This window comes from Telopea speciosissima, chromosome 4 (genome assembly GCF_018873765.1).
Source record: "Telopea speciosissima isolate NSW1024214 ecotype Mountain lineage chromosome 4, Tspe_v1, whole genome shotgun sequence".
Classification (NCBI taxonomy): Eukaryota; Viridiplantae; Streptophyta; class Magnoliopsida; order Proteales; family Proteaceae; genus Telopea; species Telopea speciosissima.
Genome location: NC_057919.1, coordinates 46,955,926 through 47,028,014, shown reverse-complemented (window position 1 = coordinate 47,028,014; position 72,089 = coordinate 46,955,926). Strand labels below are relative to the sequence as shown.

The following is a 72,089-nucleotide window of genomic DNA, read 5'->3' as shown; positions in this document are numbered from 1 at the left end:
ATAATTGCTACGTCTGTAGCACTCAACCATCACATCCATCAAGGGTGCAAAAGGATTCCTATCAATAAAGTTTGGTGGACCAAGATTAAATTTGCAATCTGAAATTTTGTGTCCAAAAGTATTACATTTGAAATAATGACCTTGAAAGAACTGTCTTTGTCTCATTGGCTCTCTTTGCCATTTGTATTGAGCTCTGTGATCAACAACATTTCTAGCTTTCTGTTGAGAAGGATAGTAATAACCAAAGTTCTCTACTCTCCTGCCTGGCCATGCCATTTGTTGCTGTCTAGCATGGTTAGTCTTATGGGGTGGAGTTTGGTTTTTCTCAACTCTCTTATCCTTCACAGTAATGGGATTCTGAACTATGCCTTTTTCTTTTCCCTTGGCACTCTTTGATGATTCTCCTACAAATCCAAGATCGAATTTATTGTGAGTTGATCTTTGAGAACTAAGGATCTCATCAAACTTCTTGCTACTAGGATGTACTTGTGAAGATGTTTCTATGTCATGTGTACTTGAGTCATTATCAAACTCAGCTACCTTTGCCTTGAGAGCATCAATCTCCTTCTGAAAATCAGAATATTCAGCTTGGATATTAGACTCTTCTTCCAATTTAGCTTTCAAAGATAGATTTTCTGATTCAAGCTTTGTGTATTCTGTAGATTTCGTTGATAACTTCTCTTCAAGATCTTCTCGAATTTTTCTTGATTCATCTGCTTGCTTTTTTAACTGAAGAACTGACTGTTCTTGTTTCTTAAGATTTTGTGAAACTTGTTTAACCTTCTTTCTTTCTTTCTTGAGCTCTTTGAGAGCAAATCTCAACTCAGCTTCAAAGTCCACTTCTCTTTTTTCTTCATCTTCTGAGGTTGTGCTTGTTCTAAGTGAATCATCCTCTTTTTCTTGAAACACCAAAATGGCATGATCATCTACATCATGTTCTGATTCAGCTTCAGATTCTTCCTCAGATGTGTCATTGCTCTTCTTAGAAATGAAGCTTCTTTTCTTGATTTAATTTTTCTTGGATGACTTGGAGAAAAACTTCTTCTTCTTTCCCTTGAGACTTGTTTTCTTTTCTTCTTCATCATCACTCTCCATTTGCCCATTGTGGAGACATTTAGCTGCAAAGTGTCCAACTTTACCACAGTTGAAACACTTAAATGAAAGTTTATTTTTGTACTTTCATGTCCCCTTTTTTAGCTTCCTGGTGAAATGGGCTATGATCTCATCATCATCATCACTGTCTTCTTCTTCACTTTCAGGTTGCTCTTTTATTTTTAATTTCTTCATTGCCTTAAATGTTGCTTCTTTGTCAACTAACTTTCCTTTGCATTTTCTCATCTCATAAGCTGTAAAGATCCCATGTAGCTCATCTAAGCTAAGTACTTCCAGATCCTTAGCTTCCTCAACAGCTGAAACCTTGGAGTTAAATCTGCCTGGTAGAGATCTAAGAATTTTCTTCACAACAACAGAGTCAGTTAGATTCTCTCCCAATCCTCTGATGGAGTTTACAACCCCGTTGACTCTAAGCATATAATCTTCAATGTTTTCTTCATTCAACATCTTCAATCCTTCAAACTGAGCTCTATAAACGTGGAGCTTAGCTTCTTTAATTTTTGCATCTCCTTCGTGGATGCTTTTTAGTTTGTCCCAGAGTTGTTTGGCAGACTTGCATTCCATCACTTTTACAAACTCACTGTCAATAAGAGCACCTTTGATTGCATGCATGGCTCTACTATTGTTTTCATATTTCTTCTTCTCTTGGTTGTCTGTAGGTGCAACACCAGTCATGGTGTATTCATTCAACACTGAAGCTCAGACATCATATCCAAGAGACCCCAGATAGGTCTCCATTCTGTTCTTCCAAAAAGCATAATTTGTTCTATCAAAGTGTGGTGCCTTTCCTAAAGACCCTTCTCCTGAAGTCATACTGACCCTGAATCACTCAGCTGTCACTGAGACCCAGGCTCTGATCCCAATTGTTGTTCGATGGCTATCACTGAGAGGGGGATGAATCAGTGATCCAATTTTTTAATTTCTTCCCCACTAGCACTGGTAATTACTGGGCGGATCAAAAAACAAACCACAAGGTCTTGTACATACCCCAGTCAGACTCAAAGGCTCTACCAAGTGTGTACACCCATCCTGCAGCCCACACACTTCAAATGCTAATACAGATATAATGCAAAACTTCACATGCATAACACAAGGTATACGTGGTTCGGCAAGTTGCCTACATCCACGGAGCAATGCCACTAAAGGCTTTGTATTTGCCCAGTACTCAACTTCACTGCACTTACACCTGGGAGCACCCACACCCAAATTTTCTCAGCATAGAACTAAGAGGGCAATTAATGCTAGTACAAAAAGTATCCACTGCCTGAGAGCACCCACTCCTAGTATTTAACACCCACTAAATACAAAGCAAAAATCAATAAGGTTTTGGGCGTATAGCAATGCCCTACAAATAAACACAAACTAGAATAGGTCTATCAATAATATTCACCTACTTCTAGCATTCTTCACTAACAGGGATGAAGCATAAATAAATTAGGAGAGATAAGAATGCTTACAACCCTCACACAAGAGGTTTGAGCTTTACAGAGATCAACTGGAGCCCACTGGAACTATCAACTCTGTCCTTTGTGTAGAGATTTGAGCTTTCATGTAAGCACTGCCATGAGGGGACCACAATATAACTCCTTTCTTCTTGTCTTCTTCCTCTTCTTGTATTTTCTCAAAAACACAAACACAACCCCACTTTTTCCATAAACAAGGCTTCAATAACACTGCTCAATCTTCAAAAATCCATTGAGAAATAGGCTTTGATGCAACCCAAAACACCTTCTATTTTTTTTCAAAATCACAAAATCAAAACTTTAGAGAGAGAGATCGACCCATCTAGGTTTCACGGCTTTTCCGTGTTCTTCATGATTTTTCTTTTTGCAAAAGTTCGCTCTCTGCCTTCTCATTGTAAAACCCATTTTAAAAAGAAGACTTAAAAGCCTTTAGTGGCTGACCAATCGATTAGGGACAGCAATGGCTTGGATGAAGCCAAATAAAAGGAGTTTCTGAATTTACAAATGAGGCCCTCTTCAAAAACCCATTCAGCTTTTCATAATTAAATTCCAAAGGACCCCCTTTCTCACTTATTTGACCCATTGAAGACAAAACTTATATTTATTTGTAAACAAACCCTTGAGACACAAATTGAACCTGTGATGCTGGCCGAGAGCAAGACTTAACATCCAAAATTTTCAGATTTACTTCTATTCTGCGCACCCATACGAGAAAATTCATAACTCCCTCGTCTGACGTCAGATTGATGAACTGTTTGGACTGATGGAAATAAGACTCGACGAATTAACTTTTTCTAGTTCAAAGCTCTTCCAAATTCTGATACAGGGTCCACTGAAAAATTCACTGAAAGTACCACAGTGGCAGTGACCTGTGAATTATGAACCCATAAGCCTCCAAACACTTTGTATCACTACTGCCCATGCTTGCAATGCTCTGAACTGTTACCAACAACATTTTCTGAGCCACTGGACACTGCCATAGCCTCAAGACTAGCCAACTCATCATTGCTCTGCACTTGGTTGCCAACAATGACAACCCATATGCAACAATTCTCTCCTCTACACTTTAATTAATTAATTACCAAATTTTTGGAAAAGAAATATAAATACGTTGCATTGTTGTAGAGAAGGGTGGGGTGGGGTGGGGTGGGGTGGGGGGGGGGGGGCAGGGATGGTGTGCGGTAGGTTGTAAGAAGAAGAAGAAGAAGAAGAAAAAGGGGGCTTGTCTTTCTAAAAATAAGAGCAAATGTCTATTTTACCCCTCATATATGGGTCTTATGAGCACATGCTCATTAAAGAGCGAAAAAATGAATGAAAAATAGATTTTGGTCATAATCCATAATGGGCTGTTGAGTCCATTATCATTTTGGGGGTGTTTTCAATTATTTTGATGTTTTGTAAATAGAAATACGGTCCATAAATTGTACCAAACACTTGTAAAAATATTTGAGTTAATTTCATAGACAACCCCCTATAAGTATATCAAATATCATAGACATCCCAAATATTATCAAAATTTCACAAACACTCCCTAAATTTTATGATTTTATTTCAACTTAGTCCACTCCTTTAGGTCTGTGCAGTTAAGTCTCTGTTAATTCTTTTATAATGTCGAAATTACCCTTTCCCCCTACCCAACTCTCTTCTTCCTCCGGCGAACCTGAAACCTATCTTCTTCTATAGAACCAGTGAAACCTCTCTTCTTCGGTGATCAAATTGAATCCAGCAAGAATTATCCGGTGACAAAGGTGGTTGCACCTCCTCAGAAAGTGGTGGGAAGATATGGTGGTCGTCCATTGGTGCTCAATCTTCTTCCCAAGGGTACCGTCACTCCTTCTAGACCAAGCAAAGGAACCAACAACTTGAATAACTAGCATTTCATTCCTCAAATCTTTGTTTTATCCCACTTTATTTCATTAGTTTTTTTCCACATGTAAATACCCACAAATCTATGAGGAAGAACCCCATGGGCCAGTTATAGGAATTCAGTTCTATTACATTGAATAGATAGGAATTCTGTTACAATAAATTTCTGAGGATTCATTCCTCTATATTCCATTCGTGTGATTTTGATGTTAAGGGAAGCATGAATAGAATCGCTGGTTACTGGATTCAGATATTGGAGTGTTTTTTTCCTCCCTTTCTGGTATTGATTTTTAATTTCTAATGCTATTGTAGATGTAACTTGCCCATTGTTTTCTGAAACTCAAAGAAAGAAAGGGAGAGAAGATTCTGGGTTTGCAGAAACTCTGACGGAGGCCTCAAAGGCTGAAGCACCCATAATGAGAATTGAAAATTATCCTAAAAAAAGAAAGGGAGAGAAGATTCTGGGTTTGCTGAAACTCTGAAGGAGGCCTCAAAGGCTGAAGTATCCATCAATGAAAATTGAAAATTACCCAAAAAAAAAAAAAGAATAGGGGGAGAAGATTCTGGGTTTTTGCTGAAACTCTCAAGGAGGCATCAAAATCTGAAGCACCCATCAACGACAATTGAAAATTACCCAAAGAAAGAAAGGGAGAAAAAATTCTAGTTTTTTGCTGAAACTTCAAGGAGGCTTCAAAGGCTGAAACATCTCCAATAATGGAAATTGAGAATTACCAGAAAAGAAAAGAAAAGGGAGAGTTTTGGGGGAGGAAATCAAACAGGGTTGCCAATTAATTTTTGGGAAATTCTAATTGGGAGATGAGAGCCAACGTCGATGCCACCACCAGCCTTGACCAAGCCTCCCTAACATTCTAATTCTTCTTCTTCTTTCAAATAAACAAACACACATGAGAAACTATCGCCAATGGTTGAGCCTACCTAACATTCTATTTAAAGAGATAATGGTTGGATCGATTCTGTATCAATTCGGTGAGACTTCAACAAAATTTCACTTGAGAAACTGTCACCAGTGCCTCGTGCATCACCATAAAATTTCACATTTACACACACAAACAGAGAGAGATCGAGTTTGTCGTTTCCCAAATGCTAGAACCAAGAAGAGTTTGGAGCTCTGCTACTCAAATCGTTCCCAGATGTGGATCTAGATTTTTTTTTCCCGCCTTTGATTTCTGCTACGCATAAAGTGAGAGGAAGAAGCTCGATTTGGATGAGTGAAGAAGAAATCTGATTTCTGCTACGCACAAAGCGAGAGGAAAAAGATAGGTTTTAGGTTCGCGAGAGGAAGAAGAGAGAGGTTTCAATTCGCAAAGGAAGAACCGAAGAAGAGAGCTTGGTTTTGAAAAGGGAAAGGGTTTTCTTAGTGTGCAAACCCTAAACATAATTTATGAAACGTCGAGTATCTATGCTACAATTTCTTAAAACATTAGGTACCCTAGATGTCATTTATCCAAATTTATTTAAATAACTAAGAGGGTAAAATGGACATTTCAATTTTGGATGTTAACTGTGCTTAACAGTAGGGGGAAGGTTAATATTTTGACAATGTTTGAGATGTTTGTGATATTTGATATACTTACAAAGGTGTCCGTGAAATTAACCCAAAATATTTATGTGTTAGAAAATGAAAATGAAAATGAAAAGTGATATCAAAGAAACCCTCAATTAAGTCTGGAAACAAATTTGCTCTAAAGCGATGGGCTCCATAAGGCAACGGCCTTTAGTGGACCCTGGGCCTATCATATCATGCCCATACGTCAAACTTGGATTTTTTTTTTGGGTAAACATCAAACCTGGATTATGAATCGTTTTTAGTGAGCAAATGTTGGCCAAACGAGTCCCATAAATGAGAGAGAGAGCGTGTGGAACAGTGGAAGGGAAGATAGAAGGATAAGATTACCCAGGCCATTCCTTCATTGCAGCCGTTCCAGGTACCGAACGGAACAAGATGGAAACCAAACTGCTTCCCTCTCTCTCTTCAAAATCACCACCGTCTCTAAAAAAGAAATTTGGACCAGCCAAAATTTTCCTACATGCTTCTCCCTGCCGTCCACTATTCCTAAGGGCAGCCACAGGACCCCGCAGCAGCAGAAGCGACAACATTGGTGACACATCACCACCACCACCGATTATGCCAGCAGTAATGCCACCAGACACTGTTGAGATAAGGTTCAGACGAGGTTCAAGAAAAAGATCCAAACAGTTACAGCAGAACCGTAAAAACAGTAGCAGTGGTTGTGGAGGCTTATACCTCCCAAGTTCGTTGTCCCTTATTGAATCACTTCCACGACGTCTCCATTTGCAACAGTGATAGTCTCTGCTACTTGAACAATATCAGTTAGCAGGTTCTTGTTATTGCAAACATGACAAGTCGCCCCAGAGTCTAACCACCAATCTGAAGATGTACTGGCCGACCCCTTACCCTTGCCAACCATAGCAACAAAGTTAGTAGGCTCAATCTTGTCCACCATCATGTGAACTTCCTTCTGTGGTGTATCTGTTACACCCGCATCCCAGATATACCCTTGTACCTGGGCCAGTTTAGACCACTACCTTAGGGGCAATGCCATGGTGGCATTGGCTAACACCTGTAACCTCAGACCTGGAATATTATTAAAAGAATCCCCTCGAAGCCCTGGAAGTGTGGGACAAAGCCCCGCAACTTTTCTTGTAGTTTGGGCCATGACAGCAGCACCGGAGTCACGAACAGACTCACCTAAACTAAATCCACTCGAGGATCTGCCCGTGCTATCATCAGCCTTTTTGGATTATTTTCCTGTGGGACCCACATGCTCGTGTCCTAGACACCCTAATTGAACCTTTGGACCATATATATGGACCCCCTGCCCTCACCATTGATTGGTTGAGTGGGCCCACCAGGCTTAACTTAGGTGATTAATGAGTTTTATATATCCTAACCTAAAATCAAACAGACCTTAGTGGACAATTAAGTCCTATGGACTTAGGGTGCACCCCAAACATGACCTAATGGTTATGGCTAAAGCCAAACAACCCCTAAGACCTAACTAAAACCCATTTAAAGACCTATGGGTCAACTACATTCTAAGGCCCCTAAACCAAACACACCCTAAGGTCCATCTAACCCCTTAAAGGATAGAAAAAACCCCTCTCTTTCACTTTTCTCTCCCCCTCCCCCATAAACCATGGAGGAGAAGAGACAAGGGAAGAAAGAGAAGAAGGAAAGAAGAAGGAGAAGTAGAAGTAGAAGTCGGAGAGGAATAGGAGGGGAAGGGAAGAAGATGGAAGCCATGCAAAGATGGTTGGTTGCTCCACATCTCCTTCCAAGCTGGCCGGACCCAAGGGAGAAGAGAAAGAGGAGGAGAAGAGATGGAGAGAGTAGCTGGAAGAAGGAAGCTCACCAAGGTAAACTCCCCAAACCTAACTCTCCCCCATTTCCATTTAATTTTGGTAATTCCTTGAACTAGGGCTAACCTAGGGTTCCATTTTGGGACTCAAGGTGAAGCTCAGCCCTAGTTGGGAGCTCTAATGATGTTGACCTAGGCCTCTAAGTGCTGCAATTGCAACCATGGCTAATGAATCCCTGGTTTGAATATTGAAACCCAACCCTTGGACCAATGTGAGACCCAAATCATGTAGGATCTTGGATCCTTGATGGTGAGCCAAGGATCTAGTGACCCTAGGAAGGCATAGACACCTCTCCCTTGTCCCTGAGAGCTTGGGCACTCCAAGCTCCAAGCTGGAGCAAAAGCCCTTTGAAATCTCAAAAGAGACTACCGGCGGATGAACGACCGGATCCATCTATCGTGGTACCGCTCGTCAGTCCACCCAGTATAAACCCTATGTGTTGGCCTGAGCGGACGAAGGCACGGATTCACTTTGTTTGCCTCCACTCGAAGCCTATTGCTCTCGGGTTTGTCTCAGGAATTGAACGGATGCAGGGACGGGCCCAAGAAGTACATCCGCCCGTTCATCCACTCCCTATTAGGTGTGTCTCAAGTGTCGAAAGGATGCACAAATGGATTCAAGTGAGATGTTTCTCTTATGAGTCCACTCGCTCGGTTTTCACCTTTTGGCCTGAATGGAGTCAGGGGCAGATTCACCTCTGCTGAGACAGCCATGAGTCCACTCGTGCTGTCTTGGTTGAAACCTGATTTTAACCTTATGGGCCTAGTATGGGACCCTTCTATGCATGCTTTAATAATTGTTTTTATGTTCCTAGGCTACCCAACTCGATGGATAGCGGGGAGCCCAGGTGAGCTTCATGTCAACCACACACGTCGATGCCTGTGTTAGGTGAGTGGGTTCTGGGTGATTTGTTGGGCTTGAATGTATATTTAATATGAAATCTTAAGCATGCTATTATATATCTATAAGCATTGTATGCATTGCATTATTATCCAAATGTGATTTGTTGTGAATGTGATATTATGCTCACCATTATATCGGGCTACAGTGCCGGGTATGCCGGTATCGGAACCCCAATTTATTTAAATTATAAAAACTGCTGTATGTCATCCTGAACTGTATGTGTCGTGCCATGCTGGTACCCGGGTACTAGATGGAATGGGACGTTGATGTACCCGGAATACCTCTCGGGACGATAGGACCTGCATATAGTATATCTGCGGCTAGGATGCTTGTTCCCTTATGCTACGAGCCTTGCCAACAGGGATTTATGTGTTGGATAGTCTAAGCACCTGTGGTCTGTGGAGGTGGGAGAGGCCGGGACAGGGGTAGTGATGGCTATCGGGGTTTTTCACTGGGTGGTCATGGTGGCTTCTACCCACGCAGGTCCCCTTGTGATAATTGAGATTTCACTGGGGTGATAGGATAAGTGACCCTTAGTGTCTCCCAAGTTATCATAGTAGCATACACTTGACCGATAGAATTGTGTGCTAGGTGAAAAATGAATCTAACATTTGTATGTATCATTCTAATTGATATTGATTGTATGGTGTATGTGCATTCCCCTTTGCTCCCTCACTAGCTAGTGTAGCTAACCCCGTTGTGCAATCCCTTTTTAGTTGTTATGCAGGAGGTACTACTTAGATGAGCAACGTTGGATGCGAATCAAGTGGAGCCAGTGGCTGTGACTTGGATGTAGATGTACACCCAAGGATGGTGCCCTTGGGGAAATTACTTGTTATTTTATTATTTTCTATCTCCATTCCTCAATCATGTATAAACTATGTGTTTATTTATAGGGAGAGTAATGAATAGTTATTTATGTTAGAATTATAATATGTGTTATCATTAGAGAACCAATGCTCTATAATTTCACATGATCTAATTTAATTTTGCTTCTGCTAACTCTATATCTGGAACGATTTATTTCCTTTTGTACATTCCTATCTGTTATCAATATGTGATGACAGGGTGGACTGTGGCTTGGGACACTGTATCTGCGATCCTGGTAGGTGTTGGGATGATGTGTGATTGTCTCAGTCATACCTTTATGCGAAAAAATATCTTACATCGGGATAGGGGCATGACAGAGTGGTATCAGAGCGGATGATGCTCTACACCGACCACGGTCCAGTGTAACCTCTTGATTTATTCTCCACAATTAGGTTCTAAACTAAAAATCTCAAGAACATAAATAATTGTGTGCAGACATAGGAGAAGACTGATTGGAGTGGAAACAAGAACCTAGAGAGATAATAGGCAACATGGAACTTAGGGTTTGAAGCATAGGTTGTTGAATAATAACTATATAATTGCTTGAATTGAGTCGTAAGTAGATATTGGTTGGATAAGTATATGCTATAATTCATCGACGATAATGAATTAAACATAACCAACCCACAACAGGCCACAATGATCTAAACAAGAGGAATTAAGCAATACATATAGATATGTATATATATATATATATATATATGTAACTAATTACAAGTTCCCAATTGTTCTAAATTTCTGCTTGGGCATGATTTTACCCATTCCGATCTAAAACCACAATATTTCACCTGTGCCAATTCAAAACATCTGATTTGTTCCACCCAAATAAAGAGTACATTCATCCATCACAATGAAAGTTCGCAAAAGTTCACCAAACCATCTGAACAGAAGGGAAGAAAGAAAAAGGAAAGGAGAAAAGGGGCAATTAAAGGAAGAGAGCAAAATAAAGTAGTTCCATAGAGATCCATCAAGGACCGGATAAACAAGAGCTGAGATAAAATAACTTCAGAGAACTGAGTTTAGGCGTGTGCACCACCACCACCACCGCGACCCAGGAAGGCATTGAGATCTTTCGCCCCTCGCTCAATGCTCTCTAGACGTTGAGCCTGATCAGAGAATTGCTTCTTGACATCATTGAAGCCATCCACCATCCTCAGGTTCAATCACTGAATAGCCATCATGATGTCGCTACCTCCCCCAGGTGCACTAGAAGTACCTACTGCAGAAGGCCCCGGGCCCATAAACTCCAGGTCATCATCACTGTCGTCCTCATCCTCCTCCCTGGTCCCTCTGCCATCCCCGTAATGCACCTGCTCCCCTGCACTGTCATAATCATAATATAAATTCATCTTCTGCAGTGCATTGAACCCAATAGATCCCTCAGTGCATGTTCCCTTGGGTTCACGGTCAAGATCAACCCCAAAGAATAAGAAAATCCTGGTGAGCAGTCGGCCATAGGGTAGAGTGTTGTTTCGGGCAGGATTCATCACCGCGTGGGCCATGTGCTGCATAACCACGTGAGGCAGACAGATGGGCTAGCCAATGTATAAAGAATGGGCCAGAACCGTAGACATCAGAGGAGGAAGAGTGTTGTGCCCCTTGGAAGGAGCTAGATTCGTCTTGGCTAAAAAATCAGAACACGCCGTGAAGGAGGAAACTTGGTAAGGTCAACATTCTCCTCATAATTGTCATTGGTGAGGATCTTGAATAACTTCCTGATCTCATCCGAATACAAGCATTTGTCTGGATGACTGCTTGGAGGATAGTATACCCTTTCACCTTCTGAGGATACACTGAGAAGAATCCCGAACTTTGTTGCAATGAAACCAATGGTAACTCCCTTCATGAAGGAAGTCAACTTATACTCATCATCTTCCTCCTTGGTCAGGACCAAATTTGCATAAAACTCTCTGACCAGTGTGGGATAGTAGAAGTCTGGTTGAACGAGCATGTTGGTCCATTGCAGTCTCTCAAACCTAGCCCCCACCTTGTAGGCTAAAATCTCTTCCACTGTGACATCTCTCTCTATAAGAATCCTCCTATTGAAGAGATGCTCCCTGTAGATCCCTTAGGTCTTTTTGGAAGTGAAACGGTTCACGTTGTAAGCCGTAGGAGCAGAAGCTACAATAGATAGATCTCTCCTTCTTTTTGGACCCATGATTGGATTTCCTACACACAAGGCACAAACCAAAGAAGGACAGCAAATGTAAGCCAAATGGGAATGATGACATACAATTGGCAAATAAGTTATAGGAATGGAATGTTTAAATGATATGGAGATGATGAGAAGAGAAGGATATACATGATGAGGAAAAAATCAAGATATGCACATGTAAATGATGAGAATATGGAATATGGATACCATTGGAGATATGTTGAAAAAAAAAAAAAAAGAACAAGGTTAATTCATGTGTGAAGTCGACATGAGATCCCTAGTGTGCTTAGAGGTGAACAATGAGGTCAACACAAGCAATGTGGGTGCTCTTGAATATTATATGTTTCAACCAATGTCAAGCAAGCAAGATGTTGAACGAGATACCCCAACAAGAGACAAGAATTATTTACTAGAGAAAAAGGGGATAAGCACCAAGAATTTTGCAGATAATCCCAAAAAATAAATAATGCATTGAGGATACACCAAGTGAATGAATTATTTGAAAAAAAAAATAAAGGATGGATTTCAAGGATTTTGTCAACATTCATACGAGCAAGAGAATATACTTGAAGATAAGACAATAAGATAATTCCTATGAGATTCTAGGGCATATAAAGGATTAAATATAAACTTGAAGGTTTCTCCAAAGCATTGAAGGATTGAGGTTTTACCCTAATTTAAACCTAGAATTATCCAAGTAGATCCAACTACACTTGCCAAACCATAGCAATCAACCTCTAAAATGCTTGCAAAGGCTTTAAGAATACAATGAACAAACAAGGAATCCAACCATATAGTGCCATTGATCAATTAGGGCTTGATTTACACCCAAAATCCTAACCTAAAATCGATTTTGGGTATGATCTTGGCATACATGGCCATGAAAGTACAAAGAAAATCAAATCCAATCACAACCTAGGTTTATCCATGCCCAATCCTAGAGGAAAAGAAAAAAAGATAAAGAGACACAAGCCAAAAGTTCTACAATGGGAAAAAGGAATGTGTAGAGACAAGGAAATCCTATAATGGAAGAAGAAGGAATTGGAAAAGAGAAAAGAGAAGAGGAACCTTACCTTGAGAGTGAGAGAAGGAACTTTGAGGCTTGAGATCTCAAGAAATCCACCCAAGAGAGTGCTAGGAAGCCAAACGAAAACCTTGTAGAGCCCTCTCCTCTTGCAGTTGTGTTTCCCCTCCTTGGAGCCAAAAGTGAGTTTTAAAACTCGAGGCTCTGTTTTGTTAAAATTCCACGAACGGATGAACGAACGGAACCATTTATTGTGACTCCGCCCGTCAATCCATCCCACTTAGAACTTGAAATTTTGGGGTATTAGCCTGAGCGGATCAATGAGCGGATCCACATTTACGAGTCCGCTGTAGATCCGTTCGATTCTTTTCCTCTCTGCCTTTTGACCTTCTGAGGACAGACGAACAAACGGATTCACATTTTGCATCCACCCGTTAGTCCGCTCTCCTTGTTTTTGTGGAGGAGCCACGAACGGACCCAGAGTATTAACACCGCTCGTGAGTCTGCCCGAGTTATTTTAGGATTTTGAGCCCAAATTTTGGAGACCTTTTGACCCCACCCATGTATGATGAATTTATGCCTATACCCTAGGTTGGACACCCTGGTTGTGTGATCCATTTACGAGGACCACCAAAGTCTAGTTAAGGCCCTAAAATTAAAGGGATTAGGACTTATACCCGACTGGGCCAGCCAATATGAGATGGCAGGCATCAGTGTGTGTTGTGACTCCCCTCCTATGCAAAAGAAGGAGAGTTACCATTATGGATGAAAATCCTTAGACCCTGTTAGTGAGTGAACCTAAACTTAGGTGGTGTAGAAACCCTTATAGGGGTACATAGGATTCAACTCTTAGCCAGGCCGCAGGTAGGAAACTACTAGGCTGGTTTGGGCAGGTTTAGTTGAACAAGCCATAAAGATCACGTGTACTAGGGAATCAGTCATGACACCTCAAGCTAGTGATGACTCTATTTATACTTGACCTGGTTCATCTAAACCTTGTATAGACTCATAGAGAAAGTCCTACACCGTGACTTGGTTTCCAAAGAGACCTAGTATACCATACCTAGAGCTAGCCTATTCCTATGGATCGACTCAGGTTATAGATATGTCCATAGGGATGTGAATGTAATTATTAAACTTATACCTATGATTAATGTGAAAATAAATAAATAAATGTGTCTTTTCACCCTTGTGTGTGGTAGATTAGTTTTCCTGAGCCACAAGTGTGACTTTAGATTGACCTTATCCTGATAGCTAGTTGAGCCCCGACCCTGGTCGACCAGACCATAGGTTAGTAGGGGGTAAATTTACTAATGACCAGGTAGGTTAGTAATGGAACCTGTTTAAAGGAAGTGAGTCAAACTCAGAGCATGAATGGATTGTGTGGTTCTCGAGAGAGGACTAGTATGGACTTTTCCCCTGTGGGACGACTTGGTGATAGGGTTAAAGATTGTGAAAGCAAAAAACTGAAGGATGTAACAAGACCTTTTCCAATGACAGATATGAAGGGAGTAATGGGTCGCCAATGCGTTTCCTCTGTGCTAGGAGTGACACATATGGAGGTCCCATCAATATTCCTGATCATTCTAAAGTTGGATTAGGTAATGAGATAACCTGAAGTGAAGGCATTTAGAATGAAAACCCTGTGCGGGGAACTAGACAGGTTAAGCCCTGCAACCCAAGAGCAATTAGAATAGTGAAGGCCTGAGTGGTATCACTTGATCTGGAGAATCTAGAGAATTTTCTATTTTTCATGACTCAGTTTAGTGTAGAAGACAGTGTGGTTATCTCTGGAATGTGGTAACTACCGAGTCTTAACCCAGTAGAACTTAGGGTTACTATGAACCACACCCTTGTGGTAATGGGACCCTATAAGGAATTTGTAGGACCTGACTTGCTGTGTCATGTAGACACTGCCTCACTTTGACCCGACCCTTAGCCTAGTCTAAGAATGGGTAATCCAAAGCGTTGATACTCAATGAACCCTTATACCTTGAGACCCGGGTTACCTCAAATTTCGAGGATGAAATTTTTAATAAGATTGGGGGGATTTTACACCCGCACCCCAGATATACCCCCGTACCTAGGGTAGTTTAGACCTCTACCTTAGGGGCAATGCCATGGTGGCACTGGCCAACACCTGTAACCTCAGACCTGGAATATTATTTAAAGAATCCCCTCGAAGCCTTGGAAGTGTGGGCCAAAGCCCCACAACTTTCCTTGAAGTTTGGGCCGTGACAGTAGCACCGGAGTCACCAACGGACTCACCTGAACTGAATCCACTCGAGGATCTGCCCGTGCTGTCATCAGCCTTTTTGGATTATTTTTTTGTGGGACCCACATGCCCATGTCCTAGATACCCTAATTGAACCTTTGGACCATATAGACCCCTGTCCTCACCATTGATTGGTTGAGTGGGCCATGAAAGTGGGCCCACAAGGCTTAACTTAAGTGATTAATGGGTTTTATATACCCTAACCTAAAACCAAACAGACCTTAGTGGACAATTAAGTCCTATGGACTTAGGGTGCTCCCCAAACATGACCTAATGGACCTCATGGTTATGGCTAAAGCCAAATAAGCCCTAAGACCTAACTAAAACCCATTTAAAGACCTATGGGTCAGCTACATTCTAAGGCCCCTAAACCAAACACATCCTAAGGTCCATCTAACCCCTTAAGTAGGAAAACCCCTCTCTTTCACTTATCTCTCCCCCTCCCCCATAAACCGTGGAGGAGAAGAGACAAGGGAAGAAGGAGAAGAAGGAAAGAAGAAGGAGAAGTAGAAGTAGAAGTAGGAGAGGAATAGGAGGGGAAGGGAAGAAGATGGAAGCCATGCAAAGATGGCTGGCTGCTCCACATCTCCTCCCAAGCTGGTTGGACCCAAGGGAGAAGAGAAAGAGGAGGAGAAGAGATGGAGAGTGACTGAAAGAAGGAAGCTCACCAAGGTAAGCTCCCCAAACCTAGCTCTCCCCCATTTCCATTTAATTTTGGTAATTCCTTAAGCTAGGGCTAACCTAGGGTTCCATTTTGGGACTCAAGGTGAAGCTCAACCCTAGCTGGGAGCTCTAATGATGTTGACCTAGGCCTCTAAGTGCTGCAATTGCAATCATGGCTAATGAATCCCTGGTTTGAACCTTGAAACCCAACCCTTGGACCAATGTGAGACCCAAACCATGTAGGATCTTGGATCTTTGATGGTGAGCCTTGGATCTAGTGACCCTAGGAAGGCTTAGACACCTCTCCCTTGTCCCTGAGAGCTTGGGGCACTCCAAGCTTCAAGCTGGAGCAAAAATACTTTGAAATCTCGGAAGAGACTGTCGACGGACGAACGATCGGATCCATCTATCATGGTATCACCCTTCAGTCCGCCCAGTATGAACCCTATGTGTTGGCCTGGGTGGACGAAGGCACGGATTCACTCTGTTTGCCTCGGCCTGAAGCCTGTTGCTCTCGGGTCTATCTCAGGAATTGAACGGATGCAGGGACAGACCCAAGAAGCACATCCGTCCGTTCATCCGCTCCCTATTAGTGTGTCTTAGGTGTCGAACGGATGCACGAACGGATTCAAGTGAGATGTTTCGCTCATGGGTCTGCTCGCTCTGTTTTCACCTTTTGGCCTGAATGGAGTCAGAGGCGGATTCACCTCTAGTGAGACCGCCCATGAGTCCGCTCGTGCTATCTTGGTTGAAACCTGATTTTAACCTTATGGGCCTAGCATGGGACCCTTCTATGCATGCTTTAATGATTATTTTTGTATTCCTAGGCTACCCAACTCGATGGATAGCGGGGAGCCCAGGTGAGATTCGTGTCAACCACACACGGCGATGCCCGTGTTAGGTGAGTGGGTTCTGGGTGATTTGTTGGGCTTGAATATATATTTAATATAAAATCTTAAGCATGCTATTATATATATATAAGCATTGTGTGCATTGCATTATTATTCAAATGTGATTTATTGTGAATGTGATATTATGCTCACCATTGTATCGGGCTACGGTGCTAGGTGTGCCAGTACCGGAACCCCAATTTATTTAAATTATAAAAATTACTGTATGTCATCCCGAACTGTATGTGTCGTGCCGTGCTGGTACCCGGGTACTAGATGGAATGGGACGTTGATGCACCCGAAATACCTCTCGGGACGATAGGACCTGCATATAGTATATCTACGGCTAGGATGCTTGTTCCCTTATGCTACGATCCTTGCCAACAGGGGTTTATGTGTTGGATAGTCTGAGCACCTGTGGTCTGTGGAGGTGGGAGAGGCCAGGACAGGGGTATTGATAGCTATCGAGGTTTGCCACTAGGTGGTCATGATGGCTTCTACCGGCACAGGTCCCCTTGTGATAATTGAGGTTTCACTGGGGCGATAGGATAAGTGACCCTCAGTGTCTCCCGAATTATGACAGTAGCATACACTTGACCGATAGAATTGTGTGCTAGGTGGAAACTGAATCTAACATTTGCATGCATCATTCTGATTGATAATGATTGTATGGTGTATGTGCATTCCCCTTTGCTCCCTCTCTAGCTAGTGTAACTAACCCCGTTGCGCAACTCCTTTTTATTTGTTATGCAGGAGGTACTACTTAGATGAGCACCGTTGGATGCGAATCAAGTGGAGCCAGTGGCTGTGACTTGGATGTAGATGTACACCCAAGGATGGTGCCCTTGGGTCAATTACTTGTTATTTTATTATGTTCTGTCTCCATTCCTCAATCATGTATAAACTATGTGTTTATTTATAGGGAGAGTAATGACTGGTTACTTATGTTAGAATTGTAATGTGTGTTATCATTAGAGAACCGATGCTCTATAATTTCACATGATTTAATTTAATTTTGATTCCACTAACTCTGTATCTGGAACGGTCTATTTACTTTTGTACGTTCCTATCTGTTATCAATATGTGATGACAGGGTGGGTATCGTGGCTCGGACACCAGATTCTGCGATCCTGGTAGGTGTTGGGATGATATGTGATGTCCTCATACCCCTATGTGGCAAAATATCTTACATCGGGATAGGGTCGTGATAGTGTCGTGTTCCCTTTCTTAGGACCCCTACACTCGGATGCATAGTGACCCCACTTTCCACAGATTGCGCTTACCATTCTTTTTAAGATTAGTCTTTTTGGCCTCTAACTGTGGGGTTTTTCTTTGGTGGCTTGGACTCCTAGGTTTTTCTTGGGTTGTAAAACTAAATTGGCGGATGTCGCTTGTTGTTCACCATTCAAGTTATTCGCTCTGTTTATCTTCAATTATGAATCATTTGATATCATCCACTCTATTTGCATTTTCTTCCAATACATCTGTTTAAAGGAATGCGTAGAGGTAACTTAAAAATAATTGCACTCACTAAGAAGCATCAATAAATATGTTCTTGGTCTTTGTTCTCAAGTTCTCAAAGTCTATTACTTGAGGAAGTATTTCTTTGTCTTCTTGAAACTTAAAATCCATGAACTTATCAACTGGGTCTTGATAGTTCCTCAATTGGGCTTCTAGGTTTCCCAATCTCTTTGTAGTATCATATCTACTATAGGTCTCGCTATCTGAGACTCAAAAGGTAGTCTTTGCAAAGTCCTCATTACTTATCCATTGGGCTTAGGTTCGTGCAATCAAAAAATTCATTTATCACAGTGTAGAAAATATTGAGGTACTTTAGTCCAAACTGAGTCCTCCTTTTTCAAGAACTGAACTCAAAGCTACTAAAGCTTTCCAATTTGACCATCTCAATTGAAACATCATGTTTCTCCATTATTATGTGATTTGTTTATATGTCCAAGGAAAAATTCAAATAAAAATAAATGCTTCAAAGAACAATCACACATGAGATGGAGAACCCTGGATTTAGGCGACAAAGAAAGGATCATGGCGTTGCAGTGGTGTCGACACTCGCAATTTGCACACTAGCGCTTGTTGGCTCAGGTTATTGGCTGCTGGCGTTAGCGGCTAGCTCTGCTCACTGTTCGGTTATGAGAAACCACCAAAACTCAAAAACCAAAAATTCTGATAAAAGGTGTATTCACACTTTTGTCTTTATTGAGTCAATCAATAAACAAAAACAATCAATTAATGCTTTTTGTCTTTATTGAATCAATCAATGACAAGATGCCCATTTTTGGTTTTTTTTATTTATTTTTATTTAAACCAAAGCAATCAAGAGCTTTACAAAAGCCTCTTGAAAATGAAATTCTGCAGACCCCTTGTTTCTTTTTTTTTTCAAATCAAACTATCAAATCAAAAGGGCTTTTGGCAAAACAAAAGCTACAGCCATCCACTCTCTTTTCCTTTTGGTTTAAAATAATCAAGGAAAACCTTGATTAAAATTCAGCAGATTGCCACGTTCGTCTTCTTTAAGCCGAAGCAGTGATTCAAAAAACCAGAGGCGCACGATCAAAAGAAGCAAAACAAAAGAATTCTGCAGATTACCATGTCCGTCTTCTTTAAGCCGAAGCGGTGATTCGAAAACCAGAGCACACAATCGAAAGAAACAAAGGAATTTTGCAGATTTGTTTGACTGTGATTCCGTGAATCCGATCACCAAAAATTGATCAAGAGAAAATATTTAATGCTTTAAGAATGTTAGGGTTTAGGGTTTAAGCACAAGGTTGCTTAAAGCATTACACGCTGAGTATTGAGTTTGGAATACCCAGGATGCTATCTCCAGCTAGTATTTATAGGGAAACTAGGGTTTAGGTCAGATGGATTAATTACTAGATTGCCCCTCATAGCCTTAGCTTTAATACAAGTAGGATTATATTAGAACATATGAAGGGATATTACATCAATAGCCTTACAGACCCTACGGGGTGAGATGTGAGCAGACATGCGAGGGACTCTGGTGTCAAAGGGGCGTTTGTCTTTGTCATTACAGATTCTTCAGAATTCCCAATAAAGAAGCTGAGAACCCCATCTTTTCTTTTCTTTCTAAACAGTTTCTAAATTCTGATATTTCACCTTCTTTCTTTTCTTTCTCAAAGTCATCTATCTACGAGGAAAGGAACCTTTTTTTTTTTGGTAAAGCGCAGAAAGGAACACCTTTCTGCCTTTTCTTCAATTCTTCTTCTCTCTCACTTCTCCATTTGTTCCCATTGGCAGATAATTTTTACACCCCCACCGATCTCTCAATGTGACATGTGTCCAACAGCAAATATAGACGAAGAAGTTACATTTCTGTTATGCTATTTTTTTCCACATTTTTCTTTTTTTAAATTTCTTCCTGCTAAACCGAAGAAACATGTCCAATAAGCTTTGCTTGAAACATGACTACACTAACTCAAACTCTCTCTCTCTTCCCTTCCCCAGTGTCTCTACAAATCCTAAATCACCTCTTCCGTCTCTACAAATCGGAGTTCAGAACCTAAGTAGAACTTGTCGTTGCAAATAGCAATGAAGCAAGTCGCTGCTGATCTGGACTCCTTCCGTAGATCTTATTTCTCCATTTCGGGATCAGATCCAGTGTGCCGACGCAGCTTGCCTTGTTTGGGTGGAAATGAAGGGTTGATTGTATAATAATAATTAAACTCTAGGTCGGTTATTTGGTACTTCGCCATCGCATGGTTTTACTGTCAGGTCAGCGAAAGAACGGTAGAAAATGGAGAAGGGAACAGAAGAAGCCATGATGATGGATTCTAAACCTTTCTCATTCTCCCCCTTAATTACCTAAAATTTAAAACGTCCTTGATTTAATTACAAAGTCATGTACGATCCAATGACGACAAGTGTGATGCAAGCAAGCATGGAGAATGGTAGTGAGTAGTAATCCCTAGCTTCTGTATTTTGTTCCTTCTTACATTCTCGCAGTTGCAAAGCTCAACCTTTGTTGGCGTCTCTCGTTGTGTGCCACTAAAATAACCGTAATCAGTGTTTTTTTTTTCCCAGCTCCTTCCTTTAATTATTTATTGTCGGCGAGATGCCTAGTCTTGTATCAGTGAAAACATCTCCAAACGCTCCATCGTTTCAAATTCTCGTTCCTGCCGGGGATTGGCAGGTTCAAAATCATGATGAAGAGTCCGAAACCAGAAGCCCAATCGTTTTTCAATGGTCGATGTTCTCTCTCTTCGACTTGCTTCTTTGCTATTTGTTTTCGAAATCAAAATTGGATAGAGGGAGATTAGCAGCAGCAACTTACTTCTTCTATTTGCAACTGCAAGTTCTACTTAGGTTCTAAACTCCGATTTGCAGAGACGGAGGAGGTGATTTACGATTTGTAGAGACACTGAACAAGGAGAGAGAGTGTGTGTGTGAGGAGGTGATTTGTGATTTGTAGAGACACTAAATAAGGAGAGAGAGAGAGAGAGAGAGAGAGAGAGTGTTTGGTGAAGTAGAGTGATAGCATATTAAACACGATTTTTTTACTTAACGGGAAGAAATAAAAAAAAAAGCATTACAGAAACGTTAACTCCTCCGTCTAACTCTGTTTACTATTGGACACATGTCACATAGAAAGTAAGGATGTCAAAATGGAACCGAAACCGAATATCGGAACCGGAACTAACCGTTTACAATCGAATCGAACCACACCACAGAAAAATGATCCGGTTTTGATTTATAGGTTCTTTTTCTGGTTCGGTTTGACTTTCATTGCAAAACAGTGGTTCTAAACCGAATAAGAAACTGGAAAAATCGAATAGAAACCGATACCTCTTACTTTAATACCAACCTATGCATCAATTGGATTAATTAATAACATATAATTAATTTAATAAATATAATTATCATATCAATTTGAAGCATAAAATAAGTAAAATGCCATGGGTTAACTATATATTATATTAGTTCAAGTATGAATTGAAAATTATGGATGATGTTAAAATGGATCAACAAAATCCTACTTTTAATAGAAGAAATATTTTGCTCATCATGTGAGAGTGAAGAAGAAAATCTTTTGCCTAATTTTGAAGAAATATTATGAGGAGCTAATAAAGTGTCGAGATTTTCGTGGCTCATCTCCTGTTTTCCATGGGTAACTATGCGAACTCCCACTTCAAACTTCTGACTTCACATCACTCTCAGATTAGTAAAGGGGCTGCTAAATTCTTTTGGGGTGATGGGACAGATAAGCAAAAGATCCATTGGATTTCTTGGCGGCGATTGTGCAGATCTAAGGAGATGGGTGGATTGGGTTTTCGCGATCCAGGTCTTCATAATAAAGCCCTGCTCTCTAGGATGGCCTGGAGGTTATGGAGTGAGCCAGACTCGCTTTGGGGGAGGTTCTTGAAGGCAATTTATTACCCTCATGGTGATTTTTTGACGGCAAAGTTGGGGTCCAGCCCGTCGTGGGCGTGGAGAAGTCTGCTCAAAGGCCGCAAAGTTCTCTTGGATGGGCTGCTTTGGAGAGTTGGGGATGGAGAGTCCATCTGAATTTGGGCTGATAGTTGGGTTCCAACCCTTCCAAATTTTTGCCTACGATTTCCTCCCTCTGTTAATGATCCTCCTCAGATTGTTGCAGATCTAATTGACCAGGGCAATAAAAAGTGGAATGAGGAGATGCTTGTAAAGTATTTCCATCCAAGTGATAGGGAGGCCATCAAAAGAATTCAGCTAAGTCTGTTCCCTAGAGGTGATTGTCTGGTGTGGGGGGCAGCGAAGAACGGTCGCTTCTCAGTCAAGAGTGCATACCATCTTCTTTCCAATCAGTGGGCAGCGAGTGAGGCTGCTAAGCCTTCCACGACTAAGTCCCATTCTTGGGAACAGATTCCTTCTTCTGTTTGGAAAGCGATCTGGTCGAGCAACACACTTCCTAAGATTAGAACCCTGATCTGGAGAGCTTGCGCAGGGGACTTGGCATCGGCTGCAGCTTTATATCAACGCCAAATTCCTATTGACATCCAATGCCACAGGTGTGGGTTTCAGGAGGAATCCATTGATCATACTTTTCTTCATTGTTCGTTTGCGCGGGCGGTCTGGTTTGGTTGTAGCTTGCAATCCTTGCTTCCAAATGGTCACAACCTTAAGCTTTATCAAGTCATTCAAAACTGGAGTAGCCTCTCAGTGCATGGGAAGACGGTTTACAAGGAGGTTACGACCTTGTTTTGTTTGTACTTTGGTACCTCTGGCCTTCTAGGAATGATTTGCTCTTTAATGGAAGGTCTTGGTCGGGTAAGGAGGTGGTCCAAGCAGCCCACAAAGCTTGCTCTAAGTTCTTAATTGCCTGTCCAAATCTGAGTCACAACAAAGCCGTGTTAGGGTGGATCAGATCCCTGCCTGGTCTCCTCCGCCTCAGGGGGCTTACAAGCTTAACTGCGATGCGTCTTTCGATCAGGACTTGAAGAGAAGTGGAGTGGGTTTTGTCATTCGTGATCATCTCAGCAGGAGTTGCGTTGCGGTTTCTAGCCCGGTGGTCTTTGAGGATATCCTTGTTGGGGAGGCTTTGGAGATCTGGGAGGGGCTGTTGGAGGATGTTTCTGAGGGGACTCTTTCCATTGTCGTTGAGAGTGATAATCAGACTATTATCTCCTACCTTCTTGATCCTTCAAAATCGCCTGATCTTAGAATACTGCCTATTTTGGAGGATATTAGGCATATTTCTTCTTATTTGGATGATTGTATCTTTTCTTTTGTTCCTAGGTCTGTTAATTCAATAGCAGATAGCCTTGCCAGGAGGGCCCTATCCGTTTCGGGAAGGATGGTTTGGCCCAATTCCGATCCCTGTTTTTCTGAGTGTGTCGCCTCAGGTAGTAGGAGTGTTTCCCGGCTTGCTGAATAAATTCATCTCCAACCAAAAAAAAAAAAAAAAAAAATGGAAAAACAAAGAATAGGAAAGGAAAAGGACGGGTGAAGATGGTAAGTTTTTTATTTTTATCATATAGGCATGGGAAATATGATGAGTGAGGGGGACCGGGAGAGAATGGGGAAACATGGGAATATAAAGGCATTGAAAACCAAGGTTGTCTTCATTACTGTTTCCCAAAACGACACTACACAAACCACATGTAAACTGGTTGTGAATCGGATAACGAAAATCGAATAGAAACCGATAAAATCGGACCGTATGCAAAACGATTCTGATTTTGACTGATTTCTATCCGGTTCGGTTTTGATTTCACCTTATCAAAATGTAAACCGCACCGCAACCGAACCGAATAACCCAAACCGCACCTTTTAACACCCTTGATAGAAAGGTCGGTGGAATGTAAAATTGTCTGTCCATGTAGGTAGCTGATCCGGACTCGTCAATTAGACCAGAGAGTGGGCCTTCCCAGCTCAGCTCCTCCTTACAGACAATCACTTTGTCGGAGGAAGGAAAGATGATCTATCTAATTCCCAAAATACAATATAAAAAACAAAAAGGAAATTCCAATATATGTCAAAAAGTTTTCTAAAACCGAAAAGGAAATTTTTTTTCTTTTTTGATGAAACAAAAAAATGAAAATATATTACTGGAAGGATAATAGTGTCTGAACAATATTGTGATGGAGAACATCTTGTTCTTTGTGGACTGCTACATATTTGGTTCAAATAAACTTCGCTGGAAATGGCTTTACTGGTAGTGTGCCTTATTCTATTTCTCAAATGGCTGATCTTTAAAGAACTAAATCTTGGTCACAATAAGCTTAATGGCCAATTGAGTGATATGTTTGGGAAACTCTCTAAACTAACTCTGCTGGATCTCTCCTTCAACAGCCTGTCTGGAAAGCTCCCTCAGAGTTTTGGATCCCTCTCTCGCCTCAGTACATTGTATTTGCAGAACAATAAATTTACTGGTCCAATAACGTACTGTGCTTGCAAGACTTCCCCTTGATGACCTGAATGTTGTTCATCCGAAAGTGGCAACAATAAATCGGGTTTGAGTGGAGTTGCTATAGGGGGAATATTGATGAGCTACAATATCTACAATCTGGAGCATAGTTGTTAAGGTGTCGCCTAGGCATCCTGGCCACTTTTTTTTTTTTGGTGCCTTGGTCACCTAGGCGCCTTGTTGGTGTCGCCTTTGACCCCCCTCGACCGCCTTGGTTCACCTAGGTGCCATGACAACTATGATCTGGAGAGTTGGTTTCTTCTGAAATTTGAATTTCTGTTAATGGTTGTCTGAATGGTCTAATATCTATGAATAATATGGTTTGTGGAGGTGGGGAAGTTGGGTCAGGCATATTTTGTTTGAATTTATTTTATAACTGACAATTGTTTATATATATATATATATATATATATATATATATATGTTTCTGTCCTTTATTACCAAAACTAACTTTAGCAGATGTGTTTTAGGTGCTCCAGCATGTTGATCCCCCCCCCCCTCCCCTCCTCAACCACTTTTTGGTGATTACTAAGCTATGTGAACTCTATGTGTTTCAAGTAATCAAGCGATAGATTTGCTACAGAACCCAGGTCCTTGGATTCAACATCTTCAATTGACACGAAGTCTTTGCAAACATCTCCTTTAATTCATCTTAAACCACCACCTTCTGAATTCTGATCGATTGAAATCATTTAATGAAACCGAATTCGCAAACAGACTTGGAAGAAGAAGCACATCTATTCGTACTACAGTTTTTACCTTGGTAGATTTGCAGGCTACAACTGGTAACTTCGCTACAGGTCGCCTTCTGGGCGAAGGAACCGTAGGACGTGTTTATAGGACAAAATATGCAGATGGGAAGGTACTGGTTCTCTCTCTTGCTTTCTACTAATTAGTAATTACCAGTGGTTATTGTGGGTTGCGGAGCATCACCAAATCTTCAAGAGTGCACTATGATTTCTTCATTTGTTCCCCCATTATCTTCTAACTGCCAGATTGGAACAAGCAATGTTCCTGTAGAATTTGTAACACAACATATGGATCTAATTATTGACATGAAAAATCTACTAGAGAGTATCCATTGGAAGGTGTCTTCTTACGGTCTCATCTGGACGAATATGATATGTAGGACAGAAGCTTGAGAACTAGATGTCCTTTTCCTTCATTGCCTGGGTTCCAAAGAAGCTAAGATTGAGTTCTAGGGTTTATTTTTCTAGAGGATATGAATATAAGGTGCAGGAATTAAAGCTGTACTAAGGATTTGCTGAAGGAGCACTTCCTTGGATTGGCCCAAACCCGTTGGCCGGGGAGTCCAAATGGAGATGAACTGGGTCCAAATTTAGTTTGGTCTAGTAGGATATTATTAGTAGTTTATTTATTTATTTGGATTTATCTTGTAATCTTCTGTTTTAGTTTGAATTGTCTAAGTAGTGGTAAATTTCCATTCCATTTTGTAGTCTTAAGAGTTTGATTCCACTATAGCTTTAGATTTATCAAGGGTATATATGTCTTTCTACCTCAAGAATTGCATGTGCCTAAAATCATGAGATATGGAATCCCACTATGAATGGCAAGCCAAATCGGATTCTACATGTGATATGGAATTCTCTCTTGCAAGGCAACTCAGTCAATCATTCTCTGTATTTCTATATTTTATGTGATAGCTTTCCATGTATATCTATATTGAATATTCTGTGATGTACCTATATTTATACTCTCATCTTGAGAGATATTGAATCAATGCAATGAATCACATCTTACAAACTCCAACATGGTAATCAAAGCCACTACTCCAACGAGTGCCTAAATTTTTTTTTCCTATTCTTCTTCACCATGACCGAAGGTGCTCTCTCTTCCTCGGTCACTAGTGCTCTCACTTCTTCCACTGAGTTGCCAAGTCTACCTTCATTTACCAATGCCCACCATTACATTTCCATCAAGTTGACAACGAAGAATTTTTTGTACTGGCAAACCCAAGTAGAACCGTTCCTCGATGGCCTTGGTCTATTTGGTCATGTTGATGGAACCACCATTTGCCCCACTAATCCTATGGCTGCTGCTCAATGGCGTCGACAGGACTCGATAATTCGAAGTCTCCTGCTTGCATCTCTCTTTGAAGAGGTCTTCTCCCTGGTTCTAGGCAAACGGACTAGTCGTGAGATTTGGACCACACTATGCACGGCCTTCTCTGCTCCGTCCGAGAGTCGCATAATGTCTCTGTCAATGGCCCTTCAAGACTTAGAACAAAAGCCTGACGAATCTATTTCTCAGTTTTTACAACGTGCAAAGGCTATTGCGGCTGAACTTGCCGCTTCTGGGCAGCCTCTTCGCCCCACTCAGTTTAACCTGCACATCTTTCGAGGGCTCAAAACAGAATTTCGCCCCATGGTGTCCTCTCTACTCACTCGCATGGATCCCATTGAACATGACGATCTTCATGCAATGCTCCTCAACCATGAGTTTCTCAATGGATCGTTTTTGAACAAGCTCTCCCTTATGGAGTCGCCAGCTGCTGCTGCTCCAACATCTCCATCTGCAAACACTGCCCAGTGCAATCCAACAACTGGTGATTCTATTGCTACCCCCACAACCCGCGGTGGTCGTGGTGGCCGTGGCCGTGGTGGCAGAGGTCATGGTGGTCAGTCCTATGGCCGCTTCTAGTGCACAATCTGCCGTCGTACCAATCATAGCACAGATCGGTGCTTTTATCGACAACCACAAGGGTATCCAAATGCCCCTCAACAAAGCTACCCACCCACCGGCCCGTACCCTACAGCCCATTATACATATCCCACAACCCTCCCTCCTTACGGCCAGCCCAATCCACCACTGCTCCCTACACCACCTCAATCGCATTCCCTACCCTGGTATCCCGATTCGGGTGCCACACACCACATAACCCCTAACCTTCACTCTCTTTCCCAGTATGACGAGTACAATGGGCCAGATCAGCTCCATGTTGGCAATGGTAAGGGCTTGCCTATTAAGCATCTTGGTCATTCATCCATCTCTACTAATTCGAATCGTTCTTTGCATCTAAATAATATTTTACATGTTCCTGCGATTTCTAAATGTTTACTCTCCGTTCATCAATTTGCACGGAACAATAACGTTTATTTTGAATTACACCCATCTCATTTTCTTGTGAAGGATCAGGTCACCAAGTCAATTCTGCTGTCCGGTCTGAATAAGGGTGGTCTTTATGAGTTGGGGTTGCCTTCTTCTCCGTCTGCGCACATAGCCACCTCTAGTTTTCTTGATCTATGGCAACGTTGCCTCAGTCATCCACATGAGCGTCTACTTCGTTCTATGATTAGTTTAAATAAATTATCATGTTCTTCTTCCCATTTTAATTCTATTTGTAGTGCCTGTTAGATGGGTAAAGCCAGTTGCCTGTCCTTACCTGTCACTGGCAGTCGTAGTCTTTTCCCTCTGGACCTTATATTTAGTGATGTTTGGGGCCCTCTCCCACTACCTCTTGTAATGGTCGCTGCTATTACATAATTTTTGTGGATGATAATACGAAGTACATTTGGTTTTATCCTCTCTTGCGCAAGTCTGATGTCTTCTCCATTTTTATTCAATTAAGGCCCTTGTTGAATGCCTATTTGAGCGCAAAATAAAATCGGTCCAGACAAACTGGGGTGGAGAGTTTCACACTCTACCCTCCTTTTTTCTTCAGTTGGGGATCTCTCATCGCTTGTCTGCACCTCACACCCATGAACAATAGGGCAGTGTTGAGCGCCGCCACCGTCACATAGTTGATTCCGGACTCACACTTCTTGCTCAAAGTAGTGTTCCGAATTTTTATTGGCATTATGCCTTTGAAACAGATGTCTTTCTCATTAATAGGATGCCATCTTCGGTCACCAATGGTGTGTCACCTTTTCAACTTGTTTTTTACAAGGTTCCAGACTATAATTTTTTACGTGTGTTTGGGTGTCTGTGTTTTCCCTATCTTCGACCTTACAACCACCATAAAATGGATTTTCGGTCTTCTCCATGTGTCTTTCTTGGGTACAATCCCTCTCATCATGCTTATCGATGCCTTAATCCATCTACGGGTCGGTTCATCATAGCTCGTCATGTACGCTTTGATGAACATGTTTTCCCTTTCACTGTGTCAATTCTTGGTTCACCACCATCCACGGTTCCTACTCCATCTCCTCTGTGGGGTGCTGCACCTGTTCGGCTTCCTTCTCTTGACCTTAATGGCATGCCTTCACCACGCCAACTGTCCCAACACCCTTCACCTTCACCTCTACCCACACCGCAGCCCCACCACACGCCACCTTCTCCTCTACCACAACCGAATCTCTCCCCATCCCCCTCGCCACCTTCCCCACCTGCCAAGTACCATCCTCTCCAGGACATCTATGCCACACCCAGCCGATTAACACTCGATCTAGTGCTTTGACGGTTACTAATGCATTTGATGTTTCTATTGAGCCTACTTGTTTTACATAGGCTTCGAAGATTGCAGAGTGGCGTGCTGCGATGTCTGAAGAATTTAATGCTCTAATCAGAAATGGAACCTGGAGATTGGTCCCTCCTGCACTTCACCAAAATCTCATAGGGTGCAAGTGGGTGTACCGTATCAAACGGAAGGCAAATGGGAGCCTTGAGCGCTATAAGGCTCGATTGGTTGCTAAGGGGTTTCATCAGCAACAGGGTCTGGATTATGGCGAGACATTCAGCCCCGTGGTAAAACCACCGCCATCCGGAGTGTCATTTCCATTGCAGTTTCTCAAGGGTGGTCAATTCGACAGTTAGATGTTCACAATGCCTTCCTCCACGGCCGGCTTGAAGAGGAGGTTTACATGTCACAACCTCCAGGCTTTGTGGACTCCAATCGGCCTCACCATGTTTGCAAACTTGGCGATCTTTATATGGCCTCAAGCAGGCCCCCAGGGCGTGGTTTCAACGCCTATCTGAGTTTGTCTTACAGCTTGGTTTTGTGGGATCCAAAACGGACACCTCTCTCTTTATACGTCGCATTGGTCGCCAAATATGTTATATACTCATATATGTCAATGACATATTGGTCACCAACAATGACTCCGATGCGGTAACTAAACTGCTATAACAGCTTTCTCAGGAATTTTCCATCAAAGATCTCGGGCCTTTACATTTTTTCTTGGGCATTGAGGTGCTGCCCCATTCGAAAGGGTTATTACTATGCCAGTCAAGATACATTTCAGATCTGTTACATAGGGCTGGAATGAGTGATTGTAAGCTTGTGTCGACTCCCATGGCCACCACTATGCAGCATTCAGATTCAGGGGGTGATGCCATGCCGAACCCCACTGATTACAGATCAATTGTTGGGGCCCTACAGTATGTTACCCTGACTAGGCCTGATGTTTCATTTGCAGTCAATTGGGCATGTCAGTTTATGCATTCCCCTACAGTTGAACACTGGCAGCTTGTGAAACGGATTCTGCGCTATTTGAAGAGCACACGCTCCCATGGGTTACTGTTTGATCGATCCCCATCCCGATCTCTTCAGGCCTTCTCAGACGCAGATTGGGCTGGGGACAGTACAGATCGGAAGTCCACAGGGGGATTTGCTATTTTTCTTGGGCCTAATCTCATTTCTTGGATGTCCCACAAGCAGCGCACCGTTGCTCGTTCATCCACTGAGGCTGAGTATAAGTCTCTTGCCGACACATCTGTTGAGTTGATATGGTTGGAATCCTTATTTTGCGAGCTGGGCTTCCCATTATCCGGCCCACCTATATTATGGTGCGACAATATCGGTGCCACATACCTATCGGCCAACCCGATCTTCCATGCCCGCACGAAGCATGTGGAGATTGATTTTCACTTCGTGCGGGACCGTGTTGCCAAACGACAACTTTAGGTGCAGTTTATTTCTACTAAGGACCAACTCGCCGACACATTCACTAAACCGCTTGGCACTACAAGGTTTCAATTTATTCGGGACAAGCTGAAGATCGGCGTTCCGGATTCTCCACCTTGAGGGGGTGTATCAAGGGTATATATGTCTTTGTCCCTCAAGAATTGCATGTGCCTAAAATCATGAGATATGGAATCCCACTACAAATGGCAAGCCAAATCGGATTCTACATGTGATATGGAATTCTCTCTTGCAAGGTAAGTCAGTCAATCACTCTCTATATTTCTATATTTTATGTGATAGCTTTCCATGTATATCTATATTGAATATTCTGTGATGTACCTATATTTATACTCTCACCTTGAGAGATATTGAATCAATGCAATGAATCACATCTTACAAACTCCAACAAGATTGGTATTAGGAGTCTTATATATTTTTCCTTATGTATGCAAGCAGTGTAACCAACGAACACAGATTTGATGAAAAGGAAATTGATATATAGTGTGTTCTACAGAGAGAGAGAGAGAGAGAGAGAGAGTGGGGTCACAGACGACTGCAGGAGATTCACAGTTTTGGACCTTGCAAAGATTAAAAAAGGACCCTATTAAGCTGACGAGAATCACTTAGTAAGCCGTCAAGATGGAATCCGGCCACCCCATGTGAAGCTGCAGAAGAATCTTCGTAGCCTCCTCCTCTTTTATATTCTTTCTTTGTTAGTGTTTGGACCCCCCGACCATCTCTCTCTCTCTCTCTCTTCGGTTATAGGCTATAAATATGAATTGCATGCTCCATGATGTATTTCATCCGATTTCCATTCAAAACAAAGTGAGATACAGCGAGAAAACAGCGATCTTCTTCTTGCTTGTTAGCTCACCCATGCACCCTCCTACACTCTGATCCTTCTCTCTTTCACAATCTTTCATCGTCTTAAGAATCTGTCTTGTAGCTTAACCTTCTATCTATCTATCTATCTATATATATATATACACGTACTATGGGTTGTGATCTCGGCAAGTTTCTACGTGGGTTAAAACCGGCGATGGTTATGATGCTGGGCCAGACCATCTTTGCGGGGCTCAATGTATTCTTTAAGCTCGCAACCAAGGATGGGATGGACCTCCGTATCTTGGTCGCTTACCGATATATCTTCGCTACCATTTTCTTGGTTCCCCTTGCTTTCTTCGTCGAAAGGTTCTTTATTATTTTGTTTATTTGAAGTTTTTCCATCATTTTAAAATCCCAAAACATTATCACATCTCCACTCTCCACTGTGGTAGAAAAAATAGAAATAAATAAAATGGAGAGGTGGATCGTAGCCTGCCCCCCATCCCTCACTCACTAGCACGGCGCTAATGATAGCACGCAAGAGCCACCCAGCCTTGCAGCCTTGTTTTGTTCTCCTGCATGCATGGCCACCCTTTCATGAGGGAGGGAGAGGAAGAATGAAAAAAAAAACTGAGACTTGTAATTTCTTGATACCATTTCTGCACCAGAACAAACAAAGATAGAATTTTAAGTCACGTACCATTGCTTCCTCTGAGATTTTTCACTTGCCTAGAGTGGGGAATGATTTCTAACTAACATGTTTTTCGCTGCAGAAATAAAAGACCAAAGTTGACGTGGATGGTCACCTTTCAAGCATTTCTTTGCGGGTTATTTGGGTTAGTCTCCAATTTTGTAGCGGTCATTCGTTACTAATAATTACTATCTCTCTCTTTTTTATTTGAAAAGACACCTTTACCCCGCCCCCGTATTTTGAAGAGGAAAGAGATGGACACATGGAAATGCTGATGTTGGTCCTGAACAAAAAAACCTATTTCCCTCAAAACTTAGAATCTCTTGGGAGTTATTACTAATAATTACTATATATTTATTGCACTCACGTATACACCAGAGATGCCCATTAATGCATTTAATATGATATGCATGGTGCCGTACACTCGAAAACAGGAAAGGAAAAAGCTTTAATCTAAAGATTCCTAAGCTCCGTTTTGGATTGATTGTTTATCCCACGTGTCAGACCTTAGTATTGTCATCTTGCGAAAGCTCAAGTTCATGCCTATACTTGTATTAGGAGCAAAAAAAATTTTCAGATCTGACCCCCTGCCTCTACTGTCGAGCTACCCGGCAGGACTTACTGTCAAGACACAGCAAAGTAGTAAATTATCATCTTATCCCTATCCGAGCGCCTTGCCCAAGTGGGGGTAAGACAGTCATTTACCGTCTTGCTGTGTCTTGACAGTAGGGTCCTGCCGAACAGCTCGGCAGTAGAGGATCCAAATTGTTGATCCCCTCCCTCCATGGGGTGTGGTCCCATGCCCCAATGAAGGGTTCAAATCTGTCTCTACTCGTCTCCATGTGAGTAGCTGATCTGGACTCTCCTCCTTTTTCGAGCTGACCCAAATGATACACCAATTTATGAGATCTGGACTCTCTTCCTTTCTCGAGCTGACCCAAATGATACACTAATTTATGAGATTTCTCATCAATTACTTTGCATTCTTATCAACAAAAAAAAAATTCTATTATTTTGCTAAAAAAACGTTCTTAATTTCATAATACATGTTCTTGTACAATAATTTATTTTTGGCTTGCAATATCTATGGATAGGGGGACGATGTCTCAGAACTTTTACTTGTCAAGCTTAACGGTAACGTCAGTGACATTTACAGCGGCCATGTCAAACCTTACTCCAGCCTTAACCTACATCATGGCTGTGACTATCGGGTAGGTAAACTCGACCCTCGTGAGTGTGTTTATTAATTAGAGGAGTTTTTCCTTTTTTATGTTTCTTAATTCCCTAAAATAAAATATTGATGGATCGATCATTATTGTTGATGGGGTTGATTAATCAAAGGCTAGAGAAGCTGGGTATTCGGACGTTAGCTGGGAAAGCAAAAATGGTGGGGACTATCATATGTATAGGAGGAGCAATGGTGTTGACCTTCTACAAAGGAATCGAAATCAACATTTGGTCAATCAAGATTGACCTTATTCGTGGGTTTGGGAGCGGAAACGGGTTCATTACTGGCTCTTGGTAGTTGTTTGGTTTATGTACTCTGGTTGATTATTCAGGTCTGATTTTAATTGCAACGATATTAATTAATAGAATTGGAATGCCAAAAATATCCTCCACTAACATTGAAATTTCATCCTCCCTTTTTGGGTTTGTTTTGTCTTAATTTTCAGGCTAAGATGAACGAGAGGTACCCATGCTACTTCTCAAGCACAGCTCTAATGTGTATAATGGGTTCAATACAAAGTGTCATTTGAGCTCTATGCGTACAGAAGAAGTGGGAGGAGTGGAAGCTTGGATGGAACATCAGGCTTTAGACCGTGACTTATGCAGTATTATATTAAGTTTTTGATAAATTAAACGTGAGGGAGTTTTTTTTTTTTTTTTTTTTTTAAATGATTGAAGATTTGAAGCTTAACCAAGGTGAATGGATATGTTGTGGTGGTGTAGGGAATATTCGCAACGGGGGTGATGTTTACGATAGTAGCGTGGGGTGTAAGGGTAAGGGGCCCGATATTCGTAACGGTTTTCAACCCTCTTGCGCTTGTGTTGGTGGCAATCATGAACTCCTTGCTCCTTAACGAGAAGCTACATTTAGGAAGGTAAAAAATTGCATTATTCGTGTATTCCTGTATGCAACCTTGGGAATTATGATTGGGAGAATTACAATTAGTAATTTACAAGGAAGGATTAACTAACTATGGTGATGTGAATTTTATTTACAATTGTTTATGTTTTTCTTGCAGCGTTGTGGGGGAAATAGTGATAGTGGTGGGGTTGTATGTAGTGCTATGGGGGAAGGGGAAGGAGATGAAGAAGATGTCTCAGCTGATGCCGTCCAAGAGCAGCAGAGAAGCGGAACAAATGGAGGTGCAGGTGGTGGTGGTTGACATTTCTACAACCAACCCCTCTTCTTCACCCGCTACCAATGATGCAACCCACAACAATCCTATAGTTGACTTGTCAAATGGTGCTCCTCATAATTTGGGTACAGTTTCCCAGGTTGTATCAGCAGCAGAACCAGCAACTGCAAAAGAATAAAAGGAGGAAGCAATGATGATGGTGTACCACCAGCAATCATAGAACATTTATAATTGTTATTTGGGAAGCAGTTTTTTGTACGAAGTGTGGCCAACATCAACACTCTCATGTGTTTGTCTCTCCTCTTTAAAACAAGGGGGCAGAGGTGTCATTTCACTTTGAGAGGAGAGAGATAAACTCATGGGAATGCTTTCGTAGGCCACACTCCCGGACCGAGAACTTTTTCCCTTGTTATTTTTAGCACCTGTAGAGATCCTTGAATTCGGGCGTTTTTATAAGTAGATGTACTACTACTATTAAGGAACTCTTTTTTCTTGTCTTGGTTGAACCTTTATTTTATTAATTTTTTGATTAAAACCTAAAAGGAAAGAAAAATAAAAGAATCTGAGACTGAGATAATATTACAATAAAATACCACAAAATTGCTCAACCAAGCCCACCAAGGACTAAAAGACATCTAAGGGTCAAAGGGCTCAAATATACCAGCTAGTCAAAGAAAAAAAAAAAAACAACATTCAATTTTTCAAATAAACATATTTGACATTGTTTCCGAGATGGACTTGCTGAGCTGTTAAAGATAAGGGTATCAATTTTGGACTAGAATTGAAACCGGACAGTTAGGAATTGGAATCGATCCATCCAATAGTTTATTGGTCTAGTTTAGGATATACCGATAAGTTATTAGTCCGGATCTGGATCTATCAATTACGAACCGATGCTACAGGAACAAATTCACATCCTAACCCTAGATATTATATAATTATTAAGACTCAAGGTCAGGAGAGTTAGGTCAAATCTAGGGGTGCAAGTTTGGCCCTGTTGGTCCGAACGCGTCCTAGCCCGCCCTGAGCCCTAACAGGGCCTGGGCTAAAGATTTCTAGCCCTGAGGACGGGTTAGGGTCAGAATTGCCTGGCCCTGAGTCAGGGTCGGGTCGGGTCCGGGTTGAGGCCTCGGGCTCAGCCCGACCCTGATTTTGGCCCTTATTTTTTGCCCTAATTTTTTACCCTGAGTTTGGCCCTGATTTTTGCTCTAATTTTGACCCTGAACTTGGCCTTGATCTTGACCCTGATTTTGACCCTGATCCTGGCCCTGATCTTGACCCTGATCTTTGCCCTAATGATCACCCTGATCTAGACCCTGATTTTAAACCTGATTATGTATAACGATAATATGATATTATATTATATAAGAAATTATTAATGTAACAAATAACAACTAACATGATTCATAAATTAGACTTTTAAGTACATTATATATACTATATAATCTATAATTAGGTTTGGGAAGGATTAATGTGTAAATTCATAGAACAAATAAAAGGCCGAGAGTGTGAGTGAGTGAGAGGTATTAGAGGTCTGAGGGGGACACAAGAAAAAATTTGACCTCTTAAGTACAAATGCAAAGCAACATCACAATGCAAAGCAAAAACTAAATTAATTAATTCATTATTTGATTGTTATAGTTATAGTTATAAAAGTATTAGTAGTTGGAGTTTGGCTTATTTTCATTAAATTTGTTTTTCTATACTAGTTAACAGATAATGCATTTTGTTATTTGATAATGAAAATTTTATAACTTTATATCATAAAATGAGAGTGTGCTACCAGCTTGTGTGAAAGCATGCGTGGTCATGGCTTATAGATATAGTCTGTTTGCACTCTATACCATGAAAGCATATAGTCTATCAGGTCAGGGTCAGGGCCAGGGCCAGGGTCAGGGCCAAGGCCAGGGTCAAGGTCAATAGGCCAAGGTCAATAGGCCAAGCCCAGCCCAATCAGGGCCAATCAGGGCGGGCTTGGGTTGGGCTTGGCCCGTCATGGTTAGGGTCAGGGTCAGGGCGGGTCTGGGCCGAGCTAAGGGGACTCAGGGTTGGGCTAGGGTTTTGAAAAGCCCGACCCAACCCGACCTTGTTGCAGCCCTAATCAAATCCTTTATTTTTTAGTCTTTCAATTTTGATTGGTACTATTTGTCTCATATACTATTTTACAAAAGATTTGACAGTAAATTCAAAGGTCCATTTGATAATGTTAACTTAAAAACATACCTTAAAATAATCCTAACTCATTGATTGATTTCAATTGGGTTGTATTGGTTTTGTATTGGTAATAGATCAAATCGAAATCACACATTAAGCCAAAGTAGACTTCGAACTAATAATAGATAAAATCTAAACCAAACGTTAAGCCAAAGTAGGTTTTTGATTTAATTCAAATTTATAATATTTTTTTTTCTTTTTGGGGGGGGGGGGAGGGATAGACTTAACGGGTTCTTATCGGGCTGCTATCAGTTCGGTTTGCGTTGTTTTTTTTCTCTCTATTTTTTGTTAATTTGAATTGGTTCAGACTGAAGTGTTTAGTTTTGATTGGTTTAATTGGTTCGAACTAGAAATTGCCATCCATCTACCAAGATACTTTACGACCGCCCAACCCGATATAAGCAAAAAAAAAAAAAAAAAAAGAGAGAGAGAGAGAGAAAAAAAAAAAGGGAAAGAGAAACCTATAGAAGCATGGAAATTGTGGGCAAACTCCACCACCGTCCAACTTGAGCATGGGTATGAGATCCCCAACCCTAAGCCCAACACAAGCAAACTTATTTCTCATCGTATGATCTATCTAAACGATCAAATCTATTGTTGATCTAGTCCTAAAATCAGTTTTACAGTAGAAAATACAAGGGGACAAAATTATGTTGGTGCTTGATTTTATAGAAATATAATTTAATCGGGTTTACTCATGTTTTTTTTTATTTTTTTTATTCAAATATAATACTAAATATAATTTGCTATTATGCATAAATTTAAAAAAAAAAAAGAGTAATAATGTCATTTCAAATATATAATTGAAAAATATGAACAACAATGATAATTTTTTTTATTATTATTAAAAACCCTTTTATACCCTTATGGCCATATCTTAAAAAACTTCTTGGAATATAATAAAGGGCAATTAAAAAAATAGCAAAATGGAGGCTGACTGAGCCTTCTAGAAGGTCAACAAGGCCAACATATCCCAGCTGGTTCCGCCAGCTGGTTCCCTCAACTACACACCCTCTAGTGGAGGCTAACTCAGCCTTCTAGAAGCCCAAACCGATGGCAAGCAAGCAAGAATATGGGTCAACGTATATTCGTGGTTTTGGAAAGTTTATTTGCTATCTTTTGCATTTGGAAAGTCTATTAGTATTTTATGATTTTTTAAATTCCTAGGCAAGGTGGCTGTACTTATTCTATCTAGGGAAGCCTTTGATTTGTGGATCTCAATTAAGATTGGAAGGCCCCAATGCTCACGTTCCTTGGCATTCCACCATCTTCACTTTAATTCTTAAATATTATCTAAGCTAAGAGGGGAAGATCTTTGCAGCTATTACTTTTTATTTTTGCATTTTATTTTGTAACAAGAAACCTAGCCGATTAAGATTGGCTTGAATTGTTTTTTTTTTCATTTCTGTGTCTTTGATCTTTCTTTCTCAATCATAGGATCGATAGCAATAGGGCTTGAGATTAGGGATTTGCTTTTCTTTAAGTACGTAATTGGAGCTATGCCCATGAAATAGTGAAAGTTGAATTAAAATTTTAGACCTTAGTCTTTGGAGCTCAAGAGAGTTTCCCCCTACAACTATGAGTACTTGTTCGAATGATCAACTTTGTGATGATTCCTATCGTTCTCGATTCTCCCAGTCCATAGCCACCACGAGACTGCGCTATCCTCCACCCACGGTGGATGAGATCTGCAAGGCGGGAGAGAGAGAGAGAGAGAAAGAAGGTATCATGAGGGTATTTTGGGAACATACCTATGTCCTGTAGAATTTGTGAACCACCTCTATGTATGAGTGGAGGAAAACTTTCTCCAAGTAGAATTAAACCTATAGAAGTAGATAGTCCCTTACTAAACCAATATGTACTAAGAATGTATTTTAAAGCCTAAACAAAATCAACAAAAATAGACCCCATAAATTTGTGTATCATCTCTCGACGGGGCTGCTCTGGAAGAGGATCCAGATCCCCAACGGCGTGCTGCCCGTAGCGGCTTGTGCAGCACAGATTGAGCGGTGCGCACAAAGATCGCCTTGCCCGAGTAGGGGCAATGGTGTACGGAGCCACGCCGCCATGGAGGACTACAACGTCAGCAGACTAACGTCATCCACGGCACCATGGATAAATCCTCCACAACGCCATGGTTGTCCTCCACGACAACCACGACGCCGTGGAGGACCTATCCAGGTCAGAAGGGTGGGACACCCCCTATAAATAGGAGGGTCCCTCTATAAATAGGAGGGTCCCCCTCCCCTCATTTCATGGGTTATGAAGGTAATGAGACCCTCCTAATCCGAGAATAACCCCCCTTTTGTTCCTAATTCCCTCTATTTCGAGTGTTCGTTAGAGTAAGATTCCAAAGTGCGGGTAGATCCGTTGATTACCCATGCAAGAAAGGAACGATCGTATCCCCTCCTAGTTTGTTATCTCGTTTGTGCACGGATAACAAAAATCCCCCTTACAGCCATTATTCTGTTCGTTTGCAGATAACGAAAAGCTATCTGAAAGAGCCGTTACCTTGTTCGAAGAAGCCGTTGTTGGTCCATTCGTCCGTCTCCCCTGAGCCAAGGGATTGTCAAGATTTGAGGTATACCCCCATACAGGTATAATTACTGCATTTCCATTATTACAATGTAGTCATTAGCATTTTTACCGTTTTAATGTATATATTGTAAATATAGGTGTAATGTACATTATATAATTTCATTGTCATAAAAAGAGAGAATATTCATTATTTCAGCATCTATAATAGAAAGACTGGTTTTTGCCGGGCAAGATGGGTGCCTAACACCTTCCTATGCTTGTAACTTGACCCCTTACTTGAATCTCTGACCAGACCATATGGAATCATGTAGCTCGTTTTGGTACAAAACGGATAGGGCTACACCCATCGGATCCTAGGACCTAACCCTAGGTGGCGACTCCTCATTTTATTTTAATATTTTTATGAAGTATGACCCTTACCCCATGATAATGTATCAAAATGATACCCCATTATTTAAGACCAATAGTCTATCGCTAATGAGGCTGAGGAAACCTCGTTGCAGAGGACCATGGTACTTACAACAGGTTCATGACTATTCGATCGTAGTACTACATGACAGGCTCAAGATTAAAGAGGAAAAATTCACTAATCTCAAAAGGATAGCAAACTTTCTTCAATGGTTTAATTTCAACATGGATCACCTATTTATCGATTTCCATTCTATTTTGTTGAGGTCTCTGACGTTGTGTCATCCATGGTTAAGTTTGACATGGTCTCCAATGAACTCCCATTTTCATTATCTGAAACTTGTTGTCTCTCTTCAATAGATTGCTTCAAGTACCAATACATAATGTTTGCTGTCGTAGTTAGGTTCATCTTCTGGTTCACCTATACAAAAAAGTCAAGACTCTAAGTTTCAAAGATAAATGTCTAACCAAAATGATTATAATGAAACAAATCCAGATTACTTTAGATGTTCAAAAATATCAATCGAGCTAGTGTGAGCTGGCTGATTACCATCAATCGTGTGTGCATGAGTTATGCAATATCTTTTTTCATTCTTTATCTCTATTGAAAGAGTCTGTATGTATCCAATATTATGTTACCTTCAATGCGTTGGCGTATCCTTTCTTGTAGGATTCTATCATATATATATATATATATATTTATTTTTATATGTATGTATGTATGTATACCTCCAAGTGTTATCAACAATTAATCAAATCAATTATGCAGCTCTAACATGGTATCAAGAGCCTCTTTCTCCATAGAGTTTTTTTTTTTTTTGGCTCCTACGAGCTTCTCTAATGGAGGACGATCCTTCCACTATGGGGGCACCCCACCTCCGCTACTCAATCTCCTCCTATAAACAAGCATTCCCCCTTGGCTGTTGCAGATCACTTCAACTCCCTCAAGTTATCACCAAAAAACTAAGGTCTAAACCTTCATTATTTGTGTGGCCCAAACATGTTTCGTTACCTTGATAGTTCATACCCTTGCCCATCGGATTCCACTGTCGTAGCTCACTAGTTGCATGCAGCAAGACTGGAGATCATGAGTCTGCTTATCACTTCTCTGTCAGAAGATTCTTATCCCCTAATCATCGGCAAGGAATCCAACGAGGAGATTTGGGACACCCTTCATAAAGCTTTCAATTCTTCGTCCTCTATCCCGTCTCACATGATCCTTTAGAATCTCACTCACAAAGCTAATGAGTCCATTACACATACTACAACAAAAAGGGTATATAATTGCGGTTTTTTTTTTCTGCAGTAAAAGGTCCAAAATTCCGCAGTAATTGCCTATTGTTGTGGATTACCTACGGTTTTCTATCCACAGCTACAAGTGTCGTTGCTGTGCCTATAATTGCGGATTTCCTACCGCAGGAAAAGGTTACTTTGTAGATGCGGATTTTTTCACAACAATTCTATAACGGCGAATTTTAGCTGCAGATTTTGCGCACCAAAATTTGTAGCTGTGGATTTGTAGATATGGTTTTTTTTTTTTGTTGCAATAAATCTATAGCTACGGATTTTAGTTGTGAAATTTTGTACACAAAAATTTGTAGTTGCGATTTTGTAATTGTGAATTTTTTGTGTAGAAAAATCTATAGCTACGGATTTAACTACTGATATTTTATTAGGAATACTTGTAACTGCAAGTTGTAGTAGCGAATTTATGTGCAGTCAAGATTATAATTGCAAATATTAGCTACAGATTTTTTGTTATGAAACTTGTAACTGCAGCTTATAGTTGCAGATTTTTGTGCATCAAAGTCTATAATTGCGGATTTTAGTTGCAATTTTTGTGCGGTTAAGTCTATAACTGCAGATTTTAATTGCAAAATTTTTAATTGTGAAACCTGTAGCTGCGGATTTTAGCTGAAAAAACCTACAGCTACAACTGTTATGCATCTCCATCATAAAATCAATTATGCAGCTCTAACATGGTATCAGAAGGTTTTTTCCACCCCGAGAATTTCCTTGTAGCTCCTATGAGCTTCTGTAATTGAGGACGATCCTTCCATTATGGGGGCACCCCACCCTCCGATACTCCATCTCTTCATATAAGCACGCCTTCCCCCTTGACTGTTGCACATCACTTCATCTCCCTCAAATTATCACCCAAAAATTGCATCTACTAGAAGGCCCAAACCTTCCTTACGTGTAGCCAGAACATGTTTCGTTACCTTGATGGTTCATATCCCTGCCCATCGGATCCCTCTACCGTAGCTCATTGGCTGCATGCAACAAGACTCCACGATCATGAGTCTACTTTTCGCTTCTCTATCGAAATATTCTCTTCCCCTTATCATCGAAAAGGAATCTAGCAAGGAGATTTGGGACACTCTTAATAAAACTTTCAATTCGGCATCCTCTACCCATTCCACATGACCCTTCAGAATCTCACTCATAAAGCTAATTAGTCCATTACACAGTTTCTTTAGCGTGCTAAGACGATATCTGAAAAACTCCACACTGCTGGTAAGCCCCTCTCTACTAAGGACTATAATGTACACATGTTCAAGTCTCTTTGTCCTGATTTTCAGACATTGGTTTCGTCATTGCTAACCTGCTCTGATCCTTTGCCATACTCCGAGCTCCATGGGCTTCTCCTAAGCCAATAGTTGTTAATCAACTCTGCCATGTCCAAGTTGAGCATCTTTGACTCCTCTACTGCCCCCACTACTCACATCGTGCAATAACAATCTACTATAAATCCATCACCATCATCTACTATTATATCACAATCCCCCTCTGGCCGAGGCGGTCATGGTCGTGGAGATTGTTGGGGTTACAGAGGCCTTGGCGATTGTGGGGGTTGTGGACGTCTTTCTTGTACTATCTGTAACCACACCAACCACATGGTTGCCACATGTTTTATAGGACAAACCCACCCCCTTCCATCTTTCCACCACTCCCTCTCCCTATCCCTAGACCTCTCAATTCCCCACTGCTCATCTCACTCACCCTCCTCCATCTCATCTCACTCTCCCTATAATTGGTTTCATTAATTGATTACACTTGAAGATATACATATATAGATTTGATAGAATCCTACAAGAATGGAAACTCCAACTCTGTAAAGGAAACACATGAAACACAATATTGGATACATATGGACTCTTGTACAAGAGATAATGAAGGAAAGAAGATATTGGGTAACTCATGCACACACAATTGATGGTAACCAGCCAACTCACACTAGCTCAGTTGATAAACCCCAAGATGAAAGTGGAAGATTTCAAACCTTCAGCTTGTCTTGTAGAAGTTGAAACCGAGTGGAGGAGAGACCTTTGGTGAAGATATCAGCGAGCTGAGTTCCTATTTGGCCACTTTGTCATGAACAAAGTGAAAATCAATTTCTATGTGCTTCGTTCTGGCGTGAAAAAATAGGATTGACAGACAAGTACCCTATAGTTACACCATAAGATAGGAGCCTCTTTTGTGGGAAGACCGAGTTCAATGGAGAGAATGTAGCCAGGTGAGTTCGAAATGCATTGGCCAAGGCTTTGTAATCAAATTTGGTGGAAGAATGTGTACATCACTATATAGGGTACAAAAGGGGCATTCTTGGAAAAACATGTGTCTACCATTGACATATGTATAACACACACCTACATGCAACAGAACCACACTCAAAATTTTGTGTATAAGTAGATCGCAAGGTTTTTTATTACATTGAAAAAAAAATTACTAAGGGAGTACAGTGTGGTTACAATCGGGTGCATAGGCATACACAAAGTCATATCTACATATACGACAAATAACCAAATGCACAAACTTCTTGGAGATGAACAATTGAGAGATCTTCTCCCCCTATTTTCTCTCTCAGTGTGATCATGATTCTATCATGATCCTATCATATGAGCTGGCTGTGACTCATTAAGATTGTAATTCCTAGATTGTCTCTTAAATCTAGCTGAAGATTAGCCAGTCTACATACGATATCAGTTACTAAGTTTGATTTAGTTTCCAATAGTAATTAATCCTCATCGATTCTCTTCCTTATTAGATGATGACTCTATATGCTAAGATTATATGCTAAGATATAGTTCCTATTTATATGGGTTCCTATGTCAAGTTATAAGTAAGTGTTGTAACCAATCTTCCTGAATGATAATGAAATCCAATCTCTAACATGGTATAAAAAGTCATACGCTCCACCAAGCTCCCCTCTTTTTAATTTTTTTTCTCTTCCATCTCCAACGAGTAGAAGCCATCTTCATCATGGTCGATTCAACCATCACCATCGTTACCACTCCGCCACCTCCCACTCCCACCTCTGATGATCACCATTTTCTCTCCATTAAGTTATCTTCGAAGAACTACATCTATTGGACGACGCAGATTGTCCCTTATCTCATTGGGCAACGCCTGTATGAATATGTCATGAGTGACAAACCATGCCCTGAAGATCTGGCCCAAGCTGCAAATTGGCATGTTCAGGATGCTGCCATTATGAGTCTCTTAATTACCATGGCACAAGGCAGGCAAGGCAAGGCAAGGTAACGGGGAGCGCGTTGTTTAAGCACCAATGTCTTCTTTTCTGATAAGGATATAAAGAAAAAGGGTTTGGAATTAAAAACAAAAAGGAAAAAGGAAAAATAAGTAAGTGATCTTTTCACGGTGGTGGGGATTGAGGTGGAGCCCATTGGAAATTGTTCCAAAACCATTTTTGCACCTACAAATACCCACCTCCCTTCTCTTCTTTTGTTATCCGCCACAACCTCCTCAAACATCTTATTCACTATCATCAACATAATCGCCTCCAGAGTCTAGACTCCAACCATATATAATCTTTCTCTTTTCTCTTGAGACAAATTTAAGAAACTCAAGTGAACCAGCAACAGTGCTCTCTGTCATTTCCTTTTCTTCTTTCGTTGTTGTTGTTGTTGTAGGGTTGTTTAAAGTAAATGTCTCCCCTTTATTCTTCTTCATTTGTTGTTGCTAATGTTGCATGTGTTTGCTCTCCCTATCCCTCCTTATACTCTTCCTTTGGAGGAATGCTTGAGGGTTGTGTTTGTGTTTATTGAAGAGTTCATGATTCTATCGTGATCCTAGCATATAAGCTGGCCATGACTCATTAAGATTGCAATTCCTAGATTGTCTCTTAAGTCTAGTTGAAGATGTGCCAGCCTACATATGATATCACATGTGATATCAGTTACTAAGTTTGGTTTAATTTCCAGTTGTAACTAATCCTCATTGATTCTCTTCCTTACACTACAAGAAAACTCATTTTTGGCGACGGTTTTTTCCTGTTGCCAAAAATCCAAATCCGTTGCTAAATATTCTGGCGACGATTTTTTAAGCCGTTGCAATTACCGTTGGCATAAATGGTGCAGCCAAAATTAGGCGACGAAATAAGGGACTCCGTTGGGAAAAATATATTTGCCAACGGTAATAATAATACCGTTGCCTAATTTTGATTTATGGCAACGGTTATTTATTAACCGTCGCGTAATATAATATTATTGCAACGGAATTCAGTTTACCGTCGCAGAAAATCATATTTTTAGCAACGGTGCTAAACATTGTAAATAATAAAAAAAAATCCGTCGTGAAGAGCAGTAAAGTTAGCCTTTTGGGCAACGGTATAAAAATAACCGTCGCCAAAACTGAAATAACAAAAAAAAAAAAATTAAAATCAGTATATTTCCTGTAATTACATTAGTATACTGATCCATCCATACATAACGTTCAAGAATTCTAAAGAAACCACAAATTAGAGTATTGACATGGAACTTTCAAAGTGAGGCCTTAACAAGGTAGTATACATATAACTAAAATAAAGAAAGAAAGACAACAGCATACGTCAACAACAACAAGAGTTTCCAAATAGAGGGATCAAAGCACAAGCGCTTCCTACATAAATAGTAATTATTCCCAAGCTGCTTCAAACCTTGACTGACTATGTAATTTTACAAATCAAAAGAAAATTCAGATATTCCATAAAACATAGCCTTCAAGAATTCTAAAGAAAGTATAGTTGATTCCAGATGTTCTCAGTATTTGTTATGAGCAGTAGGTTGAAAATGGATGACTGGTAAGTTGAATAACAGGGCACATAGGCAGCCTGTGTCCAAGAAAAAAAAAATTGTTAACAATCATAACAATAGGTTAAAAAATTGAGAAAACTAGCTAGTCGAACCTGCCCTAGCTGACCAATTTTTCAGTTATCAGGAGCCGGGGGAACAAATATATTTTTTTTGGGGGTGGGGGGAGGGGGGAGGATGAACCAAAACAAGCACTTTCAACTACAACAAAAGTTCAATGTCATAAAGTTTTCTTCATCCTCCTCCAGATATGGGTTGAAGAGGTTGTAGGCTCGTAGATATAGTAAAGTACCTCTCCAGATATGGGTTGAATCTGCTAGTATTCAATGCCCCATGAAGAAAGAAAGAATCAAGTGAGAGTACTGGTTAAGGTCAACAAGACTTACATCCTTACTATAGTGGCTGTCGAACACTTAATGTAGCCAAGCCTTTTTCTCTCAATCATTGTGCGTAGACTTCTACTGCAAATTTTAGCCAAAAATACAGAGAAAATATTAACACAAATCCATACATAATAATAATAAACTACAGGAACTCTACAAAACTAAGGACCATTAAATGGCTACCCATTCTTAATGTTCTCAAGGAAAACAAATGTTAAGGGTCAGATTTGTGTAAGAAGGCTCAGAGAGAGAGAGAGAGAGAGGAACTGTAGAATAACTTTGTTGAATTGAAGATAGAGAATACTAAGAGAAAGCTTCAATAGAGTAGATAAACTTTAGATGTTAATTAACTCAAATTAATACAACTAAGAGAATCTCTAGAAGAAGTTACCAAAAAAGAAAAACCATGTTTGGATCCAGCTACAATAAATCAGCAGCAACATTAAGGCTATGTTTGGATGCCAAGAAATGAAAAGAACACAGCATATCATCGTATTTCCTACCTCTTGACTACTACAAGAAATAAGAATAAGAATCCAACCAACCTCTTGACTACTACAAGAAGAATAAGAATAAGAATCCAACCAACTTAGGAAAGGACAGTAGAAGAGAAAATGCTGGAATTACCTTCCTTTCGGCATCTGCATATTTTACCACTCGTTCTGGAAACAGAGCAAAAGGGAGAAGTGAAATTAAGCTTATTCCCTAGTAGGTCCCTGACCCACAAAACCTACAAATAGTACAGAGGAGTTACAAGCCAATCAGTTTGGGTGGAGGTCAAACAGAAAAGAACAGAATCAAGGAGTGAAAGACATGAAACCTTTTTCGATCACATCCCTTGATCTGGAATCAAAGAAACAGAAATGTTGCCGAACATGCATTTAAATTATGGATGATATAATACAAGCACTTCGAGTAGGCTGGAAACCTAGAACAACATCCACTCCAGACTTTGATTAATACCCAATTGTGCAGAGATTTTCCTACAATTATTTTCTAATACTTGATATAATTTGAGCCTTGGTTAGCCTAGCTTCTGACTTATGAGTACAGCCCAATTAAAACCCCGAACAGATATGGTAATTCTAAATTTTAGACTTGCCAAAATAAATAAATAAAGGAAGAAATTAATAAGCAAATAAGAATGTCCACGGTTCTGAGTCAGTCCCTGGAATTCAGATCCCAACTTGAACCTCCTGTCAAAGCATCCATGGATCTGGTCAGACCAATAATGCAGCCATTGACATGTGGTTAGACAAAGAAATGGCAAATTTATCATCCAGCATATCTGTTGTTTACTGTTTGTCTTTCTCCTGCTTCCCATACATAACCATCTTGGATTTTTCTATGATACATATAAACCAACAGGCAGACATTTGGTTTGGGATTTGGGAAGGATAATAGCCTCTACATATTGTTTGTTAATTATAGCATTTAACAGGGTTCTTGTGATTGAAGATCAACGAATGGACGGTTCTAAGAGGAGGAATAATACCTTGCTAAGTACCATCCACTTAATGCCTCCACATATGTAGGAATAATATCTTGTCAAGTAAAGATCAATGAATGAAATTTCAAGTTCCACCAAATGCTATTGGCTTTAGAACTTGTGATCAAAAACCTGAAGTGCATATTTAAAAGTGAATGAATTTAAAATGTGACATCATCATGCTTAGCAAGGAAAATAGAAACACCAGAGAGAGAGAGAGAGAGAGAGAGATAACAATAGGAAACATTGAACTCTGACACATAGCCTAACCGCCCTCTTTGTTTTTCTTTTTTCTTTTTTTTTTTGGGGGGGGGGGGAGGGGGTAGGAGGGTTAGGTGCCTAAGACAGATGCTTCCAACAAGTATTCACTTACCTGGTATGTACCAAAAATAGCAATTGATGGGTGCTAGGTTTCGCAAAAGTGCCAAATTAAGCATTAAGAAAGAAAGTAAGCTTAATCGCCCCAACTGAAAAAAGAAGAAGAAACACAGGAACTTGAAAAACTGATTAACAAGAAGGAGAGGATGGTTAAATTTAGGGGAAAAAATCTGGAAGGGTATGGCAACCAGGACTACTCTAATAATGCATATCACATACAATTATAAAGAATCAGTACCACGTAAAAGAACACATAGACATTGTGTGGACCATCATAGCCACCCATATACCTTCATCTACTGGAACATTGCAATTGACATAACTTATGTTACAAATATGGAAGGTTTTCCTGCATCCATGGTGAAGAGTTCACCCATGAATCTAAGAACATCATTAGCCTCTGTTCCATTCATTTTTCAGAAAATGTTCCAAGTATCAACATCTGAGGAGTTCAAATAGCAAAACATTAAAGCACCAAAAACTTACGTACCTGAGTGAGCCTGTTCTAGTATTGCTTCTATATAGATCGGCTCCCCAGTAGAGAAAGACATGACAGTACCCACGAAAAAGAGAGAAGAGTATATGTTTCTTTTTGAATGTAGGCCCTTAATTAGTCTTGTTGGAATACCAAACTAGTTAATATCCAAACAACCTAGACTTAGACTACCTACCTTTGGCTTAACGCCAGACTCATTCCTTTATCAAGGAGTAACCCTAGTCCATTGTTAGCCCAACCCAATGATGGAATGCAGTATTTTTTGAAGAAAGAAAGACAATGTGTTGAAATAAACCAGTCAGGTTCGTGTGTGGACCCAAGCAAAAGTAATGGGCTTTGCTTATAAGCCCCAAGGGTTGGTGTTCGAACCCTTGACTCGAAACGATGTGTGGAGGATATGACCTCCGGGCTAATGGACTGACATTGTACCCATCCACAAACTCAATTTACAGACCTAAGGGCCACTTTAATGTAAGCCAAATGACCTATTGTTGAAAATCAAGAAATGATTCAACTTTAAGATCCATGGCTAAGAAAGAAAAAGGAGAGAAAAAGGAAAATCTTTTGTTTTTATTGAAAAATACATTTTGAAGGAGAAAGAAGCCATTAAAGAATTTTCACTGAAAATAGATCTGCCCAGATCTAGACTAGATTGACCCCACAAGGTACAACAATGGGGTTGTTGTGACATGAATAACTAATATAGCAATAAAACTTAATGGATGTGAATATTTACATACCAACATGGATGCATGGATTCGATTATATCTCATCTTCATATTAGCAGTATTCTCAAAATAAGTGGGACCTAAGATCTTTACCTGCAATAAAATCCAATTCTGAACCTGATTAAAATCAAGAAGAAAATGGCTAAAACAATTGTCTATTGGCCAAACCAAGGGGAAGGACCTTCCATATATATCCAAAATAGGTTTTAATTACATCCAAAGTAAGTTCAAGTGTTACACCACCACCCAATCTCCTTCCATATACTAAGGTTAAACTGAAAAAAAATAGCAAGATAACTATTCCACTATAAGAAATGTATTTACAATTACTTCTATACCAAGATTCCTAGTTCAAAACACTTTAGACCTACAAAAGATGCTAAATTTAAGTATTTAACAATTTCCCCAAAATGGGAGCCATTGGTACTCCAGAGGTCCTTCTTTTCCAAGTTACCAAGCCATCCTGCAAATCAAATTCAATCGAGATATATTATTAACTAAAATCAATAGCATTGCCTACAACATGTGAATAAATTAATGAAGAATTAATTTGTATAGGAATTTAAGTATACATTATAACTAGCCCTGTGAAGATTTTAATGATTGCATGAATTCCATAAGCATATCTATCTTGTCACCCTGTTGAGCTATCTTGTCACTTTGTTCAGCTATCTTGTCATCTTGTTGTGCAATCTTCTCTTTCAATTGTGAATTCTCTGCCCTCAAATCAGCAATATGTTCTTCTCGTCTCTGGGTCCGCAGTCCCTCTATACCAAACACTTGTTTCGGGGTTACTCCAGGCCCGTACATGCACACCCACCCATGAGAATCCTGTTTCAATACACCTCTGAAGACTTCATCCTGAACTGCACTATCCTTTTGTCTTTCTTCAGATTCTTTGCTTATGACAACTCGTAATTGATCCTACAAATGAAATTAAACAAGAAAAACATAAGAGAAACCATTCGCAAGAAAACAATACATTAACATCAATACATGTGCTATGTTTAATTAGCATACCATTGTCTTAGCTGACTCACGGTCCATCTCTCCACCCTTACTGGGTGTATGAGTCCTATCGAACATCTCCATACGAGAGGGAGGCTTTTTATCTGGGTTCTTATTACGCTAAAAATAAAACAAGAACAATAAATGTTAGGATGCATTGGGTGGTAAGAGAGATTAAGCAAAAATAAATTCTTTGTTATCAATATCAATATACTGTAGCACTTACCATCTTCTCTCGTATGACTGCAAATGAAGTGCTACCTGTCCTATGGTGCATTTTCTGATTCTTTTTGTTTTTTTTATTTTGCTCAGAAATTTCCTACAATGAAATGAGGTAGCATTTGTTGATTTCAATTCCTTAATGTCCTTTCTCACAACATACATACAAAACTATACATGCATACTAATGTCCTTTACCTTGTTCTTTTCATCATCCCAGTACTTCAGCAACACATCCCAGTCCTCTATTGGCATAACATGAGGATCGAGATTCATTCTCCGATCAGAGTCTGAGTCATATTTAGTGTAGTACTCAGCCTTCAAATCACACTTGTGCTCCCTCCACTGATGATTTAGCCTATCGAAGACCCAATTTTTGGAATCATCATGAATGATAAATTTGTCCTAGAGCAACAAATATATACATATATAATTAGTTACATCATATGGTAACTTTATCTAAATAAACATTTTTCCGTAAGACATAGATTATAATATGTGAGTCACATTACCTTTATTACTTTCCAGCAATCTTCTTTGTAAGGTTGTGGAATTTTCTTCCAATTAGGATACGTTTGTGGGCAATACAAACGGTTCCTAGCTATGGTCCCAATCCACGTAACTAATTTAGATGCAGACTTTTTTTTGTTAGGCTGCCCCCACTCATTTACTTCAACTTCTATTCTATCCTTCTCAGGCATGTTGACAATGTCAAGGGCCTTAGTTTTTCCCCTTTGGCCTCGATACCTTTTTCCTATGAGAGTTTAAGATAAAAAAACTATTAGTATATATTGAGAACAACAATATTTGACATAAATTTTGAAGAAAAACATAGTCTATTGACCAACCTGAGCCACTTGCACTAGTACTACCATGTTCTTCGGTATCACTCATTGTTTAAACCTGTTTTACAATAAACAATCACTGTCAGAACATGTCAGAAGCTCTTGCGAATGGCAGCTCAATAAGAAAAAAGAGCCAAGAAAATATAATGGGGGTGATCTACTACCAAATATTGGTTACTACATGTTGAAGTATAAGAAAATGGCTTTAACAAGTACAAAAAACAGGTGAATTTTTTTTTATATTTTTATTCCTTAGCAAATGCATGCACAAACTTAGGGTATCATCAATTGAATATTTGAATTACCATGGTAAATGCACCCCCAATTTAAATTAACACATTTACATCCAATTCTTTAACAATATATGACTTACCTTATTTATTTTTTTAGTCAATCAATTCGATATATTGCCATCTGAACTTTCCATTGTACTGATCAATTCGACGGGGGTATCAATTATAATACCTTCCACATTAGATCTAACCCAACTGACATCGGCATCACCATCACCCTCTGATGTAGTATGTGTATTTGCCTGAACCACTTCCCCTTCCGTATAAAAAATATCCCTATTCTTTGTATTTATGGCAACTTGCCATCCAAGCCTTTGAGGATCTACAACGTAAAACACTTGCTCTGCTTGTGACGACAATACAATTGGATCATCAAGCTGATCTCGCCCACTGTACAGTAAGTGGTTAAAATTGACAAGTACAAATCCAAGCTCATCTTTCACCACTCCCTTTCTAGTATCAGCCCAATCACATTTAAATAACATTACTTTGAGATCATTTGCGTATTCCAATTCTATTACTTTCTTTAGAATACCATAATATATGACATATCCCTCAACAGGGTGTATGTCTTTTGAACTTGAATAGCTTTCTGTAATTGCCTTTACAAGGACACCGCTGTTTTGAGTTTTCCTATTATTCTCATGTGCTTTACTATGAAACTTGATGCCATTAATGATGCATTCATCATAACTTCTCGCATCCAAGTTAGGACCTCGGGCAAGCCATTTGATATGATAAGGCACCTCGGCCCCATTCATAGAAAATGCATATTCTATGAATTTTTTGACCTCAAGTCTATATTGTGAAGACAACCTGAAAGATGCATCCCTTGAACTTCCAACCCAACTCCTAGACATAGTTTCCACGTGTAACTGCTAAAAAGAAAAAATCCTTAATATTAAATGTCATTTTGCATATCTCCTTGTCATCCACTAACATAAAGACATAATATGGTCAAGACAAAAGTTCAGCGATGAGATCACAAATAGAAAGCTAGACACAAGTGCATTGATCAAAGAATTAAACAACCAAAGAGCCAAATCAAAACGCCAGACAATTGCTTAGACATAGCTTTGGTACCAAAACAAACTACAGAGAACAAGTCAAGGCCCCTTGAACTTCACCATTCAATTATGGAAGGGAGAGAGATAGAGTAAAAGGGAAGATATAAGACGCAAGTAAGTAGCTACAATGGAGAAAGAGGAGAGAGAAAAGAGATTGAAAGAGGGAGAGGAGACAATTATTCACACCACACAATCTCAAAATAAAATAATCTATTCCAAGCCCTGAAAGGGAGAAAACAGAAAAAGTGTTTACAAGTTATAGTTTTGAATTTTTTTTTTTTTTTGGGTAGTACTATAAAATTCCACTTTTCTTCATTACCACCCTATCACATATTTTGATTCTTCTTTGCCACTTCAATTTGGAATCTACAAGGAACCCACCCTTCCGCATTCTTGAACTTGCTTAGGACTACCTCTAGCATGTTTGGAACCTCAACAAATAATCATGGTCCATGTTGTCCAGTCATCATCCAAGTTTGTTCAATTGCAGAAAATTCCTTTCCCTTAAAGGTTGTCTTTTGTCAAATATAAATGTTTTGGAGAATTGTTATGACTCTTTAAGAGTCCTTATAAAGGAGATCATTGTCAAGGAAAAGGGCACAAACTTGTCAACCATATATTGGTGTTCAATCACTTCAAAATTTCACCTACTTTTGACTTCCATGCTCGATTCTCAGTAGAAGACGGAGAAAGAGAAGAAGAGTTAATTAAAATAATGGGACAAGTGCAAGGGTTGAATGTCGTGTACCCTGGCCAGACAAATTTGATATTCTCTTCTAGTCTATACCTTACCTCATTCACTGTCCTTCTTAACTCTTTCTAGTGCTAGAGCAGGCTTATTAAAGGTTAAGTCAGGAACTCAGGCCTCTTTCTCTCTCTCTAACTTCATTGGTCCCTTTGAAAGAGTTTTCACTATCACAGGTTCAGTAAATGCATTGGTTGTGTGACTTGTGTCCTCTTGTGAAGGCTATAGTATGAAACTGTACAAAATTAACTGTAGCCTTTGTGATGACTGTTCAAACATTGTTGCAGGTTATATGGCTTTGTTTTCTTCTTTGAAAATTTAAGAGGGCAAGCTGCAATGACTCAGTGAGAGAGGGGGAAATACAAGTTGAACTAGACGGGTCCTTTGGAAATAAAATCATACACAAGAGATTAATATGGAGGTGTCCACCTTCAACAGCAAGGGTGTGGGCGATAAAGCATGCCAACCCATGAAATGGATTTGACTTGCAAAATCAATTAACTTGGACCAAGCTCCCAGTTTAATATATAGCTTCTTGGATCTTGTAACTGAGTTACAAGTTAAATAACCTAGAAACTCTGTGAAAAAGAAACTCTGTGAAACAGAGTGGAGGGCAGAATTGCTTTTATTTCCTTTCTAAAGTCTCTGACCCCATCTATGATCTATTTCCCAGCTCCCAAACCCACCCCCTATTCACTCACCTTTACTTCCTAATCTCAAGCACATATAATGCAGACCTCTTTTCCATAAAAGACATCACAAGCACATATAATGCAGACCCCTTGCTGATCAAGTACACATTGTGTACCGAGTCCGTTAATCATCTTTAGGAGCGGTATTTATGAACCCACACACTCACCCCCACCCGTTGCTGCCCCTACACTCACACACTCACCCCCACCCCTTGTTGCCCCTATTCACACTCACACACTCACCCCAGCTCTTGCTGCCCCTACACACAGTCACACAGTCACACACTCACCCCCACCCCTTGCTGCCCCTATACACAGTCACCCCAACCCCTTGCTGCCCCTACACACACACCCACACAGTCACCTCCACCCCTTGCTGCCCCTATACACACTCACACACTCACCCCAGCCCTTGCTCCCCCTACACACACACCCACACAGTCACCTCCACCCTTGCTGCCCCTATACACACTCACACAGTCACCTCCACCCTTGCTGCCCCTATACACACTCACACACTCACCCCAGCCCTTGCTCCCCTACACACACACCCACACAGTCACCTCCACCCCTTGCTGCCCCTATACACACTCACACACTCACCCCAGCCCTTGCTGCCCCTACACACACACCCACACAGTCACCTCCACCCCTTGCTGCCCCTATACACACTCACACACTCACCCCAGCCCTTGCTGCCCCTACATACTCACACACTCACCATACCCACATGTTCCCATCACCATGAAATTCTCCACCATCCAATCCAATCCAACTCAACCCCAACCATTTCCCTGCTTGTTCCATGACATCTAATTACTAGAGCCGTTGAAGAATAAATCGTTGGTTGGGGTGCCCCAACTGATTTGCAGTAGAAACCCTTCATTTAATAACCAACTATGAATTTGGCACCTTCTTCCTCAATTTACTGTTCTTTAAAAATGAATTACTCAAAGCATTTGATCACTAAAATTAATGGCTGGATCATAAAACAGAGCTGGACTCACATGCAACTAAGAACGAAGAAGAAAATATCTCCTCTGCTGTTCCTCCTATAAAATTCCATTTTTTACAGCTTTGGGTGGCCAATGGATTGGATTGCAAGTGACCTTCAGGCTCTCCCAATCTTTCCCAAACATGGCTTTTTCCACCCCATAAAAAATAAGAATTCATAAGCCCACCTCTGCAACTTGCACCTCATCTCCCCAGTTGGGGAGAAAAGGCATTATCAAAAAGAAGAAAGGTGATGAATCTTGTCTTTCTTTCTTTTCCTCCTTTTTTTTCACAGAATTGAATGATTTCTTTATTGGACTAAAATGAAGTGATCACAAGACCAGAACTTGTAAATATTTCATATTTATGAATGGTTTTGAACTTTTGATTGGCCACTCTCTTGGCTGCATTTGGATGGACTTAGGAGAGAGGTCTTTTTGTTTTGTTTTATCTTTCTCTCTTTTCCGTGGATGTCTTTAAGGTGTTTGTAGATTTGCCCTACCCTTAGCCGACATGTCATGATTATGCTATTTTGCAATTCCTTGATTATGTACTTCAATTCTTTCATATTTATTTAGGATACAAGTAGAATTATATAAAAATTAATATGCTATTTATGCCTAATAAAATGGTTATATAAAAAAAAGAACACTAGAATGCCTTGTTCGCCAAGGTGACGCCTCGAGGCTGCCCTATCGCCAAGGCGCTTAGGACGGCCCTCAAACGCCATGGTCGCCTTGCCACCTTGATAACTATGATCCATCCCATTCCAGGATATGCTCAAGGTAAGTTTACCATAGTCTAAACCCTAGACCCAAAATGAAGAGGGAAAAAAACGAATTAGGTGGATATTTTTCAAGCAAGTCCTAAGAATTTGGATGGAAAGTAGGTTGCAGTTAAAGTATAAACTAGTAGTAAAACATGGATACCGATATGAAGGGAAGATCACCATGAAAGTAACAATGTGTGGGAATATATTGATTTAATTTGTTTAAAAATAACTTCACTCACTAGTACATTCCAATCTTACAATGGTAAACTCATTCACTATTAAAAAGAAAACAGAATGAAATGTGAAATTATTGAGAGAACAAATTTGCGGAAATAAAAAATTCTGCATATTCATATGAGCATTATTAGCTCAGCAGAGGACAGTCTGATGTGGCTTTAATAGTAAAAAGGTTATCTAAAGTAAATCTAGCAAACCCCTTCTCCAAATTTTTCTAAAGAACTAAGGAAGCTGAAGAATTTTGCTTCCTCCTAATTGGTCACACATGCTGGAATCAAGTAAGAGCACTCCTTGGCTGTAAATACTAACACAGGAGGAAGCTCAGAGTGATGAAGCGTCAGATTTGCAGATTCAAACCAGGAACCATAGTTCATTGTCGTTAACTGTTGTACCCGAAGGATACAATTTAGGTCAAATAGGTTTTACTCAATAGGGGGAGTTTCCCTCTAATCAAGTGTTTGTCGTTTGGTTTCCTAGAATCCTAGTAGGTCTGGGATTAGTAAGTTGTTTAATTTAGCTTTGTTTCTATTGTCTCTGATTCCGTTTATTACGAGGAGTCTTATCTCTAAGAGAAGCAACTAGAAAATCAAACACAGAAATAGAAGAAGATCATCAAGAGGATGAGAATGAAAATCAAACACAGAAATAGAAGAAGATCATCAAGAGGATGAGAATGAAAATCAAACACAGAAATAGAAGAAGATCATCAAGAGGATGAGAATACCTAACCCGGCTTCCTTCCTCAACCGACTGATTAATTCCCTGGATAACAGCCAAAAGAGAAAATCGATAGAGAGAGAGAGAGAGAAATCTATACTGATTAAAAGAAAAAGGATAAAGAGAGAGATAGAGAGAGAAATCAATACTGGTAAAGAATAAAAGATAAAGACAGAAATCATACCTTGCAAAGGTGTCAAAGAATGCCGAGAGGACTGCAAGATAGGAGTCAGCCAGCCTCCCCGACGAGCTTGCGATGATTCCACAAAGAATGGGGCGCGTGGGTAGCTCAGAGAGGCGAGATGTAGATCCTTGGAGGATAGGGTTAAGGTTGAATAGAGCAAGATAGAGGGTTTCCAAAAGCGAGAGGGAGAGTAAGAGAAGAAAAGCCAGATAGATCGAGAGGGACAGATAGAGAAGAGAAGCTGCGGGCGGGAATTTTTTTTTCTTTTTTTTGGAAGAACCGCGGGAAGGTTGAAAGATCAAAAAAAATAAATACAATCTCTTACAGTGAAAAATAATCCGTTGCCCTAGGTGATATATGGTGACGGTTCTTCTAAAACCGTTGGCCAAAATAAATTCAATCTCTTACCCCTTAAGTGATATAAGGCGACGGTTCTTATAAAACCGTTGGCCAAAATAACATAACACAATGGTTTGTATTATGCCGTTGCTATAAAGTGTATTTTTCGTAACGATTATAGAATAACGGTTGTATTAAATATTTTTTTACGACGCTAATATATTTTTCGTCGCCCTAAATGAAATAAATCATATTGGGCGACGGATTATATATTACCATTGCTATAAATCATATTGGGCGACGAATTATATATTACCGTTGCTATAAATTAAATAAGGCAATGAATGGTAAACTAACGTTGCTATAAATATATATTCGGCTACGGTAAAATTTTTAACCGTCGCCACAAATGCTTTTTCTTGTAGTGTTATTAGATGAAGACTCTATATGCTAAGATTATATTCTAAGATAGAGTTCCTATTTATGCGGGTTCCTATCTCAAGCTATAAGTAAGTGTTGTAACCAATCTTCTTGAATGACAATGAAATTCAATCTCTAACAAAGTTTAACTTGAACCTTCACCTCTTCTAGAGGAGTAACCTCCACCTCACGTAGATGAGCAGGAGAAGGTAGGGAAAGAGCAGAGCCTTCACCAAGCTCAGCAATAATTTTATCTAAGTTAATTTGCACCCAAGGTGCTTCTTCTCATTCTTAGATGCCTCCATCACTTCCTTGCTACACTGGTTATTAACTTCAGCATTAGTGACATTCTTATGATCAACTATTGGGATATCTTCATTCTCCACTATACTTTCATGAATGAGCGTTTCCAACTGTGATTCAGACGCATATTCCTCTTCATCAAGAAGAGTAGCAGCAAAGAAGCTAAAGCTTTTCTATGTTGATGACTTCTCACTAGAGAAGGTAATAACATTAGAATCACAGTCATCTTCTTCACTTTTATATCTGGCATTATCACATTCATCATCGTGAATGACTTGATCTATCTTCTTGAATTTAGTCCAATCCTAGGTTGCTACGTTCTCTTCTTCCCCAACAATATCCTCTTTTTGTTTCTAGCCATCGATCTGCAAAAGTTGTGGAAGCCTTCATTCATCAATAATAATTGACCCCAAGAAGACATGACAAAACGAGAGCATTTACTACATCTCTATTTTGGGAATAAGAAACATCATTGAACCTTTATGAGCAAAATCCTAATTTTCACAATCTAGAGATACAGAGAGACATTAACTAAAGATTTACAATCAAAACAGAATCACCGGGCCAACAAAAACCAAAATGCAAAGATAAAAAGAGGCAAAGCAAGAACGAGAATTTTTTGGATTAATCCGAAGCCAGAACAACTGAACTACCTATGTAAAGCCAATCCTCAAAAACCTAAGAAAGAAGAATGAAACAATGCATATAGTAAGGGAATGAATGGAAAAGTACCAACAAATATAGTTTTTTTTTTTTTATGAATAAATTATATTAAAAAGGAGGGAATATACAAAGACAAGGGGACAGGAAACCCAGCCCCAAACAAGAAACCAAAAAGGCTGACTCCATAAAGGACTACACAAGATTAATATTCAAATCCCAAGAGGAAACTATGAACCCGTTTACATTACTATCCAAATCCGTAGCACGCAAATGATTAACCTTGGTCTTGACCTCGAACTCAATAGCACTCAAGATTTGATAGAACGAGCAAGAAGTGGAAGACCATCTACGCTTATTTCTTTCGTACCAGATGTAGTAGATAATGGCACAAAATGTCATCTTAACAATCAAGTTACAAATCAATTTGTCTTTGAAAACCCGCATGATCCATCTCCATTCACTTTCGAAAGACGCTTGGGGGGAGTGTAAAAGGCAGCAGTTATTGATCACACCTTTCCAAATAGTTTTGGAGAAAGGAAAACTAAGGAAAAGATGATCAATATTTTCAATAGCAATCTAACAAAAACAACAATTGGGGATATTAAGATTCATGTTCCTGAGAAATTCTTGTGTAGGAAGCGTGCCAGTAAGAGCGCGCCAGGTGATGAAACTATGTCTTGGGTTATGATGTTTGAACCAAACCACTTTCCATCAAGGTACTTTGCAACCCTTGCACTTAATGAACTCTAACGCAGAGGCATAAGAGAATCTCTTATTGGAAGCGGGATTCCAAACCACCAGATCATCACTACCAGGAGGTCTTCTCAAGATATACTACAGCTAACCGCAAACAAGGTCAAGTTGACGGGAAATTAGAGGACTCGGTCTCCAAGATCCATCAACAATGGTAGAGAACACAAAACCCATCTTGCCTGAGCCAACATTATACCTGATTCTATCACCAAAAGCTGAAAGGAGAACACCACATCGATGCCAATTATCAAGTCAAAGTCTATTAGTAGAACCATCATCAATCTGAGAAATAATAACATCTTGAACTAAATGCCTTAATTTCAAAAGTTTCCTTCAGGTCCAAGAAGCATTAGGGGAACACTTCACTATCCAGATGGAGTCAACTTTTAGGTACTTAGAATATATCCAATGGACCCATAGACTTTCTTTCCTCTCAACAATTCTCCAAATTAATTTGATAAGCCTTGCCTTGTTTACATCTTTAACTCTTTTCAAACCAAGACCTCCCTCGTCCTTAGAAAGGCACACAGTAGCCCAACTGATGGTATGAAGAAATTTATTATTATCACTTCCTTTCCACAAAAAAACACTGAAAATAGCCTCAATCTTATTAACAACACATCCAGAAATTCTGAAAACTCCAGTCCAATAGAGATAGGAGCCTTGCATAATAGCCCTAACCAACTCTAGTTTACCGGTAAAGGAAAGGAGTCTACTCTTCCACAATTGGAGCCTCTTCTTCAACCTATCCAAAATGGGGCAACAATGATGCATAGTTAATCCGGAGGAGATCAATGGGAGCCCCAAATAAGCGATTGGCAACTTCCCAATCTCACAATGTATAATGTTCTTCGGATGCTCTTTGGCTTCATTAGAAACCCCTGCAATAAAAGTTATGGATTTTGTGGATTAATCACCAACCTTGACATATTCGCAAATAACTACAAGGCATCCTTCGTGGCTTGACAAGAGATAGTGAAGGCTTTGAAGAAATAAAAACATCACAACATAAATCAAATAGGTCAAATTTAGAGCCCAGCACTTAGGGATAGGGTCCATAAGAACTGATCAAGCTTCCATTTAAGACAACTGGAGAGGCCTTCCATAATGACAATGAACAAGAGTGGAGATAGAGGGAAACCTTTCCTAATACCCCTCTGAAGCTAGAAGAAGCCACATTGGACCCATTAACTAAGACAGACATATGAAGAGTAGAGAAGCAGATGAAGATTCAATGGATAAATGATGGAGGAAAGTGCATGTGATTATGGGTTCTAATAATAAAATCCCATCTTACAGTGTCAAAGGTCTTCTGAATGTCTATTTTCATCATGGCAGAGGGAGGAGAGTTGGCTCTACCAAAACCTCTCGAATTCATGACAAAGCAAAATCTTATCAACAATGCTTCTACCAGGAATGGATGAAGTCTGATTTAAACTCATCAAATCATTGATTATAGCCCTTAGACAATTGGCAAGCACTTTAGCAATGAACTTTTAAAGAAGGTTACTCAATGAGATAGGCCTAATGTCACTAGCCTTTGATGCTCCATCACACTTGGAAATGAGAGTGATAAAAGAATGGCTGATGATGCTCAATTGATGTGGGGCCTTATAGAAGCCCATACTGACCAAATCTCCCTCTTAATAACTTTGACCAAATCTCCTTTGATGATATCCCAAGAGGCTTTATAGAAGCCCATACTGAAACCATCAGGTCCTGGGGCCTTCTACACTTTATGAGAGTTAATGGCAATGAGAATTTCTTCATTTGAAAGTATGGGAGCTAATTACTCTTCTGCTCAAGGGGAATCCTCTCAAATTGGAGGAAAGAAGGAATCTCAAGTGAAGGCTCAAGAGATACAAGCATGAAGATCTTATATATGAAAATGGTTCATCACTTCCTACTTAATAGAACATGGGTCTTCAACAACAGAACCATTAGAGATGTAGATAACATGTAGATAGAATTGAAGCTACACTTGAACTTCAAGGATTTGTGGAAAAAATAAAAAATAGTATTGGCATCTTCAAGAGTAAGCCAATTCACTCTAGATTTTTGCTAGAAAAAGCTTTCCTCCTGCAGCAAAAGGCAAGATCTTGAGATCGCATGCTCCTCAATAGCAAAAGAGCGGTTATCCGGGTCGGACTGAAGCATGGATTGAATATCTTTGAGGTGATCTTTGCACTCAGCAACCTTTTGCGAAATGTTACCAGAGGAAGACTTGTTCCAATCCTTGAGAGCTTCTTTACCCTTTCTGAGTTTTTGAGCAAACAACAACAAAGGATAATCCCAATGACCAGAACAATGCAATCTCCAAATGCTACCAACCCTGCTCAAGAAGTACTTAGAAGAGGCCCACATATCAAAATATTTGAATGGCTTTGGGCCGAAAGCAAAAAATAGGGCAAGGCTTATCACAATTGGGGAGTGGTCCTCCAATACTCTAGGATTGTCAAAGTAAGTTGTCGAAGCTAGAAAAAGAGAAGTCCATGCTGGATTAATCAATGACCTGTCTAATTTGGATTGCACCCTAGCCGCACCTCCCCTTCTATTAGACCATGTGAACTTGAAGCCGGTCCAGCGAAGGTTAGCCATATGGATCGATCTCCTCTAAACAATTAGAGAAGTCTTTAATCAGAGATTCATCATATGGGAGACCACCACACTTCTCATGATGAAATAGGATTGAAGCCTCCACTAATACACTCCAAGGCTGGGAGTTTGTCTGATGCATTGGCTAAAGATGACAGGGAAGCCCAAAGGACCTTGCGCTCCATCATTCGTGACATAAATTGCAGTAAAAAGAAACTTAACATTAGTAGCCTTCACAGAAATCTCCATGTGTAAATACTGAGTGCTTGGGTAAACAACATCCACCATCGTACTACCCCAAAGGCTCCAAATTCTACCATTATCAGAGGATAAATAGTTGTGAAGATGAGACTATCGAAGAGCAATAGAAGCAGCAACTGAGGAAGAAACTTCCTCCCTAACTTTGGTTTCGACTAAAACATAACCCAACTTTGAAATTCCTAATGGCATCCTTCACAACAGCCTTCTTAAGCGGTTGATTGAGCCCCCGGACATTCCAGACAATAGAATTAAGCAAGGATATGAGAGGACAAGAAGAAAGGAGAGGGAGATAAGGGAAGGGCAAGGGAGGTGCTATTGGGAGACGAATATTAGGGCGTGTTTGGTTGAAGGTTTTTGAGGAGTCGGATTCGACGGGATCTGGATTCTATAATTTTTTTCGTGTTTGGTTTCTCGGAACATGGTTCCGTGTTAGATTCCAAGAATCCACAGGAATCCAATTTTCTGTGTAATTTTAGAATCCACTAGATTCACCCCAAGGGGTAAATTTTGAAATGAATCCACGCGAGTCCAAATTGTGAGTCCATCTTCTCCTTCTACTCCTTCTCCTCCTCCTCCTCCTTCTACTCCCCCTCCCCCTCCATCTTCGCCATCGCCACCTCCACTGCCATGGTTGCAGTCACTACCACCACTGCCACCGCCATGACAACGGTCACCCCCATCACCACTGCCTCCACCGCCTCCTCGACGGCGACAATTTCTTTATAGGAAACAAGAAAAAAATTGCAAGTCAGATCTCTGGAAAGACGCCATCAGAGGTGAAAGAACAAAGTCAACCTCTTTAGGAGTACCGTGAGATTGGGAAAACGCAGGTCTCCTTCACCTTCGAATTTGCGCAGGTCTCCTTCACTTTTGAGTTTGCGAGTCCAAATTTTTTATTTTTGGCAGGTCTCCTTCAACCTCCACTCTTCACCTGCAACTATCATCTTCTCTCTCTCATTCTATTCTTGTAAAAATCTACACTGGTTTTTTTTTTAATTTTGTGGTAATAATTGATGAATGAAGAGGTAATTGAAATCTGGAATTGCAGATGTGCTCAGATTTGGGAGCAGGTTTAACAAGGGAGGAGCTAGATTTTGAGTTCTTGGGAATAGAACAGGGGAACCCTACTTGATATAGACGAACATATACAAAGATGGAGTTGGGAACCATGAGATGAAGCATATGCTCTGGTTCGATCCAACCGAGGATTTCCATTCCTATTCCATCCTCTGGAAATCTCACCAGATTGTTTATGTTTCTACTCCCTAATCCCAACTTAAAGAAATTTTTTTTCCTGCTTAATTGATGTGAGATTTTTTGGGGGTTTCAACAAAATAGGTTCTTCGTCAATGCAGTGGTGATATGGGTTTTCAAGAATTCAGATACATCAAACACTTTCTTCCATAATGAGATGTGTGAAGCCCTTGTACATCTTTCCAAGTATTGGAACACCGATGACTGGGCAACTAGAGGTGGGTTGGAGAAGACGAATTGGACATTGGTTCCATCTGTAACCAAACAGTTTTACTCCTGAATCCATCCAACAGACTTAGGGTAACCAAACAGTTTTTTTTTTTTTTTTTTCCGAATACAAATCCACATATACCAGATTCTTAAGAAGCTGATCCAATATTAGAATCCGATTCGTCGAACACCTTCAACCAAACACGCCTAGGGATTTTAATGGCACCGAAAAGCCCAACTAACTTAACAGAATTGATTTATATGGGCCATGGGCCCATTCCGCCCCTCTTTTTAGGCTTTATGTGTTGGAGTGCACTTTATGTTGCTTCACATGGATATCGGGATTTCATAGCATCACGTGCATGGAGTCCCGGGCTAACCCAGCCAATCCATGTGAAGGGTGAAGCAGCAAAGATGTAGGCTATGTTTGGAAGTCAAAAGATAAAAGGAAATCTACAATGAGACAAAAAACTGTTAGGTATTTTGAACCGAAATCAAAATCGGCTGTTTAAAATCGCACTGAGTCGAACCAAAGTAAATCAATTTGGTTTTAGCTTCTAAAGCTGGAATCTTTTTTTAGGTTCGGATCGATTTCAGTTTCATTCCTAAAATTGTTAAACCAAATTGAATTACCTATTTTCAAATCGAATAAGGAACCGTGTAAGATTAATTCTTTTTTTTTTTCAAATATGAATGATAAATTCTTTTCCATTTTAGTGTTTGAGAATAGTTTGGTGGAATATAATCCTAACAAATAAGGGTTTTTTTATTGATAAAGATGTAAAAAATTTGGACCAAACATTTAAAATAGGACCTAAACCGAATATGAAATCAAATTAAAATTCACTAAAGAAGTTGAATGCAAAATCGAATAAAAACCGAAACCAAATCGACTCGGAACCAAGTCGATTTGGTTTTGATTTTGAAAATGCATTTCTATTCTCGGTTCGGTTCGTTTTTTTGGTTTCTACATTTTGTTTCTTAACCGAGTCAAAACCGAATCGATTGACATCCATAACGTCAAAAGCTCCATAGCTAATGGAATGAATTTTGCTGCTACCCAACTCACAGCCAAAGAAATGGAATCAAAAAGGGTATTTTTGAAAAATATTATAACCTAGGAAAGAGATTTATTGTTCTTGCAGGAAAACACTACATTCTTAATTTCATACGCAAAATAAAATTACATGTTTTTGGTAATTTTTCATTTTTTCATGCAAAAGACCAAAATACCCTTTTGAGGGGTAAAATGATAAAAATAAGGGTAAATTACATATGCCTCCCGTACTTTGTCCTAATTACACATTCCTCCCCTTGATTTTCCCACCTTACATACGATTCCCCTATAGTTTTCAAAAATTACTAATTCCTCCCCATCGTTAGCATCCGTCTGCATTAAGGCGACATGGCATAATTAGATTTTTATAATGCCCAAACTAACCCTTGGTCATTGTGAGATGACCCATTTACCCTTTTGATAAAAACCAAAATAAGAAGGAAAAATTTGCCCTTTCTCCTCTCCCAACTTCATCTTCAACCTCTGAACCTTGTAATCGCGAACGATACCCCTACCAAGGCTCGAGTATTTATGCTCACAAGGACCATTGCTGTCATTCGATTGTTTCGGGTTCTAAAATGATTCCTTCCCAAACCGGTTTCTTTTTCTTTCTTTTACAATTATTAGAAGCCCTTCCCCATTCTTGTATTATAGGATTCAGTTTCAAGGCAGCCAGCCCCCATTCTTGTATTTGTGACTTGTTAACGCAGGAGAGAGAGAGAGAGAGAGAGAGAGAGAGAGAGAGAGAGAGAGAGAAATGGAGTTACTTCTTCTTTTGCTATCGAAACCCATTCCCACCTTCAGGCCTCAATTTCACCAACTTCTCTTCATTCCATACGGTTCTCTGCTACAAGGTATGCTCTCTTTGTGTGTGATTTCGTACACCTTGAAAAAGCCTGGATTTATGAATTACCAGCGATAAAAGGAAACAAAAATTCCATTGAAAAGAGTGATAAAAAAACTACCAATTATGTTGGTGGAAGTGAATCTTTGGTGCTATTTTGGATGAGAAGGGAATCAAACAATAAAATGCTGTTAGAATTCAAGAAGGAAAGACATAAAAGCAACTTGCCGAAATAAGAAGCGAAAGAAAATAATCGATCTTTCATCTTATCTCATCTATTGACGATAAAAATTCAAAAGCTGATAAACAAATAAAACAAAAAGAAAATTTAAATACGAATCTCTCAAATCGCATTGAATTCCGTCTTCTCCTTCAATCTCTCTCTTTCTCTCTAGTCTCTCCTTCCCGAAATTGATTGCCCTTCCGGTCGGGAGAAACCAAAGGGCTCCTTCCGCCTCTCTGTTTCTTCTTCTTTCTTATTTTTCTCTGGCAATTATGGAGAAGATGATTTAGATGAAAGACATAAATATAAACGTGGGTAGAACCAGAGGTTCACAGTGTTTTTTCTTATGTGCGAGATGGAGGTTGCGTACTGGTTCGGTTTCTAATGTTTTAGTCCTACTGCAGCAACCTTCGGTGATCTTTTACCAATCGGTATCCCTTCTTTCTCCTCTAATCTCTTCTTATTTGTTGTGGTGGAGGCGGCGGCGCGGTGGTGGCGGTGATGGAGGCAGGCATGCAGTGGGTGGCGGTGGTGGTGGTGCGGCAATGGAGTAGGAAAGATATGAGTGTTTTAGGTTGAAGATGATGAGAAAGGTAGAATTGAAAATGCAGTTTTAATTTGTTATTCGTGATTCCTACGTGATAGAACAAGAGATGCTCCAGCGTGTTCAAGCGAGCACTGGAAGATTGAAATCAACACCTTCGCGTGCTTTTCACGCGGTAATGGAAGCTATGATGATGAACCCATCTCTGCTCAGTCTTTGCGTGCGTGAATTTAAAGTTTTAGGGAATAAGAGTCCGAGGAGGAGGAGGCGGCAGCGGCAGTGGTGGCGGTGGAGAAGGAGGCAGGCGGCTGTGGTGGTGGTGGTGGTGGTGGTGGCGGCGGTGGAGGAGGAAAGAAATGAGTGTTTTAAGGTTGAAGATGATGAAAAGGGTGTCATTGTAATTCAACTTGTGTTGTTTTAGAACAAGGGAAATATTGTCTTTTCAAATCATTAACTTACAGCAAACTAACACCGTCAGCCATAAGGGATCAAAATGTAAGGTGGAAAAACCAAGGGGAGAAACGTGTAATTAGGGCAAAGTACAGGGGAGGCATATGTAATTTACCCTAAAAATAATTTTGTCCAACTTTTTGAGCCATTTTTTTCTGCTATTTTGTTCAAATCAAAGGCCAGATCAATGTGTCAAAATGTGTTCGAACAAAACCACAAAAAGAACCAATCCAAATTCTGATTTTAAACCCGTATATACAAATTTACTAAAACAATCTTGAGGGAAAAAATGTCATAACGAAAATTTGGACCTCAGGATTTTCCAACAGCATCAAAGACGGCCACCATATATAAAATATTCAGAATTTTTTGAAACCCATAAGTAATTTCTTTAAAGATTGTAAGATAAAGCAACTAATTTAACATTATGTAAAGAAAAATAGAAAATAAATATAAAAATGGGTTGTTATTCATGTAACAAGGGTAGGTTACGTTTGGAAAAATAACAAAATGGTGAAAAGACCAATACATAATGAGTAATAAAACATTGGATCAATTAAGTGGGGGTAAATTAGACATTTTATTTTCTTTTAGTAGAATCTAATCATTATATTATAAATTGACATTTTAAATGGCATTTGTGTCATTTTACAGTATACTCTTGCCGTCCTCCCTCTCTCTGTCCATGGTTTCGCCACTGCAACCATCTACAATCTCCTTCATCGTTTTCCCACTGCAACCATCTACAGTCTCCTCTTCCGCGAAGACAACGATCCCATCATCGTTTTCTTCTTCTTCTTCTTCTTCTCTCTCATATGTTGCCCAAGCTCACCTGAGATCAGCAAGCCTCTGCCTTTGAGTGCCTTCCTCTATTTGTTATCTAATCTAAAACCTAATTGCCTTGTGATGCCCTAATCGCAAAGGTAAAGGGTAACTTGTTCACACTCATTCAGAGGTACCAGCTTTTCAACATGTTTGTGGTTACAACAGTTGTTCTCACATTTTCTTGTAATCCTGCAAGTCAGTCTTATTTGTTGCAAGAGCTGGAAAAATTGCAGAACTTGAGAAAAAAATTCAGAGCTGGAAGGGAAACTATGGGATGACCCTGTATCCAGCACCAAAAATAGAACAAAAACAGCAGCGATTGAAAACAATGTGGATGTGAATTTATTACTTTGCTTTGCTTTAGTTGTATTCATGAATTTCAAGCAGCAAATTAATCAATCAAATGCCTGTTGTAATGAACACGTAACCAACCCATCCTACATAAGCAAATGGCCGTCACTGCACAAGGTCTCCCTCACTGCCCCATAAAACTCCAACCATACGGACTCTTTTGTCCCCCAAAAGAATGTCGGATTGGGGCTAGCAGGGCAGGCAGCAACAAAATCCAACATGGACACAGCCGGTCTCAATGGCTGTGGTAAATTAAACGCCAAATGGTCGACTTTGTGTTCGTAAATTTTCCCATTCCTGTCCAATTTATACCTCGAAGTCCCCCTTGACTCCCATGGGACCCTGGGAACACTCCTCAAGTTCCATCTGATTAGTATTTCATTCTCAGAAGAGAAACAGAGTTTGGCAATGGATACGCAAGGACCAGGAGATCAATTTGTAGTTGTCAATTCCAATGAAGGCGTTCAATGGGTCCATGACCATTATATCATCTCTCAGAACAAAATTCCATAAACTCAAAATTCTTCAAAAATCAATAAATATTTAAGTACCCTAACCTAAGAATTCTCCAGAAGAAGAGAAAAGAATAATCAAGCATACATAACCAGCAATCATAGCCGTTCAAGAAACTCTACAAGGGTTGGCAACTTTATCAAATATTTTTCGAGCATCAGAAACATAGTTAGATTTTCTTTATCAAAAAATAAAAAATAAAAAAGGTAAGATAGTTAGATTTAGCATACATGTCAATCAAAGAACCATCAATAAAAATTTTAAATCGAATCCCATCTTAATAACATTGCAATAGATTTGCTTACCAAGACCAACAACCATTAGTCTTGGAGCGACAGAGCAGAGAGGGAACAGTTCAGTGAGGAGGAATATAATCTACGTACCTACAGGAAAGATGCCTGATGCCCAAGAAACAAATGTAGTTCAGAACTCAACAACTGGAAGGAAAATAGGAAAAATTAGAAATTTGGAGAGAGAGAGGGAGAGGGGAAGGATTAAGGAGACGGTTATATTCAGGAGCTTCCACAACCAGAGGGTACGAGAGATGCTAGGTAGATTATTTTGGGGAAAGGTTACAAAATCTTGTTTGTGTTTTTGCTTCTTTTTTTGTTGTTGTTGTTTTAGCTAGTTCAAACAACGAATGCGATTTCTTACCTCAGTTGCAGAGTCTGATGACACCGTTGCACGGCGCTGCGTCACTGCCTCAGTTGCAGAGTTAGACAACTCCAGCTGTCACGCAGTGCAGAGTGAACTAAGGGAATAAGGGATTAGGGATGTAGGAATGAGAGACTGGAGAGAGCGAAGGAGGGAATCGAGGGACCAAAGGAGAGCGTTATGGTTTTGGGATAATTTAGTTAGCAACTTTTTCAGGGAGCTTTCGCTCGCCAGAAACAAGAGAGAAACAAATTGGGTTGGTTCGTTGGAGGACACGAGAGATGTTGGGTAGATTATTTTTGGGGAAGATGGGCAGTGCACAATTACGCTTTAACCCTTTTATTAAAGAATTTAGTTAAAATCCTTTGTTTCTTTTATTTTCTAACAGTGAATGTGATTTCACTCAATTGTCCTTACAAATTTATGTACAACTGCTCTTTAATTGTAGTTTTAAGAGGGTAATAGGTGTCTTGTTATGTTTGGATAAATAACAGACCGTTGTTACGTTAATAATTCCGCTATAAAAATTAATATAAAGGGAAGTAGTTTTCTGTCCGGGAGTGTGGTCTACGCCAGCACTCCCATGTGTGTATCTCTCTTTTCCTCAAAACAAGGGGGCAGAGGTGTCTTGAGCTAAAAATTCACAAGAAACAATGGCTTCTTTTTGGTACACAAGAAACAATGGCCAGCCCCTAAGATCAACTCACTAAGGACTCGTGAAGCTACAAAAATTGACATAAAAAATGAGGTAATTCAAGGGTACCCCTGGCGGATCTTTGTCTCCTCCTATTCCTTGTCCAGCCTAGTTCCAGTGCCTCTAGCTAATAAAGGGGGGCATAATGACCACCCTACCCTTGCTCAAACACTTCTCCAGTTCCCTGCCCAGCCCAGTTCCCCAGTGCCTCTACCTAATAAAGGAGGGGCATAATGACCACCCTACCTCTGCTCGAACACTCTGCCCAGGTAGGGTCCACCCCCCTTATTAGAGATTACTCTTTATGGTGCCCATTGAGAACCTTATGCCTTTGTGATTTCATGATTCGTCAGCATTACATTCTCCAACTCATGTCATTATCACTACAAGTGGGCCATGATGGGCTGAAAGTTAAATCCACACTTACTCAAGTGTTTGACAATAAGACCATGGGATTTGTGTCACACCCCAAACCACCCCCTGAGAGGATTAGGTAGGTGACCTGAATTGCGTAACAGCAATCTGCCAAATCCCATGGATCTAGAAGTAGTTAATACATTCACAAACACACATCCATAGTATTACCACATGTAAACTCAGAGTGCTGCAGAAACTACAATTACATTAAAGGTAAAAGAAGAGTAGCAGTACAGGAAATGATTGTTATATACATAAGTAAGTTGAATCATTCCCTCTCTCACACCCACACACAGAACAGTAAAAGATACTAAATACATCAGCTGAAATAAAAAGGAAAATATATATACAGGGCGAGACAACTCGAGCCCCAAAAAGAAAGAAAGAAAACTAAAAGCAAAGATAGGTATAAACTTCTGACAAAGTCAAAAAGGAGTCCCCAAGACAAAAAGCAGCATCGGTGTCCATGTCAACACCCTTCACGGGTCAGTTCTTAGTAGTCACTGAGAATACTCGGACCATCGGGACAACCTCCATCGGGGTCTACACCAATATGGTCATAACCACCAAGGCTCTCCTCCGCGTAATAAGCCTCCCCGCCATAGTGACATCCACCTGTACAATCATTTAATAGAAAAGCATATATAATAGAGTATGAGCCCCATTGATCCCATGAGTAAAACATATCATCATGCATGCATATGCAACCACAATCATATGGATCCTACATGAAAATGCAGTCTAGTTATTTATTAGCCACCTAACATCACAACTAGAGCAGGTTAGTGCTACTACAATCCCCAATACATGCATCCCTGGTGCGAGCTTTTAACCCCTTCCCGCGATACACCCATTGAGTTGTCGGAGAGGACCAGTCAGCTCCCGCATTCGTTCACCAAGGTCAGCCCGACCAGCCCTCTGTGATTAACCTGTGAGGTAACTGTCCATTTTTCTCATTTCTTTTCTTTTCTGGCTTTAAGCCCAGTATATTGCTTATATACACCTTAACCCCTGTTGACAAGGGTACGTAGCACGGGTGATGAAACTCTAACCCCATGTCTATATGGCATCGTATAAGTCAGGTGGTGTCAACCGTATCCCATACTACGGGCTACCATAAGCCTCATTTCCAATCCGGCTACGATATCTAGTCTAGCATTCACAATCAGTGTTGAAAATTCAAACAGAGTTGTTCAACAGTCACACAATATTGCATTGTATTTATAAGACTTGAATTAAACATGAATCATAGTATTAATGTTAATGAAAATTAGACTCAGCATGTTATTCATGTTACACATACATACACGATGACATTCCACTCACCTTGGCCTGGTTCTATGAGATCAGTGGCTGTTTTAGTTTCGACTGCAGCCTGGCAGTGCACCTCGAGCGCGGGATCAAATCCTAAAGTGTTAGATCAGACATGAGTTATTTAATATTTAAAATTGTTCTTGGATGTCCTAGTGTTGATCTAGACTCACTGATCTGACTCGGTGCTCAGTCTGAGATCACTTGGAATTCTCTAGGTCTTGCATTGGGCTTTAGGCCTATGGCCCGGTGCATCATCCGGAGAATGTGGTTTAGGGTTAGTATGGTATTTTACCACTGTATTACATGATTCTAGGTCCCAACAATCTTACAACACAGTCCCTAGGTCAGCAGTGCTGCAGGACCAACACAGACAGGGTTTCCAAGCCTTGCGGGGCCCACATAGGTACCCAAGGTACAAATAAATGTGGACAGATGTGAGGAGGGGTATTTTGGTCATTTACCACCTCCTTACACTGTTTACAGTCCATTGGTGGAAACCCCCATGGTCAGATTTGCATATCAGCCTTGTTTAATTCTCTGGACTTTGCACTAGGTGATGTGTGCATCACCCAGTGCATCGCCCAGAGCCTGTTTAGAACATGAACATGCTCAATTTCTTGGGTTTT

The 72,089-nt window shown here is 40.2% G+C and overlaps 1 protein-coding gene and 1 pseudogene across 1 annotated transcript; both read left to right on the top strand.

Moving 5' to 3' along the window:
* Positions 1–20,711: 20,711 nt before the first annotated feature.
* On the top strand, positions 20,712–25,681 carry LOC122659356. Its single transcript, XM_043854472.1, has 4 exons — positions 20,712–20,789; positions 22,968–23,429; positions 25,315–25,401; positions 25,535–25,681. Exons 1-4 carry the CDS (start codon positions 20,712–20,714, stop codon positions 25,679–25,681), a joined length of 774 nt encoding a protein of 257 aa, XP_043710407.1.
* Positions 25,682–31,396: 5,715 nt separating this feature from the next.
* LOC122659354 lies at positions 31,397–34,459 on the top strand (annotated as a pseudogene).
* Positions 34,460–72,089: the final 37,630 nt, after the last annotated feature.

Coding starts and splice junctions, on each gene's coding strand:
- LOC122659356 (XM_043854472.1), top strand. CDS start 20,712: ATGCCTAGTCTTGTATCAGTGAAAACATCTCCAAACGCTCCATCGTTT. Junction 20,790..22,967: donor TTCCTGCCGGGGATTGGCAG/GTTCAAAATCAT, acceptor TCCAAATCTGAG/TCACAACAAAGCCGTGTTAG. Junction 23,430..25,314: donor TATCCGTTTCGGGAAGGATG/GTTTGGCCCAAT, acceptor GTAGATTTGCAG/GCTACAACTGGTAACTTCGC.